General features: G+C 36.6%; 1 long non-coding RNA gene across 4 annotated transcripts; it reads right to left on the bottom strand.

Moving 5' to 3' along the window:
• Positions 1-40,877: 40,877 nt before the first annotated feature.
• On the bottom strand, positions 40,878-50,086 carry LOC149264864 (uncharacterized). Of its 4 annotated transcripts, none has more exons than XR_016250273.1 (7): positions 49,336-50,086; positions 49,022-49,115; positions 48,551-48,618; positions 48,220-48,308; positions 41,415-41,491; positions 41,258-41,294; positions 40,878-41,110 (listed from the first exon to the last, which is right to left on the bottom strand). It is a non-coding gene; the product is annotated as an uncharacterized LOC149264864 (long non-coding RNA). The 4 variants fall into 4 exon arrangements; XR_016250275.1 differs by having other exon boundaries at positions 49,022-49,120; positions 49,804-50,086; XR_016250277.1 differs by having other exon boundaries at positions 48,220-48,313; positions 49,804-50,086.
• Positions 50,087-72,089: the final 22,003 nt, after the last annotated feature.

The following is a 72,089-nucleotide window of genomic DNA, read 5'->3' as shown; positions in this document are numbered from 1 at the left end:
ATGTCAATTGAAATATCGCATCTATAACACCAGAGGTCAACCTATGGGGCCTTACCCGATGTGATTCAGATGGTGATAGGGATGTCTAAATTCAAGTAGAGCATGAAGGTACATGTCTGAGATGTATCGAAGGAAAATCTTATAAGGGGACCATTCCCCTCATGCAGTAGGTCCACAGGTTTGGAACAACCCAAGGAATTTGAGATTCATTATGAGGAATATCATGTATACAGGTGGAAGAAAGCCCTCTATGGCTTGAAGCAAAACACCCCGAGCGTAGTATGAGAGGATTGATAGCTGTTTGATGAAGCTGAGATTCACTTGGAGTGAAACCGATCCAAACCATTACCCGAAGGTTATGGATGATAGACCTCTCATACCAGCACCTTATGAGGATGGCCTATTTCTAACAGGTGCAGACCCTCTCATTTGCAGAAGTAAGAGGGAGTTGGATTCCAGATGTGGAATGATAAACTACAAGCCTATGACTACCTCGAGGATCTTAACTTTCAGAAGTTATATGGTAGTGATGTCAGACCAGATTTTGTAAATGCCTCTGAGTTTCATAAACTCATTTGCGTTGATGTTCTTGGGAAATGCCTCGATTATTAGAATGCTGACTAGGTAGGCAGTGTGAAGAATCACTAGAGAACTTCTCAATGTTGGTTCTTTTGGATTCTGATTCGATATCATGAATGAGCAGGAAGCAGAAGTTGGTTTCTGTTATGAAACCAACTCAAGAAAAGATAGAAAATATAGATCAACGCCTTAGAATTCAGCCTCTTCGAGGGGGCAACCTCCTTTACATTACATAAATGAACAATTCTTGGATGATTCAAAACAAAACCTCCTTTCTATATATAGGAGTCTAAGGAGTCAAAATATAACCCAGCCGACCTAACAATAATAATATAAAGCTATAAAAATAACAATAGAGGGATTCTATGGGGCACAGTAATAACAATATGGGGATAATAGGGGCACAACAATATTAATAAGGGGTACAACTACAATAGTAATGGGGGAATCACTAGTATTATAGGGACCCAACATGCCCCTCTCCTTCAAAAAAGTGTTGTCCTCAACACTTGAGTAGTTCTGGATGCTTCTGTATAAAATTCTCATCCTCCCATGTGGAATCTTCAGCAGATAAGTTCTTCCACTTGATAAGATACTCTGAAATTGATCGATTTCATAGTTGTCGAGTTCTTGTTTCTATGATTGCTTCTGGTTCCAATATAATTTTTCCTTCCTCTTCAAGTTCTCACAATATTGTTTGAACTGGGAGCTTATCGCCTATAACCTTCTTTAAACATGAAACATGGAAACTGGGTGCAATCGAGAAGCTGCAGGAAGCTCTAATTTGTATGCCATAGTACCAATCTTTTGCAACACCTTGTACGGACCATAATACTTTGGTGATAATTTATTATCCTTCTTAGCTTGCTTGAGGGACATTTGCTTATATGGTTGTAGCCGTAGGAATACCCAATCACCTACATCAAAACTTCTTTCGCTGCGATGTTGATCTGCCTGTTGTTTCATTCTATTCTATGCCAACACGAGGTTATCCTTTAAGAGTTGGAGGACTTGTTGTTGATGTTCGATGTGATGTTCCACTGCTTGAACCTTAGAATTTTCTCTTAAATATGATGTGATGGATGGTGGCTGATACCCATAAAGTGCCATAAATGGGGTCATTTTTGTTGCTATATGGAAGGAAGTGTTATACCACCATTCAGCGAGAGGCAACCATTTGACCCATTGTGTCTGTTTATCAAATACAAAGAAACGAAGATATCCTTCCAAACATTTGTTTACTATCTCAGTTTGCCCATCAGATTGAGGATGATAAGATGAGCTATGAGCTAACTGAGTACCAAGACAAGAAAATAATTTTGTCCAAAAATTTCCAGTGAAAATGGGATCTCTGTCACTTATAATAATCTTTGGGTTTCCATGTAGCTTTTGAATTGTTTCCATAAATGCAGTAGAAACTGTACTGGATTTAAATGGATGTGATAATGCACAAAAGTGTGCATACTTGGTAAGTCAGTCGACTACCACCATAATGACACTCTTTCCCTCAGACTTGGGTAAACCTGTGATAAAATCCATTGAAACCTCCTCCCAACGTTGGCTTGGAATGGATAAAGGTTGTAATAGACCCGGTGTCTTAATTGTTTCAACTTTATTTTGTTGGAAAACCAAGCATTCCACCACAAACTTTTGAATATCTGATTTAAGGCCCTCCCAAAAAAATTCCTTCTTAACCCTGTGGTAAGTTTTTAAAAATCCTGAGTGCCCTCCTAAGGGAGAAGTGTGAAATTCCATAAGAATCTTTTGTTTTAGCTGGGAATTCTTACAGAGGTATAAGCGATCTTTGTACCATAACGAATCATTTTTCCAGCTAAATGTATCCGACGTACTAGAATCTTGTTGTAGCTTTCGAATAAGTGCCCACACTTCTTCGTCATTCTTCCATTCCTCCTTTGCTTCGTTTATCCAATCTGGTTGGATAATAGAAATGGCGCACAACAATGCTTCCACATCCTCATCCTTTCTTGAGAGTGCATCTGCCACCACATTTTGCTTCCCTTTTTTGTAGATGATTTCAAAGTCATAACCCTTATGTTCAATTTTTGGAACTCCTCAATGTGCTCCATTATTGAACCCTTTTGTTTGAGACTTATCAATTATCAATTGGCTAAAAAAAGTGTTGCTTTTTGTATCCTCATAATGTGCTATCAATTCTTCCGTAAAAATTGCCCAAGTGATAAATTGTTTACGAGAGCAAAGCCATTGACACCATACAAACTGATTTGGTTCCAAATATAAAGTTGCAATACGTACCTTTTGTGTGTTTTGCACATTATTGAGATCGAAAAACTGCTCCATCTGTAATATCCATGTTGCGGGATCCTTGCCAGCAAACTTCCTCATATCGATTTTTGGAATATGGTGGGTCTTCGATCCAACATTAGAGTCTATGGAATCATGATTAACATTTCTTTTGTTCTCATCATGAGTTTCCTTTACTACCCTTTCACCATTAGTGACCCTTTCTTGTAGCAACTTATTCATATTTATCTTCAATTCTTCCATGTCTGTCTTCAAATCTATCTTCAAATCGTCCATCTTAGCTTCCACGTCATTCATCTTAGATTCTACACCTTTCTTTAAACAATCCATCTTGGCTTCTACGCTTTTCTTTAAACCATCCATCTTAGATTCTGTTCCTTTTTGTGCAAGTGACACTTGTTGCACTTGGTCTCGTAATTTTGAAATATCATGTTGCATTTCTTCCTCTTCTTCATGAGTCATGCTAGAGCTTTCAGGTCGCCTACTAGGTGTTTCCATTTTCTTTCCTCGGGACATCAATTACCGATAATAATGCTTTACTAAGCCCTTTGAATTCCTTCAAAATAATTTTTCAAACCAAGCTTAAGCAAACATTTAAAAAATATACACACCTTTTTTCACTTTGTAGGAGCTCGATATTGCCTCTGATGTATCTCTGTAATTTCAGATCATCCAGTTCTGAAATTGCGACCTATGGTAGTCCTCTGTGTCCTTTAGCTAATGCCACCAATCTGACCCCAATTGGATTCTCCAATGAAGAGTTATCCCAAATCTCCCACAGTGACCGGATTATAGACTAATTCAGTAGAGCGAACTTGTACGACGTGCCACGTGTCCCTGTTTTGACCTTTGGCTCTGAACAATATATACAAGAAACTACAGTCCATCCTCTTTCTGTAACTTCTTACGAAATTTCAATCTGATGCTCAGAGAGAAAGTTATGACGATTTTCCCCAGGTCACATGTTCTGAATGTAATTCAGGATTCTTCAAAAGGACCAACTTCCTCAGATCATATCTCCGAAAATATAGTGCGAAAAGCTCTGAAATTCGGACCTGAAATTCAGCGCGATGTCTTCTCAAATCGGTTTTTTTTTTTAGCTTCTGAAATGTCGCAGAAAAAAGTTATAGTGAAAATGCCACGATGACCTGTTTGGAGCAGCGAAACCCTAGAATCCAAAGCTCTGATACCAAATGTTATGAAACCAGCTCAAGAAAAGATAGAAAAGATAGATCAATGCCTTAGAATTCAGCCTGTTCGAGGGGGCAACCTCCTTTACATTACATAAATGAACAATTCTTGGATGATTCAAATGACAAAACATCCTTTCTATATATAGGAGTCTAAGGAGTCATAATATAACCTAGCCGACCTAACAATAATAATATAAAGCCACAACCATTACAATAGAGGGATTCTATGGGGCACAATAATAACAATATGGGGATAATAGGGGCACAACAATATTAATAAGGGGTACAACTACAATATTAATGGGGGAATCACTAGTATTATAGGGACCCAACAGTTTCTATAAGCACTGCCGAGACTGAATACATAGCTACGAGTATGATCTTGTGTGAAGCTGCATGGTTGCAGAAGCTCTTAAGTGAGATGTTTGTACACATGATGAATACCACTATGATTCTCTGTGACAACTAGAGGGGGGATTCAATTATTGAGGAATCCCGTATTCGATGATTTCTCCAGCAGATAGACATCATATACTGCCTTATCTGCGATATGGTAAGTCGATGAGCGAGGAGGATCCATCACATTGAGACTGATGTACAGGTCGCAGACATTTTTTCAAAGCCTCGGGGAAAGGTCAAATCTGTGACTTTCCCAAATGACTTGGAGTCATTGAGAGACCTTCTTATAAGGGTCCTGCATGTTGCATGCATTGAGCTCTAGGAGCTCTGGGGGGCTTGGGGTACTTACTGGAGCAACATACAACCACAAGGCGACTCACCCTCCCCTGGTGGTGCACTATGTACAAGATGACAGGTTCAACCTTCCCCTATGATACCCCGTGGCGACTATGGAACATGATGATTAGTTCTCATATGGGTTGGGATGATTAGTTCTCCCATGGCAACTGTGGAATAGGATGATTAGTTCTCTTGTGGGATGGGATGATTAGTTCTCTTGTGGCAACTGTGGAACAGGATGATTAGTTCTCCTGTGGGCCAGGATGATTAGTTCTCCTGTGGCAACTGTGGAACAGGATGATTAGTTCTCCTATAGGCCAGGATGATCAATTCTCCGTGGCATCCGCTGGATAGGATGATTCGTTCTCCTATGGATAAGATGATTAGTTCTCCTGTCGAGGCATCCTACCCATGCAGTCTGGAACTCATGGGAAGTACCTCTCATCTGATCAATGAGTAGGGAAATGAGGATAGGAACCATAGTAGTTCTATCGATGGAAGCATTTTTGTATCTACCATACTCCCTATGCTAGGATGACATCCATTGATCTTGGATTAGTATGAGTGGTTTGAGACACTCTCTTGTGACATTGATATGGGATCAATGAAATTGATCTAGGATCAATATGAGTGGTTTGAGACACTCTCTTGTGATATTGATATGGGATCAATAAAACTGACTTTGGGTCAGTAAGAGTGATGTGACACACTCTCTTCAGATGAAGCTGACTTCGGGTCAGTAAGATTGATGTGACACACTCTCTTCAAATGAAACTGACTTCGGGTTAGTAGAGAATGGTATGAGACATTCTTGATCAATTCTTCTTCTTCATGGTTCAGCGGAGTAGAGCTCAGCAGATCAGAGCATTGTAGGGCACTGATGGTAGAGATAGTAGAGTCGGACATATGGATCAACGGATGGAGTTCTCCCTAGTTGAGAGGGAGTGTTAAAATTGGCAACTAGGGCCAAACTCCATGTGGGTCATCTTATTTATGGCAGCTAATATTTTTCTTGGATCCCTCTCATCGGGAGGTGTAGAATTGATCTAAAGATCATCCAATTTTGATAAGTATTCATGGAGTATGACTTTATTTGTGTTATAAGACAATTCGTCAAGGTCGGCCAACAACCAAATAAACACCACATGTGCTCAACATTTTAGTATAAATGGAGGTGGTCTTCAAGTCATTTCAATACACACTTGAGATCTCTTCCTCTTTATACTTATCTTTGGGTTTTAGTAGGAGGAGAGATCCTAAGGGATAATGTTGCCCTGATCCAGAGGGTAGAAAGCTGGAACTGCTGGAAACGCTGAAACTGTCGGAACTGCCTGAAAAGCCAGAACTGCCGAGAAAGCTGGAACTGCCAGAAAAGCTAGAACTGTCGGAAAAGCCAGAACTGTCGAAAAAGCCGAAACTGCCAGAAATTCCAGAAAAGTCGGAACTACTGGAACTGCTATTAAAGCTAGAACTACCGGAAAAGCTGGAACTGTTGGAAATGCCAGAACTGCCGGAACTTCCAGAAAAGCCGGAACTGCCGGAAAAGCTGGAACTGTTGAAAAAGCTGGAAAAGTCAGAAAAGCTGGAAACGCCGGAACTGTCGGGAACTGCCGGAACTACCAGGAACAGTCAAAACTACCAGAACTGCTGGGAACTGCCGAAACAGCCGGAGCATCTGTCTCCGAAGGAGAGTAGCATGCAAGGGACAACTAACTAACATTGGGATAGTTGTATGCTACTTAACAACAAATACACCAAGCATGCAATTTTACAGCTAGCATGCAAGGGACAACTAGCATGCAACAACAAGCATGCTAAGGACAACAATCATGCTAGGGACAACAAGCAAGCAAGGGACGACAAGCAAGCAAAGTGCAGCTAACACATAGGTTAGGATGGCAACATGATGTAGCAATGGCACAAAATGCAGTACAATGATGGGTACAGTCATGATTAATGAAGCGTGATGAGATGCAACATAGTGATGATGGGTGCAACGCAGTGAAGTGCAGCGTGATGACAAAATGCAACACAACGATAGGTGAAGGAGTCACCTTGGAGAATTAGTTGAAGCAGCATGTCTTCAACTGATCTCATGTATCATCTTCTTAGAGATGATCTATGCTCTTATCTAGATAATTCAAAGTGTTGACTTATATTGTAAATGTATTATCTCTCTCTATCTCTCTCTGTTGAACTATTGAAGAACATATAAGAAGAATTGATCAAGGGTTTCCCTACATTGGGGTTTGTCCTTGGCTAGCGCCACATCTTGTGTCCTCTTGTATTGGCTTGTCTTCTGTGATTTATGTTTATGTTCTATCTGCAGTTTACTTTAATGCTGATGTGATTGCTAATCTGGAAAAGATATGGAGCTAATTGTGAAAATTGAAATAAATTGCTCTAAGCATAGAACATACCTAAAATTAACAGTTTTTGACACCAAACCCTAGTGTGTATTCCTTGTATCAGTGATTGTATGAAGGCCATGATCCCTAGTATGGGAGCCCTAAACAGTTGTATTACAATTTATTAATATAACGAAGTTGGGTTAGCTAAAAAATTGTAAAAGTTGTATACATTTGTGCTCTAGTTAATTTATTGTTGTTTATATTCCGTTGTACAAAGTAGTTTGTTGTGGTATTTCGATTGGTAGTGTTAGTGATTGTAATACCCTAACCTAGATTCCAGTACCGTGGAAAAACAACACGGTATCACAGCCACTTTGAAGGGCCAATAAACCATAGTGTGCAAAACGAAGAAGCTCAGAGGGAGTTGAGATTTCCTAGATCATGGAGCAAATGTTTCAGCTGAAGACATGGAGATGTGGTCATGACTGACTTGGCAACGAGATTCGTTGGGACTTCCGGTGGATTGGTGGTGAATCTAGTTAACAATAGTTTGTTGTAGGGTAGATTACTGCTCATGAAATTCCTATGACTTAGGATAGATCTTTGGGACAAATCTACGATTTATTTAGCATGGACGAGATTGGCACGATCGAGATTGCTTCATGTGATGAACAACATGTTGGCAAGCTAGTTTCTTCTTTGGGCAGTGATGTTGCATATCTAAGATTGGAGGGATGTGCATCAGTTGTGTTTGAACCAAGAGGATGAGTGCTTGCAAGACTAAGTTGTGGTGATGATGGTCATGTTCGAATACAACTCAAGTTGACCTTGTAGGACATGAGATCGGTAAAAGGTTGACCCAAGGGAGATCTTGTAGACCCAAAGGGAGTGTATATCCTTAAAGGGAGAAGCTCTATGGATGTGTTGAAATCTTCAGGTTCAAATGAGATGAGGCAGAGGCACTACCGAGATAGCGTGGTTCATTCTACATAGTATGCTGCAATGGTGGACACTAGATGGGCTAGTGTCGTTGGTAATGATAATGAAGACTTCCTCATGTTGGAAATACCTCCCTTGCTAAGAGGGAGTGTTGAGATTGGTAGCTTGGGAGGTACTCCAAACCCTAAGTTATAGGGTTGTGGAGGAATTGGAACCATAAAGTCACTTGTGGGCTAAGAACCCAAGCGTGTGGGCTTTGCACTCAAGCTTGAGGGTGTGAAACCATTTATTGATTTGGACACTTGGCACTTGGAGATTGTAGGGCACCCTTAAAGGAACAAGGAGCCACTTGTAGAACCAAGCGAGGTCTTGTGGATTGAGAAAAAAGAATTTTTATGTGATTATGTGTATGAATTTGTCTTAAGTTTCAAGTCAACCTTGACTTGAGGAGACCATTTGAGAACGTTAGATGTCACCCTTAGGAATGATATAAATAGGAGCAAGGAGCCTCATTCCTCACCCAATAAAGTCACTTATTCCTCATCTGAAGATGAGGTTGAGTCTATAGCCATGAAGGAGAAAGCATCAAGTTTGGTTAGGGTTGGTTTTCAGATTGTTTTGGGTTGTCGTTATTCAGGTAGAGGCAGCGAGTTGAAGGAGACTAGGTTGAGACTTATCAACACGAAATATGAGCATGAAAACAGAATGAATCTCTCTCTAACAGGCCAAGATTTCTGAAGTATTGCAGGTCGACAAAATTATGATTCTTGGAGGGCCAAGTAGCCTACTTAGCCGCCAAGGATAGGCCACATTCATCTACAATAGGAGAGAATAAATCAGAGGTTGTAGGAGTGGTTTGCAAGTGTGTTGGATCTTCTTCAAATTGCCCTAGTTAGGGATGATTTCTTCAGAAAACATTTCACTCATATCAAAGCGTTTTGGAGAGTAGAAGTGGACGTATACAAAGGAGGAAAAGTGCAACATTGGTTTCCTAGTTTACAACAATATTTGGAGTGGCAAAAAGAACAATTTTGGGATGGATGTACTGGCTTGCTCCAAGCCCTAAGTAAAATCACTTGAGAAGGAATTTTAGGATTGTTAGAAGGGAATAAGGGCTTGCTCCAAGCCCTAAGTGAAATCACTTGAGAAGGAATTTCAAGATTGTTAGAAGGGAATAAGAAGGTATGCTCAGGATTGGTCTTTGAAGGACAAAAGAAGGACGTCAAGGGAGCAGTTTCACTCGCCCAAGTTTGTTGTTGAAGGAATTTAGACAGTGATAGGTGGAAACCCTCCATGCCCTAACTTTGCCTCATTAAAGCAACGAAGGTAGGCAATAAAGGGAAGAAGTCCCTAAGAGTTTTTTTCTTGAAGGACTAAGGAGCGTGTACTGGGCAAGAACTAAAAGTCCCAAAGGAGCTGAGGAGTAGCAATGCGCAGTCTAGAGTTGTTGACAATTGGACTTTTGAGCAACTCAACATAAGACCCTATGTCTTGGTTGTTGATAGACTAATGATCAGCTAGAGGGTAGAATGGAGCTGCGTTCAATGACCAAAAGGAGCAAGATCATTAATAGAGGCAGATTGGTGTTGCTGCCGATCGGGAGCCAAAGGACCAAGCAGACGTGTTTAGGATACAACCAACAAAGCTATGAAAAGCACTAGATCAACTAGTAGGTCAGTGTATCTTGTTTAGGGTATATTGGTGGCCAAAATTGTTGACAACAAATAAAGAAACAGATACTAATGGCAAGCATAATTCAATACAAATAATTATTCATAATTGCAAACATACCTTGTCAAGGGTTTGCTATATAAATATATACATTCCATTTTGTATTCCACTTACTCATGCTCACCACAATAAGCCATCTATAATATATACATAATAAGGTATTAGAATCATTATACAAGTTAAACTGGAGAGTTGAATGCAGTGTCGCCCCTATAGTAGTCAACTGGTCTTGGATCTCATTCAGTCCTCCAAGGAAGGTGTCAATCAATTGTCACTTCTTCATCTGATACGACCTCATCTAATTCTCAAGTAGCATCCGTCTCTGCACAGAAGTATGTTGGTACAACTTCTTGAGAGCCTCCCACATCTCAAACGTTATTTCCTTCTAGGTTATGTGTGGTACTACATGATCCTTGACCTCGTCAACAATGATGCTCTTGGCCCTCGCCATCGCCTCCTCGTACCTTTCATTATCACCAAGGTTGACTAGGATAGCTATTACCTTCAAGGCGAAGTTCTTGACACGATTCCTGTTAAGCACGGATAAGATTCTGGCCTTACAAACTGCGAAATTCGATGCTCCATCCAGTCTATCTGGTCTCTTACCCCATGTAGTGCCTTGATGCTCCTCTAATTCCCTCCTTGAAGTTCTCTGTTCGACTCCTCTGAGTCTCTACTTCCTATCTAGAAGTTATCTTCTGGACTCCCTCTGAGTCCTGATTTCCCTCCTAGAAATCCTTTTGCCGCTTGTCAAGATGCCCCCTACTCTGATCAACTTGTGCATCTACACTTTTGATCCGGGTTCCTCATCTAGAAACCCTCGGTAACAACTCCTTTGGCCCTGCTCTGTCAGGTATTGTTCTGACTACAATACCTCACTAGCTCCACTCTGCAATATTCCTGCAACCTTCTAGACCCTAGCAATTGCCTCTATGTGAATTACGTCAGCCCCTCTCTACTTCACGCTGGCCCTGCGTCACCCCGGATGGGTTTGCGTCAACCCTGAGTTAGCCCTTTGACCCTTTGCGTCAACAACGCTAGCCCCTCTGAGGCTCTGCGCAACTCCCGGTTTACTCTGCGTGGCCTTGGCTAGTTCTACGTCACACTCCTTGGCTTCAACGTTGCTAGAAACATTTTTTGTCACCTCGAGACAACTGTTTTTTGTTGTTATTGCTCTGCTTGGTTGATTTCTTTTAGTCCTCCTGTGATCTGCAACCTCGCTTTGATACCATATTGAAGTTTCTAAGTTTACTTAGTTAGAAAGCCTCCATGCACTTTATCTAATTTATTCCTACCTACTTATTATTTTCCTTAACAAGTTATTTACAATGTAAATACTGAAAATAAACACTAGTGCATGCTCAACATATTACAAATCAACAACTAAAAGAAACAAGAACAAACACAACATATGACACCATTATTTTTGGACTAATGTCCCGGAAAAACCCAATGTGGGAAAATAGATGCAACTATCTGAGGGTTTTCTTATTAAGCAATATCAGAGTACAATCTGGGTGCCGAAACTGGCCTACCCAACAAAGAATTTCCTTAGCAGTAATACCTCTCAGTTTCTAACAAATCTACTCGCTGAAACCCTAAATAATCCTTTCGGCAGCTACTCAACACCAATCTGCCCCAGAAACCCCAGCGTTTGCCCAATCTAGATAGCGTCAGCCTCTCCTAGCCTAACACTGGCCCTACGTCAGCCTAGCTTGGCCTGTGTCAGCCCCAGGAGGCCTTGCGTTAGCTCTCTAAGCTTCTGCGTCAGCTACGCTGGACCTTCTGGTGCTCTGCGCAGCACTTAGCTGCCTCTACGTGGCCCTGCGTTGGCACTGGATGCTCCCACGTCTCTCTCTTTGGCTGCTTTGCTGCTATCCTGGCACTATCTCTGCCTCTCTATCTCTCTGTACGCAATGCCCCTCAGCTGCTCTCTAATCACTGATTCTATCTCTCTTAGCAAACCCTGCTCTAGAGAATAGAATGATTGATCACTCTAGTGTATTCTCCAAGTGACCATTAAGCCTCCTCTTATACTTTTCTTGTTGACATCTCAATGGCCGAGATTAAGTCCGTAATCAATGGCTAGGATTAGGTCTGGCTTGATCCATGTCTTTTGGACCACTCTAACACAAATTTTAACACAAATTCATATTAGTACACATTAATATTTTATTTTCCCTAAGTTTAGACTTAGGGACTCCATTAAAAATATTAATTATTTTAATATCTCATGATTTGTTTAGAATCTTCCCAAACCCTTTTTGGGTATTGGAGATCTCAATTGCCCCAACCTCTCCACCAAATTTTATGGCTAGAGCACATCTAATGCTACCCCAAATAAACAACAACATCACTACCCGAAGAAGAAACTAGCCTGCCAACATGTTGTTCATCACATGAAGGAATCTTGATCATACCAATCTTGTCCATGCTAAAGCAATCCTAGAGTTGTTCCAATGATCAATGGTAAGTCATAGGAATTCTATGATCAATAATTTTCCCTACAACACACTGTTATTCACCAGGTTCACCACCAATCCACCAAACACCTAGCCAATCTCATTGGCAAGCTAGTCAAGACCACATCTCCATATCTTCAGCTAAAACATCTACTCGATGATCTAGAAAATTTCAACTCCCTTTGAGCTGCTTAACTATGCACAGTATGATTCATTGATCCTTCAAAGTAGCTCTAATACTGTGTTGTTTTTCCACGGTACTAGAATCTAGGTTAGGGTCTTAGAATCATTGACACTACCAATCCAAATACCACAATAAACTACTTTGCACAACGAATATAAACAACAATAAATCAATTACTGCACAAATATATACAATTTTTTTAATAGCCCAACTTCGTTATATTAACAAACTATAATACAATTGTTTAGGGCTCCAATACCAGGGATCATGCCCTCATACAATCATTGATACAAGTAATACAAACTAAGGTTTGGTGTCAACAACTTTGACCACCAATCTACCCTTAACATAATGCACTGACTTACTAGTTGATCTAGTGCACTTCACAGCTCCACTGGTTGTATCCTGAACACATCTACCCAGTCCTTTAGCTCCCGGTCTACAACAACACCAATCTACCTCTATCAATGATACTGCTCCTTTAGGTGACTGAACACAACTCTAATCTGCCTTTGCCCAGTCCTTTGGCTCCCCATCTACAACAACACCAATCTGCCTTTATCAATGACAATTCTCCTTTAGGTGATTGAACACGACTCCAATTTGCCTTCTAGCTAATCATTAGTCCATCAACAACCAAGACATAGGACCTTCTGTTGAGTTGTTCACAACTCTAGACTCCCCACTACTGCTCCTCAACACCTTTGGGACTTCTTACCCACTAGCTTCTACTTAGTCCTTCAAGAACACAACTCTTAGGGACTTCTTCCATTGCCTACTTGTGCTGCTTCAATGAGGCAAATTTTTGGAATGGAGGGCTTCCACCTATCACTCTCAAAAGTGTTGAGAAATCTAGGGGGAAACAAGTGTAGGAGATTTCTCTTACTTTGGTAATTGCTTGTGATGTATTTTTACTTTACTTGAATAACTTATTCTCTTGTTTATTATTATTAGTTTTCTTTATCATCAAACAACTACCAAATCATAAAGAACAATGAGACAATAAGACACAAGATATAGGCAATCAGCCAGGGCCAAAACCTCTCCAACTGAGAGGAAAACCCACCAGAATCCTTCTCATCTTATAGAACTTCAATTGACGAATTCCAAGACCTATGACCCTTGACCAAGACCCCTTAATACCAAGTCATCCTCCCTTCGTGATGAGCTTTCCTTACACAACTTCTAGTACTTCGACCTTCCAACAACATTTTCAACAACTTCAACCCCATCAAAAATATTTACAACTTCAACCTAGCAGCTTCAACAACTTCGACCTAGCAGCTTGACAACTTCAATCTAGAGGCAACTTCACAACTTCGAACTTGCGACTTCACAGCTTCAACCTTGCAGCTTCACAACTTCAACCTTGCAGCTTCACAACTTTGACTTTGCAACTTCACAACTTCGACCTTGCAACTTCACAACTTCGACATTGCAACTTCACAACTTCGACCTTGCAGCTTCACAGCTTTAATGTAGCTTTACAGCCTTGATGCAGCTTCAAAATTTCGTCTAACCTAGAAACTATAGAAACCCTAACAAAAGAGAGATAGAGAGAGAGAGAGAGAGAGAGGCCTAAAAACTTCGATCTTGATCTTCTTTTTCTTCGTCCTTTTCCAAACTGTAGAAACCCTTAGAAAGAGAGAGAGAGAGAGATAGGCCTAAAAACTTCAATCTTGATCTTATTCTTCTTCTTCGTCCTTTTCCAACTTCTATCTCGAGGAGATTGAACTTCCTTGAGTGAGTGTGTAAATGAGGTCAAATTCCTTCTTATTTATAGGCTTTTGAGGGGTACAAATTGTTGTCTTGAGGCCGACTTGTCCCTTCATGTAGGCCAATTTGATCTTTGTGCCATGACGAGGTCTCGGAGGGTCTTTTGACTCTATTTTGACTCAATAATTTTTTTTACAATATGTAACATGCCCAAATGGGTCTTCAATACATGAAAATGACTCAGTTGACTTTATGACAAACCTAAAAGCACTCAATGGGTGCTTGACTTCAAAATAAATCTCTTGAGCATGAAACCCATGCCTCAAGAATACAAATAATAAATTTATCTTTTCTATTTTCTTTAAATACATAAAATCACGATTACATATACCATTATGAAGACCGAACCTAGTTACATATTTCAACACTCCCTCTTAACTAGGGAGGTATTCATAATCCATACAAGGTACTTGGACATTCTCAATCTGAAGAATTCTCATAAGAAGAGTCGGATTGGTAACCCATCTGTATAGCATCATATCATCCAACATTGTCACATAGCAAGGCCTTGACTAACAACTCTATCTCTCCACAAGATCAGAGCACAATGCTGGCGAGACCAATGATTTATAGACACCCTCATCATTGTCTCTCTCGGAACATACCCCACTTGGGTTCTCTCAGAGTATGTTCCACCAGGACTATTCTTATCTTGGATTCCCAGTCCTCAAAGAATATCGGTCCTCTACGACTACTCTTATCTTGGATGCCCTACCACATCCTCAAAGAGTATCAGATGCCAGATGCTTACCCAATCCTCCATTCTATCTTCCCAAGTGAAGACAAGAATGATGTGTCTATCTCCCACTGTCAATAAGGGAGGATATGCCCATTTTAGTGGAGGGATGTACCTATTCCTATAAAAGGAATGTACCCAAGATCCCTCTTAATCAAGGACTTGACCAAGCTCCCTCTTGACTAGGGACTTGCTTCCAACAACTCTTTAGGTGGAGATCATGGGACAACTAGATGCTTGAAAATCTCCTCCTTTTGATGCCATGAACTTCTTTTTCTTTATTAAGGAGTCTTCATCTTTTTGGGACTTCTTCGTAGGGCATCGACCATCCATCACTTTCATTCATGAATCATGTCAGTGATGTCATCCTTTCTTTCATTGGAAAGTGATCCATTAGTCCATATCTGGCCTTTCGTTCATACCTTGCTATATTCTTCGCATCATGTTTCCTTCAGGAGCTTTCATCCTACCACATAAGTGTCAGATGTAGATGACATCTACAACTCTTCCTTTGGTAGCCATGCATTAGCCCATCCAGATATTGTTCAAAAATAGAAAATGAACATTAAATCAAAAATACCTTTGTGATGGTCTTTCATCATGACATCTCCTTGTTTATATCAACACCCTGCATATATATTGACACATCTCCAAAAAGATATACAATGCCAAGGGTATCTTTTTTTAGACTTTATCAGGATCTTCATATCTTTCCCATGGAGATATCATAGTCAAATATTCTAGTCCTGGGATGTTGATTGCCTTCTCTATGGTTGCATTTTTCAGGATCTCTTCATTTCTTTATTGATACATTTCCTCCCAGGAACTTCCAATCAATGTTGTGAAAATCATTATCGGGAGTAAATCGACGAGGGGAAAAAATCATAAAAATCGGTAAAAATCGACAAAAAATAAAATAAAAAAATCATTGAATTAATCACACGATATTATAGAGAAAATAATTATCGTGATTTTTGCAACACTACTTCCAATCATAGTTCCTTTGGCTTTTTCAACCACCTCATATTTCATATCATGACATATTATGTTGATTTCATCGAGTCAATGTGTGAACCATGCCTTCATGCATCCTTTCACATGAGGAGATCCTTTCTTTTGATCATGCTCTTGTGGTAGAGCACTCATTCATGATATTTGAAACCATATGACATGACTCTATTTTATCAAGTACAAGCATACATACCTCATCTCTTTCTTTTGGTCATCTAGACTTCCTTTGACAACTTCCTTGATTGAAATAACTTCAATCTCTTGACCCACTTCACTTCTTTTGACATCATGCCATCATCCCATGAATCCCATACAAGTTGGAATTCCCGGCGAGACGCTTCTTCCAGAAGGTGAACCTTCCAATGAAGATTCCAACAGAGGATCTTGATCATCCTCATCTTGCAAATGCTCCTTTTGGAATGATGTAGAATGAGCTCTATACTAGATGACTTTATTTTTCACATAAGTACAACTTATGCTTCTAATGAGGTTGCCAAGAGCTACATCCTTCTATAGGTGACAACCATAGACTTCTATTTCAGCTACCTTTTATGCTTCTTTATGATGATTCCAAGCACTCTTGCTTTCAATCGTATGTTTCTATGATGTCATATCCTAACATGGTGCATCCTATCATGCTTCTAATGATTCCTACCATGAAAGTTATAATTTACAACAGAAAATTTGCAACAAAAACTTGAAAAGAACTAGGTGAGGAAGACTATCTCAATCATAGTATAGATCTTTTACTTCCTCCTTGAATTTATTCTTTTTAGCTTCTTCCACTTTTTTAGTGATATGGGCTTCTTCTCTTCCTGTTTTGTTTTTCTTATTCTTGAGCTTTGGACAATTTCTCTTGTAGTGCCCATATTCATGATAGCCATAGCATTGAACCTTCGACATGTTCTTCTTTTTCTGAGGACCAAGCTTCCCACCTTTTTCTTCTAGCCATTGTAGCAAATGCTTGAGCTTGCTCGCTTGATCCTACATCGATTTTTGCCTTCAGCCTTGTTTCTTTGATTTTGCACAATGACCATAGTTCATTGAATGGAGTAGCTTCCTTCTTCCCATAGATGCTTGATGTGAAGTTGCCCCATTCCTATGGTAGTGCATTGAGCACTATGGTAGTCATTTCCTTGTCAGATATTATTTCTCCCAACTCTTCGAGTTGGTCTCTTATTTCTGACACCCTCATAAAATACGAGGCTATTCCTTCTTCTTTTGTAGAGCTTGAACTTCTTTTGACAGCTCGACAATTAAACCCTTAACATGGTGAACGACTTCATTTTCTATGAGGATCAAATCTATCCTCTTCTTTTAGGCAAGAAAGTTTGACGACCCAACAAATTTGTTGCCCTCCTTGCAATATGAAGTCATTTTGACATATTCAAATATAGATATAAAAATATTTACTCATCAAGTGAAGATACTTCTAGATGATGAAATCTTCAACTTGATGCCTTCTTGATTTTGATGATGATGTAGATAATAGAATATGTCTTCTTGGTGAAGATGTCTTTCTTCAAAAGTGATCCTTGGCTCAAAGGGAGATGACATTGATTCCTTTATGATGATGACAATGCTTTTTCCTGCTTTTCTTCCTTCATGATAATGCTAGTTAAACTTGTTTCACAGCCTCAATTTCGGCCCTTCTTCAGAATTTTGGTTTGTTGTAGCAGTTATGCAATTTCAACCTTTTTTGTAATAACCCTAGTTCACACATGTGGCTAGAAGATGGACAAATTTTCCTCCTTTCTACGTCACTTGACTTTTACTTCTTTTTCTTGTTATTTGGCTTGCAAAGGAGACCTTTCTTGGCACATAACTTGATCCTCGATGGTGGCTGCAATTTGATACTTGTTGCTACAAAATGATGTCTTAATACTTCGCACATGTGGAGAATATAACTCAGAAAAATATACCCAAAAGTGCTTCACTCTTCCTTTCTCGTGATAATTATTGTAGAATGTGTGAGTTTCCTAAGAACGCTTCAAGTGTGGAACCCTTCTTTGGATGAGCTAAGGTCTTGAGGTCTTCTTTGATGCTCTTAATTAGTCCCTTTCAATATGATGAGAGGGTTAGTCCTTCTCGATGATTGATGCTCTTGATGTTTCCAAGATGATCTCTTTATACTTTGACCCTAGAACATTCTTCTTCGTGTTTCCCTTCTTGATGTAGTCGCCTTAGCTTTGATACCATGTTGAGAAATCTAGGGGGCAACAAGTGTAGGTGATTTCTCTTACTTTGATAACTTCTTGTGATGTATTTTTACTTTACTTGATTGAATTCTTCTGTTATGAAACCAGCTCAAGAAAAGATAGAAAAGATAGATCAACGCCTTAGAATTCAGCCTCTTCGAGGGGGCAACCTCCTTTACATTACGTAAATGAACAATTCTTCGATGATACAAATGAAAATACCTCCTTTCTATATATAGGAGTCTAAGGGGTCATAACATAATCAAAGCCGACATAACAATAATAATGTAGGGGCACAATAATAACAATCGTGGGCTTCTATGGGGCACAAGAGTAATAATATGGGAACTACATGGGTACATCAATATAATAAGTGGGTTGTACTAATAACAATAAGGAGTTACACTAGTAGTATAGGGGCCTAAGATGCCCCTCTCCTTCAAAAAGCGTTGTCCTCAACGCTTGAGTAGTTCTTGATGCTTCTATATAAAATTCTTGTCCTCCCATGTGGAATCTTCAGCAGGTAAGTTCTTCCACTTGATGAGATACTCTGAAATTGATTGATTTCTTAGCTGTCGGGTTCTTGTTTCTGTGACTACTCTAGGTTCCAAAATGATTTTTCCTTCCTCTTCAATTTCTGGCAATATTGTTTGAATTGGGGTCTTTTGTAACTTTTGAATAAGTGGACATACTTCTTTGTCCTTCTTCCATTCATCCCTTGCTTCGTTTATCCAATCTAGTTGGATAAGAGAAATAGCACAAAACAATGCTTTCACATCCTCATCCTTGAAGAGTCTTCCCATTCGGTAAGGTCGCCATTTTTTAAGTGCATGTAGTATTGCCAACATTTTCTTCTCATAAATAGATTGCTTTAGATGTAGCAGTAAAAATACTCAATCACCTACATCAAAACATTTTTCACTATGATGTTGATCTACCTGTTGTTTCATTTGATTTTGCACCGAAGTGGCGTTATCCTTTAAAAGTTGGAGAACTTCTTGTTGATGCTTGATGTGATCTTTCACTGCTTGAACCTTTTTCTTATTGATATGTCCTTCTATCTTTAGAGTTTGAGGAGTGGTAATTTCTTCCAATCTTTTACAAGATATGGTCAGATTCATTTCTTGACGCTCAATGTGATCTTTCACCTCTTGAACATTTTTCTTCTTGATATGTCCTTCTATCTTGATAGTTTGAGGAGTGGTAATTCCGACCAATGAATTACAAGATATGGTTGGATTCATTTCTTCTTTCTTGATGTGATCTTTCACTTCTTGCACCTTTTTCTTCTTGATATGTCCTTCTATCTTGAGATTTTGAGGAGTGGTCATTCTTGCCAATAGTTTACAAGATATGGTCTGATTCATTTCTTCTTTCTCTGGGGTTGGGTCCTGGCATATATCCTCTTCTTTTGATGTTTCTTGATCCTTTTCTTCCTCCTCTTCATACTCTATGTAAAATAATTTCTTCTCAGCACACTTATGACCTTTAGTGCATTTGCTATCACAATTGTAACAAAGCCATTTTTCTCTTTTTTCTTCCAATTGTTGTGGTGTAACCCTTGTAGGTTGTGGAAGGCTAGGAGAAACAACACTTCCATATTTATAGTTGTGAGGGGTAGACTTCCTTGTTGCCATAATTTTACTTTCCAATATGTCACAAAGCCCTTTTACTCTTTCCAATTGTTGTGGTGTTGCTCTAAAGAAGGTGTTGCTCTTTGTATCCTCATAATGTGCTATCATTTCCTCCGTGAGAATTGACCACGTAATAAGTTGTTTACGAGAACAAAGCCCTTTATACCATAAAAATTGATCCGGTTCTAAATATGAAGATGCAATACATACCTTTTGTAACAGTGGTACACCATGTAGATCAAAATATTGCTCCATCTGAAGTATCCAATTTACCGGATCCTTGCCATCAAACTTTCTCATCTTGCTTTTTCTTGATTTTAGGACCTCGATCTTGAAACGAATGTAACTCTGTACTTTCAGATATTTAAGTTTTGAAATTGCAACCTATAGTAGCCCTCTGTGTCCTCTTTCCAATGCCTCAAGTCTGACCCAAATTGGATTCTCCAAGGAAGAGTTATGTGAAATCTCCCACAATGACTTACTTATAGACTAGTTCAGTAGAGCGAACTTGTATGAAATGCCACGAGTCATTGTTTTGACCTTTGGATCTGAATCATGCATACAAGAAACTACAGTCCGTCCTCTTTTTGTACCTTGTTACAAAATTTCAATCCGATCCCCAGAGAGAAAGTTATGACGATTTTCCCCAGGTCACCTGTTTTGAATGTAATTCAGGAGTCTGCAAAAAGACCAACTTCCTCAGATCATATCTCCACAAATATCGCCCGAAAAGCTCTAAAATTCGGACTCAAGGTTCAGCCCGATTTCTTCTCAAATGGGTTTTTTTTGCGACTTCTGAAACATCACAGAAAAAAAAGTTATAGCGAAAATGCCACGATGACCTCTTTGGAGCAGCGAAACCCTAGAATCCAAAGCTCTGATACCAAATGTTATGGAACCAGCTCAAGAAAACATAGAAAAGATAGATCAACGCCTTAGAATTCAGTCTCTTCGAGGGGGCAACCTCCTTTACATTACATAAATGAACAATTCTTCGATGATACAAATGAAAATACCTCCTTTCTATATATAGGAGTCTAAGGGGTCATAACATAATCAAAGCCGACATAACAATAATAATGTAGGGGCACAATAATAACAATAGTGGGCTTCTATGGGGCACAAGAGTAACAATATGGGAACTACATGGGTACATCAATATAATAAGTGGGTTGTACTAATAACAATAAGGGGTTACACTAGTAGTATAGGGGCCTAACATCTTCTTTCATTTATTATTATTAGTGTTCTCTATCATCAAATAACTACCAAATCGTAAAGAACAATGAGACAATAGGACACAAGATATAGGTGATCATCCAGGGCGAAACTCCAACTAAGAGGACAACCCACCATAATCCTTCTCTTCTTATAGAACTTCAATTGATGAATTCCAAGACCTATGACCCTTGATCAAGTCATCCTTCCTTCTTGATGAGCTTTCCTTCCACAACTTCTAGTACTTCAACCTTCCAACCACTTTTTCAGTAACTTTGACCCCAGCAACAATTTCTGCAACTTCGACCTAGAAGTTTCAGCAACTTCGATCTAGCAACTTCACAACTTCGATCTAGAGACAACTTCACAACTTCGATCTAGAGGCAACTCCACAGCTTCGACCTTGCAACTTCACAACTTCGACCTTGCAGCTTCACAACTTCGACCTTGCAGCTTCACAACTTCGATGCAACTTTACAACTTTGATGCAACTTCAGAATTTCATCTAGCCCATAAATTGTAGAAACCCTAATGAGAGAAAGAGAGAGAGAGATAGGGGCCCAAAAACTTCAATCTTGGTCTTCTTCTTCATCCTTTTCTAGCTTTTATCATAAGGAGATCGAAATTCCTTGAGTGAGTGTGTAAATGAGGTCTAATTCCTTCTTATTTATAGGCTTGTGAGGGGTACAAATTGCTATCTTGGGGCCTACTTGTCCCTTCATGTAGGTTGACTTGATCTTTGTGCCATGATGAGGTCTTGGAGGGTATTTTGACTCTATTTTGACTCAATAATTTTTTCTTTACAATATGTAACATGCCCAAATGGGTCTTCAATTGACTTTATGACAAACCTAGAAGCACTCAATGGGAGCTTGACCTAAAAATACATCTCCCTTGAGCATGATACCCATGCCTCAAGAATATAAATAATAAATTTATTTTTTCTCTTTTCATTAAATACATAAAATCACGATTACATATGTCATAATGAAGACCGAACCTAGTTACATATTTCAACAAAAAGTCCTTCAACAAAAAACTTGGGCTAGTCAAACTGCTCCCTTGACCTCCTTTTCGCGAGCACCCCTTCTTTTACCCTTCTAACAATACTCAAATTCCTTATCAAGTGAATTTACTTAGGGCGTGGAGCAAAACACTACAACTCTACCAAAACTATTCATTTGGCTGCCTGAAATATTGTCCTAAACTAGGACACCAATCCCGCGCTTTTCCTCCTTATAGACATCCACTTCTACTCTACAAAACCCTTGGATATGAGCGAGACTTTTTCTAAAGAACTCAGCCCTAACTAAGGAAACTTGAAGCAAATCCAACCTATGGACAAATCACTCCTCCAACCTTTCATTTCTTCGCTCCTACTGTAGATGAATGCAACCTAACCTTGGCTGCCAAGTAGGCTACTCAACCCTTCAATATTCATAATTTCGTCCACCTGCGATACTTTAGAAATATTGGCTTGTTAGAGAGGGCCTGCTTCTGTTTCATGTTCAGATTTCGTCCTCATAAGTCTTGGCCTAGTCTCCTTGTACGCGTCATCTTTACCTGCATAACCACAACCCAAAATAGTCCCAAAACCAACCCTAACCAGACTTGATCCTTTCTCCTTCTTGGTTGTGGACTCATCCTCCTATTTCAGTCTTCACATGAGGAATAAGTGTCTTGATTCGGTGAGGAATGAGGATCCTACTTAGTCCTATTTATATCATTCCTTAGGGTGAAGTCTAACCTTCTCAAATTGTCTCCTTAATTCAAGGCTGACTTGAAACTTAAGACAAGTTGACCCACATAATCAAATAAAAATTCTTTTCTCTTAATCCACTAGGCTTCTCTTGGTGCTAGAAGCATCCCTTGTTCCTTTAAGGTTGCCCTACAATCTCCAAGTGCCAAGTGTTGTAATCCATACAATATTTCAAACTCAGAAGCTTGGGTGCAAATCCCACACGCTTGGGTTCTTAGCCCACAAGTGACTTTGTGGTGCCAATTCTTCCACAACCCTGTAGCCTAGGGTTCAAAGTACCTCCCAAGTTACCAATCTCAACATGTTCAATGTGTTTAAATTTGATTGGATCCCTCTTACAAAAAGGATTATTTATTTTGTGATAACATTGATTGCATTATTCCTACTGGAATTTCATCTAGTTTAGAAAAATTATATATACTTCGAGATATAGCATCTAATATAAATGGACTAGAATTAAGTTGGTTCACAAGTTAATGCTTGAATCAACTCTCTATTTTGACTTCTATTAGAATTCTAATATTTTATTTTCTATCTACCGCAGATGGTTGATTCCAGTGAGCAGAAATATGTAAAATAAATACAAAATGGATTATCCCCCTTTATATCAAAAAGCTCAAAGTGAGGTATGTTTGACTTTATGATTGATTGTTGCATTTAGCTCTCCACTTTAACTTGTATAATGATTCTAATATCTTATTTTGTATTTGTTGTAGATGGCTTGTTTTGGTGAGCATGAATAAGTGGAATACAAAATGGAATGTCTATCGTTATATAGCAAATGCTAGACAAGGTATGTTTTCAATTATGAATAATTATTTGTTTTGAATTATGCTTGCCATTACTATTTGTATCTTCATTTTAACTTTATTCACACCACTTTTTTCCCTTTCAAGGAGGAGAGGATGCTACAACAGAGATAATATACAAAGGGGAAGTTTGCAATTTTTTGTTTTTTTTTGTCTACATGATTTGTTTTTGTTGAAGTTCATGCCTTCAAACTCTCTAATTTGAATTTTATTAGAAATCTAATATTTTATTGTGTATCTGTTGCAGATGGCATGTTCCAATGAGCATGAATATGTGAAATACAAAACAAAATCTCCCCTTTTATATAACAATCTCAAAGAAAGATATGTTTCTTATTATGATTAATTATTGCGAACATTTTAGTTTAACTTATTTAACGATGCTAATTTCTTATTGTGTAGCTTTTGTAGATGGTTGGTTCTGATGAGCATGACCAAGTGGAATACAAAAAAGTGTCCATCATCAAACTCTAGGGGAGGTGTGTTTCCTATTATGAATAATTATTGGTTTTAAAATATGTTTAACATTATTATTGTATGTGTATTTTAACCTTATTCAACCCACTTTTTTCCCTTACAGCAGAGGAAAACGCATTGCAAGAGAGATGATGTGCGTAGGGGTTGTAATTTTTTCTTTGTTCTTGCCTGCATGTTTTATTTTGTTGAGTTTGAGCATGGCCATGCTGTTGTACTCCGTTTTCTTTGTTTTGAATTTTTTTCTTGTTTTTTGTAGTTTGGTCTTGGTTTCGTTTGTTGGGGTGTTGTACTCTTGCTTTGTTTTGTTTTTTTGTTTCTTGTAGTTTTGTCTTGGTTTTGTTTGTTGGATGTGGAAATGGAAATGAAGGAAGCAAATAGAGAAAATTGATGTTATTCTTCATAAATGAAGGTGAGTCAAAATATCTACATGCAATGCATTTCACTTAAAAGTATATTTCGCTAATTTATGGCTACATTGTTTTTGATATTCAAATTATTATATGTTTTATCTATGCTCTGCTCTTATATTCAACTATATTGATCCTTTTTATATAGTGAAAAACTACAATTTTATGGTCTACAAAGGTCAAGTGGTGAAGATGCACTAGACATTCTACAAACATGGCACAGAGGATGGGTGATGCATACTTTTCTCCTACACAATACTATTGTCCTTTAATACACTGAAATATTTGTTTGTTGCACAATGATTTATCATTTTGCCATGGTTTCAAGGTAGTATGATCTTGTTCACGGGTGTGAAATTGAACATTTTTCCTAGAACTTTGATATGAAAGAAATGGAAATGTCACATTTGGGTTCACATGTTCATGGATTATTTTTCATGATTGTTGTTGTTATAATGTTAGCCAAGGGAGGGTAGGTATATGTATGGTTAATTCATCGCTTTGTGTATTTATCATTCAAGCTCCCATGGTTTACTCGTGATCTCATATAATATTACTTTGTGCAGCGATTGACTACAATTGTAGTGTTTGGGAGGGTCGAGTGGAGAAGATATCTTAGGAAATGTATATGCATCGTAGAGGATGGGTGAGTCATGTTGTTTCCCAACAAAATATTATCAATAAATCGTTATTTCAAAATTTTCTCCTTCTATCATGGTTCTTGGGTAGTACCAATTAAATAGTTGTTTGACATATACATAAAATGGTATGTTTAAATTTATATGCTAACTTGGTCCACATCACACGCACACCCGCACTGAACGTGCCCTAGAGAGGAGGATGGTAAGGTTGAGCAAGCAATCAAGCATACTGAGGCTTCAACCAATCAACCATTGTGCTAGTAGACAACAATAGAATTACTGACACTACCAATCCAAATACCAGAACAAACTGCTTTGCATAGCGAAATATAAACAACAGTGAATCAATTAGGGCACAAATATAGACAACTTTTTATAATATTTTCAATAACTAATCTTCGTTATATTAAAAAACTGTAATACAACTGTCGAGGGCTCCCATACTAGGGATAATTGCTCTCATACAATCACTAATACAAGGAATACAAACTAGGGTTTTATGTCAACAACTTTGACCACCAAACTATCGTGAAAATGATACATTGACCTACTAGCTAATCTAGTGCACTTCACAACTCCACTGGTCGTATCCTGAACACATCTGTCCTGTCCATTGCCCCCCGATCTACAAAAACACCAATCTACCTCTATCAATGATCCCGCTCCTTTTCATCATTGAACACGACTCCAATCTGCCATCTAGTTTATCATTAGTCCATCAACAACCAAGACATAGGGTCTTCTATTGAGTTGTACACAATTCCATTTGTGAACAACTCTAGACTATCCACTGCTGCTCTTCAGCTCTTTGGGACTTATTTCCCACTAGCTTCTCCTTAGTCGTTCAAGAACACAACTCTTAGGGACTTCTTCCCTCCATAGACTACATGTGTTGCTTCAATGAGGCAAACTTAGGGAATGGATGGCTGCCACCTATCACTGTCAAAAGTTCTTCAACAACAAACTTGGGCTAGTCAAACTGCTTCCTTGTACTCCTTCTTTTGTCCTTCAAAGACCAGTTCTAAGCATCCCTTCTTATGTGCTTATAACAATCCTCAAATTCTATCTCAAGTGATTGTACTTGGGGCTTCGAGCAAGCCACTAACATCCCTCCCAAAACTGTTCTTTTGGCTACTCCAAATACATTTTCTGAAGAAGTCATTCCTAACTAGGGCAACCTAAATTAGATCCAGCCCACCTACAAACCACTCCAACAACCTCTGATTTCTTCTCTCCTACTATAGATGAATGCGGCCTATCCTTGGATTGTAAGTAAGCTACTTGGCTCTCCAAGAATCATAATTTCAACCACCTGCAATACCTCAGAAATATCGCCTTGTTAGAGAGAGATTGCTTATGTTTTCATGCTCACATTTTGTCTTAAAAGGTTGTGGCCTAGTCTCCTACTCATTTCCTTTACCTGCATAACCACAACCCAAAACAGTCCCAAAACAGACCCTAACTAGACTTGATCCTTTCTCCTTCTTGGTTGCAGAATCGGCCTCCTATTTCAGACTTCACATGAGAAATAAGTGACTTGATTGGGTGAGGAATGAGGCTCCTCCTCAATCCTATATATATCATTCCTTAGGGTGATGTCTAACATTCTCAAATGGTCTCCTCAAGTAAAATTCACCCACATAATCACATAAAAATTATTTTCTTCCAACCCACAAGGCCTCTCTTGGTGCTACAAGCAACCCCTTGTTCCGTTAAGGGTGCCCTACAATATCCAAGTTCCAAGTGTCCAAATACATACACGGTTTCACACCCACAAGCTTGGGTGAAAAGCCCACACCCTTGGGTTCTTAGCCCAAAAGTGATTTTGTGGTGCCAATTCCTCCACAACCCTATAGCCTAGGGTTTGGAGTACCTTCCAAGTTACCAATCTCAACACTCCCTCTTAGCAAGGGAGGTACTTCCAACACTAGGAAGTCTCCATCATCTTGACCGGCGACACTAGCCCATTTGGTGTTCATCGCTACAGTATACTCTGTGGAATAAACCATGCTATCTCAGTACTGCCTCTGCCTCTTCTCATCTGAATCTAAAGATCCCAACACTTCCATAGGGTTGCTCCCTTTGAAGCTAGACTCCCTCTAAGTTTGCAGGATCTCCATTGGCTCAACCTGTTACTCATCTCGTGTCGCACAAGGTCAGTCTGAGCTACAACCGCACATGACCATCATCACTGCAACTTAGTCCTGCTAGCACTCATCCCTCCAGGGTCAAACACAACACATGTACATCCCTCCAATCTCGGATATGCAACATCACTGCCCAAAGAAGAAACTATCCCGCCAACATGTTGTTCATCACATGAAGGAATCTCGATCATACCAATCTCATCCATGCTAAAGCAATCCTAGAGTTGTCCCAATGATCTATGGAAAGTCATAGGAAGTCCATGATCAATAATCTGACCTACAACAAACTGTTGTTCACCAGATTCACCAGCAATCCACTATAACTCTTAGCTAATCTCGCTGCCAAGCCAGTCAAGACCACATCTCCATGTCTTTAGTTAAAACATTTGTTCCATGATCTAGACAATCTCAACTCCCTCTGAGTTGCCTCGTTGTGCACACTCTGATTCACTAGCCCTTCAAAGTAGCTCTGATACCATGTTGTTTTTCCACGGTACTGGAATCTAGGTTAGGGTCATAGAATCACTGACACTACCAATCCAAATACCACAAAAAACTACTTTTCTCTATGGAATATAATAAATAGTAAAGCAACTAGTGCACAAATATATAAAACTTTTTACAACTTTTTTATTAACCCAACTTCGTTATATGAACAAATTGTAATACAAGTGTTTAGGGCTCTTGCACAGGGATCATGGCCCTCATATAATTGCTGATACAAGGAATACAAACTAGGGTTTGGTGTCAACATATTTGACCACCAATCTACCCTGAACAAGATCCACTGACTTACTTGTTGATCTAGTGCACTTCACAGCTCCACTAGTCATATTCTGAACACATTTTCCCGGTCCTTTGGCTCCTGGTCTACAACAACAGCAATTTGCCTCTATCAATGATACTACTTCTTTAGGTGACTGAACATGGCTCCAATCTACCCTCTGGCTTATAATTAGTCCATCAACAACCAAGACATAGGGTCTTTAGGTTAGTTGTTCACAACTCCATGTGTGAACAACTCTAGACTGCCCACTGCTCCTCGTCAGCTCCTTTGGGTCTTCTTTCCCACTCTTATTTCCTTAGTCCTTCAAGAACACAACTCTTATGAACTTATTTCCTCTGTTGCCTACTTGTGTTGCTTCAACGAGGCAAATTGATGGCATGGAGTGCTTGTAGCTATCACTTTCAAAAGCCCTCCTTCAACAACAAACTTGGGCGAGTCAAATTGCTCCCTTAACCTCCTTTTCCTGAGCATCCCTTCTTTTTCCCTTCTAATAGTCCTCAAATTCCTTCTTAAGTGTTGAAGAATGTGTAACTAGGTTTGGTCTTCATAAATGTAATTTTGATCTTTGTACTTGTAAAAGAAAGGAATTATTATTTTTGTCATTATCAAAAATGGGTTTCTTTACCCATTTGATAGGTCAAAGCACATGTTGCTTAAGTATTTCTAGGAAAGTCAAAGAGACAATGTAATTATTGAAGACCCATGTGGGCATGTTACACCAAGTAAAAATATGTATTAGAGTCAAAGAAACATGTTTAGGGTGATCCTCTAAAGCAAAGACATGTCTCCTCATGTCTAAAGCAAAGACAAGTCTCCTCTTCAAGTCGGCTCAAGAAATGAATTTTTATTCACAAATGTCAAGTCGATCTTGCAATTTGATCAAGTCAGCCTAAAAGGAGGGAAAGACTCCTATATATAGGGCAGTTCAACCTTACAAAAGAATTGCTACTCATCTCTGAAATCAGCGAACAAGAGAGGACAAAAAATGGGTACAAAAAGGAGCATTGAAGTGCTTCTAGGGCAGCGAAAAAGAGAAGAAACAAATCCGAGTCTTTGGGACTATTTTAGGGCTCTTTTCTATCACATGTGTGAAGGTAAGATAGGACATTCTGTTGCTGCAACAAGTCAATAATTGTAGCTCTATAAGAAGTTTTGGTTGGGTGGAAAAGAGGCTCCAAATAGGCCTCCATCTCAAGCGAAGGAGGTCCCACACCTAGCGAAGGAAAGGTGCAAGTGAAAGGGCTTACTTTGGGCCCTAGATTAGCCACACGTGTGAATAAATTAGAGTAGCAGTAAGGGTTAAGAGGATCAACCTATAACCTCAAGGACATACCTCAAGAAATTCCTCATTCTCTAACCTAAGTATCAAGGAGAAGGAAAATTGCCAAGCAAGATAGAGAAGGAAAGAAGGACACCAAAGAAGAGGTCTCTAAGGAGACCTAGGGTTTCTGTAGTTTCCGAAAAAAGAGCTACCAATTGCCGGAAGAAGTGTGAAGGAAGAGATCAAGGTGCAACCCAGAAGAAGGCATCAATTGAAGGACAAAGAAAGAGAGACTGTGTCTTGTGCTTGGAGGATCTACTTGTGAAGGATCTAGGGTTTGGCATTTGTCAATTGAAGCTTCAATAAGAGAAATTTGCAGAAGATTTTTCCTCTCTAGGAGAGAGAGGTTTTCCCTTGGCTGAGAGCCAACATCTTGTGTTCTTGTCTCTTTTGTTTTGGTAACTGTTTGATGAAGTAAGAGAACACACACTAATAATAATAAGAGAAGATTGTGCTAATAAGAAAAGTAAAATACTTCAAAAGTTGTTATCATCGTTAGAAGAATCTCACTATAACCAAGATGCCCTAAATTCTTCAACATGGTATCAGAGCTAAGGTGACACATCAAGGAAGGGCATCTCTAGATCACATAGAAGATTGAAGCTTTAAGATCAGGAAGCAAGGGCACTCAAAGGTTGAAGCATTAAATAACGAGCAAGAGTTCCAGATCCATCAAAGACAAGAAGGATTACTATCTTCTCTCTTAGATCCATCAAGAAGGGCTACTAGCCTAGGAACAAAGAAGGAAGAAGGCCTTCCATCCAAAAGGCATGTACAAGAAGGTTCATCCAAGAAGGGTTTACATCAAAGACTCATCATCTTCAAAGGAAGGTACTCAGACCCAGGCACATCATCGAATATCTCCAGATCTACACATTGAGAAGTTTTCATCGACAAGCAAATCCATCAGAAGGCACCTTGAAGGAAGCATCTTGAAGAAATCCAAGATCCTAGAAGATGAGACTTCATTCATCAAGGAAGTAGCAAGATCTTCTCATCACTAACACTCTCAAGTAAGTATTTTCATGTCCTCTCCTGAAAATATCAAAATGTCTTTTTGGAAGGAAAGCAACAAATTGGTTGGGACTGCTAATTTCCTTGCATGGAAAAAGAGGACTGATCTACTTTTGAAAGAAAATGAACTTCTGGACTACATCAAAGGAGTACCATTGTTCCTGCTAAGGAACAAACTCAAGCCCTAGCAAAGTATAATAAGGATGAAACAAGGGCTCAAAGGATTCTGATAGAATCCATCAAGGACCCTCTAATTTCTTATGTTTCCAAACTTGAAACATCTAAAGAAATCTATGATAAGCTGGTGGAGCTATTCTCAGTTAGTACAACTGGAGAAGTGATATCGGTGCATAATGAAATATACAAAATGAAGATATCAAAGGAAGAAGGAATAACTCCCTACTTCATGAAGGTCTCTGAGATGAGAGACCAACTGCAAGAACTAGGAGAAGTTATGTCAGACAAGGAAATGAAAACTGTGGTGCTCAATGCATTACCTGAGGAATGGGGAAACTTCATATCAAGTATATATGTCAAGAAGGAAGCTACCCCGTTAAATGAGCTTTGGTCTCTATGCAAAATTGAAGAGACTAGACTCAAAGTCAAAGATGATGTGGGATCAAAGGACATTAAAATTGACAACCAGGGAAAAACTTCATGTGGGTCATATTATTCATGGCTGATAATATTTTTATTAGATTCCTTTCATCAAGAGGTGTAGGATTGATATAAATATCATCTGATTCCGATAAGTATTCATGGAGATATGAATTTATTTTGATTATGGAATTATTATCAAGCCGACCTACAACTCATGTAGGCTCAGAAGCCCAACAGTCGCATCTATTCAAACACCAACGTTGTGTATAAATATAGGAGGACTTTTCCTCATTTGGACTCACTCATCTCATCACATCTCTCTCTCTCTACTGCGCAGAAAAGAGTCTCTTCTCCACTACACAGAAAAAGGGTCTCTCTCTCACACATGTGAAGCCAGAAGCTACCGAAACTAAAGTTGCAAATGCAGAAGTAAAGTTTGACCTGCGTGGACTAGAAGATCTCCTCATATAAACTGCATTGTAGGTTAATCTGAACCTTCTCTAAAAGCCACAACTTTTGGTGGTGGAATCAAGTCAATCCGACGGGCGGTTTGCAAGATATCGACTGCCCTAGTTTGAAGGAAGCTGTTGAAACTGAAGCTACAACTGCAGAAGTGAAGTTTGACCTGTGTGGACTAGAAGATCTCCTCATCTGAACTGCGTTGTAGATTCATCTGAACCTCCTCTGAAAGCCGCAACTTTTGGTGGTGGAATCAACTCAATCCGACGGATGGTTAGCAAGATATTGACTGCCCTAGTTTGAAGGAAGTTGCTGAAACTGAAGTTGCAACTGTAGAAGTGAAGTTTGACCTGCGTGGACTAGAAGATCTCCTCATCTAAATTACATTGTAGGTTCATCTGAACCTCCTCTGAAAGCCGCAACTTTTGGTGGTGGAATCATGCCAATCCGACGATCGGTTTGTGAGATATCGTCTGCCCTAGTTTGATGATGAAGCCGCTAATGTTGATGTTGTTGATCTAGGGTTTGCTACTGCTGATATAAATCAGATCTATTGTATTGTTTCTTTCTACTGAATTATTGAAGATAAAAGAAGATTTGATCAAAGGGTTTCCCCACACATTGTGGGGTTTGTCCCTGTCTAGCCACCACATCTTGTGCCTCTTGTCTTGGCTTGTTTTATGTCGATCGTTTAATGTTCTATTTGCACTTTACTTTATGTACATGTGATTGCTAATCTATGGAATATAATAAGAAAAATAAGTAAACTGTCATAAGCATAGAACATACCATAACTTAACAAAGGAGCAGGCATTTGCTGCTATGACTAAGAGAAAAGGGAAATTTGGAAAGTTTGATCCACAGAGAAAGGGTAAGAGAGATAAATACAAAGTCCAATGCTTTGGCTGTCAATGGTATGGACACTATAAGAGGGATTGTCCTAAGTTTGAGAAGGACAACAGTGAGAGGAAACGAGAAGAAGCCCACATTACCCAAGAAGTGAAAGAAGAAGATAAGAAGCAACAGAAGGAGGACCCTCCGGATCTCTACTATGTTTGAGATCAACTTCTTCACATAAGTCTTCTTTAAAGTGTTGGGTATCATAGGAACAAGTAGTAGTGGGATAGAATGCATTATTTATGAGAATGACATCTTCAGGAATATAGGAGCATTATGAAGAGATAGCTCAAATTAAGATATTCATGTAGGAAGGGTGTAGCCATTGGATAACCTCATCAAGGCATAAAGGAAAGAGTCATCTTAGAAGGCCACTATCATCAATAGAAAGGAGCATTTGCAGGATGAGGACTACAAGGATCCTCCGGTGAAATCTTCAATAGAGGATTCATGACTTTAAGGAAAAGCAGATGCCTCAATAAGAATTCCACTCATGGGGATTCAAGAAATGATGACATGTAGGCAAGGAAAGATGTAGCAAAGCAAAGGAGATTGAGGTAATCTCAATCTAGGAAGCTATCAAAGGAAGATGAAATGATCAAGGAAAGAACTCAGATGAGGTATGTATGCATTTGTGTTTTCAATTAAAGTCATGTCATCATTTGTATCAATAAGCATGGAGAATTGCTCTGGTAGCATGGTAAAGAACAGGGTATATCCCTTTCATTGAAGAAAATGCTCGAAGGCATGGTCCACTCACTGATAAAGGTCATCATGAGAAAGGTCCTCATATGGAGTATGAGGTGGTTGACTAAGAAAAATCTATAAATAAGCATATGGGAAAAGAGACGAGGATAAAAGGATACCATGGACACCAGGAATCAACATCCGACAAATTTGTTTAAGGCATCTCCCAGAAGAAGGCATGAGAATTTTGACAAAGGAAGAAAAATATCAAAGGACCCTTGACACCTGGAAAGGCCTTGGAGATGTGAAAACACAAGATGTTGATGATTCAAGTCAACATGATGTCATGATGGTAAGCCATCCCGTAAGGTACTATTTGATTTAATTCTATGCTTTGATTTCTTGAATAATATCTGGATAAGTTCATGCATGGCTATTGGAACAAGGGTTGTAAGTGCAAGTACAACCATCATTCATGTGGAGGATGGAAATTCTAGAAAGAGGCATGATAAGAAAGGAGTAGCTATATGACGAAGGTTCCAGATATGTATCAAGCAAACCACTTTCCATGGAGAGAAGAATGACATGACAAACCAAGAAGGAAAGTGGTTGATGGCTGATGCCCTACAAAGAAGAAGCTTGACTGAAGTTCATGACATCAAGGAAAGAAAGTGATCAAGTATCTGTAGGGCTCACGAAGAAGAAGTTTCTGATGAAAAGAAGAGATTGGTAACTTGGGAGATTGGTCGAGCAAGAAAAGATACTGAGCCTTCGACCAATCAACCATTGTGCTAGTAGACAACACTAGGATTTTGGGTGTTCTATTGTTTTCCCACGGCACTGGAAACTAGGTTAGGGTCATAGAATCACTGACTCTACCAATCCAAATACCACAACAAACTACTTTGCACAACGAAATATAAACAATAGTAAATCATTTAGTGCACAAATATAGAAAAAAAATTACAATTGTTTCAATAACCCAAATTCGTTATATTAACAAACTGTAATACAACTGTTTAAGGCTCCCGTACCACGGATCATCGCTCTCATACAATTACTGATACAAGGAATACAAACTAGGGTTTGATGTTAACATATTTGACCACCAAAGTACGCTGAAAAAGATAGACTAACCTACAGCTAATCTAGTGCACTTCACAACTCCATTGGTCATTTCTTGAACACATTTGCCTGGTTCATTGGCTCCCAATTTGCATCAACACCAATTTTGATCTATCAATGATCCTACTCCTTTAAGTCATTGAACACAGCTCCAATCTGTCCTATAAGCTAAGATAAGATAAGATAATTTTATTAATGTCCAACAAATGACCATAATATGTCAACGGGACTGTCGGTTACAATGATTACATCATGCCAAGCCAGTGGACAAAACAATCCCCTTTAACATTTCTTTTAAAAAGCAGAAAATACATCTATAATCTAAGTAAATGTAAATGTAGAAGCTAGAAGCTCTCGACTTCGAAACAAATCAATGCGATAAGCAGAGAAGGAGAAGAAGAAGAAGTCTCATATCCAGTTCCTACTCCTAACATCCGAGGTCGAGAGAAGAAAACTGAGAGAAGTTTGTCAAATTTTGTTGTCCTATGGGCATACTGGGCTATCGCTGTTGTCACTTGGAGGTTATAGGGTGCCTCCCAAGGGTGGATCCAATCCTGGAGCGTTGGTATAGTCTGCTGGGTCGCACCCCCCCAGGGTCGCCCCGGCCCCCGGCCCCCGTATCGTCTGTAAATATCCTCCTTAATGATTTTATTCAGCTCTTGCTGATTGGGAAGGAGGTGTCTTGGAGCATTCAGAGAGTACTGAAAAGGAGGGAGATGATCAATCTGGATTCCTAAAGCCTCCATAAGCTCTGTCGCACCAGTGCACTAATATTTGGATCGGCCTGTCTACATAAGGGCGATGTTCTCTAAGGAGCAATATGCTAAGTATGGGTATCTATCACGACCCTTCCTTGCATCTACCAGGCCTCGAAGCCTATACAGGAGCGTCGCTAACCTGAATATCACCTCTAAGCAGAAAGGTTGAGCCCCGAACTCTGCTAGAATGATGTGCTGAGGAACTGTCTGCTTGCACCTAATGAAACGACACAAAAGGAGGGTCTGGACCCACTCCGCTGAAGCCCAATCTGACTCTATGAGAGAGGGACCCCAAATCTTTGAGCCGTAAAGCACTGTGGGGCGAATAAAAGTTTCCATGATGCTCATTTTGGACGAGATGTCCTGGAAATGGTGTTGGAAACACTGCCTCTCCAGAAGGGCTAGGGAGTCATACCCTTTGTTGATCCAAGGCTGAAGGGCTGGCCGCAGGCTGTGTCGACGCTGTGAAAACTGAACTCCCAAATAGGTATAGGTGCCGACAATCTCGATCTCTTCTCCTTTAAATAGGAAGTGGAAGTCCTAATTAGTAATATGTTTATGGAATTAGTAATTGGTGGAGTAGGTGGATTGGTGGTTTGTGTATTTGGTGGTGTGGATGGTAGAGGGGAGGCGGAGAAGGAGGGAGACGATTTCGTAGGAGGTAGGTTTTTTTAATAATATATTATGAAGAAGAAGTAAATAAAGAAGATAGATGATATATCACAATATATGATCTTATTTTTTATTATTTTGGGTAATATCAAGATATAGATAATATGATGCATTAATAATGTGATATCATAAGAAAAGTTTGTATAGATCTCTATAAGCTTAAGATCTTGTAATATTAGTCTAAGTTGAATTGTTACCACATGAGACGAACCATCAATGTAAATAACTAATTCATGGCCTCATAATGAAATTATTGATTTGGTTTCTATGGCATGTCATATCTACCAACTTTAATTAAAATAATAAAATGAATAAAAAAATTATATATATTAATATTAATTGACCCTTTATCTGAGTCAATCTAGTCGTTATCTAGTCAATTCTAGCTGTTGGTTGTTAACCGTTAAGTCATGGGATTCTCTACCCTATCTATTTAATGTGCTTAGTGAGATCTGCTCATTCAACTTGTCCTCACGATGAACTACACTCGCTAGTTCGAAACGCGTCGACAAAAGTTTTTCTATGTGATTTTCGCTAAAGATTCCTTAACAAATTGATATGGATCACAGAAGTCTCAATTCAATAACTTTAAGTGATTTATTATTATCAACCATATCTACATCAAGCTTGGGAAGAGGCCCCTAACCAACATATGATTCAATAAATGCAAAATAGTAGTCAACAATAACTAGAAAATTTAAACAAAATTTTATGATTAGTTACATGTACATTGATTCAATCATACTAAAAAATATGCAAATAGAATAATAAAATAACAATAATATTACCTTTTTTTATATTAAGGTTAAGAGCATGTGTTTCCTCCTAATAGGTCACAAGTTCAAAACCAGAGGGGGTAGAGTATGCATGCCTTCGTAGACTTAGCAGTCAAATCGCTGCATGGAGGTGGGTCCCTTGTTCCACAAACAAGGGGGTCTCATACACCAATTTGGTGTTTGGCTTGACTGTGACCTTAAAATTGGATAATAATAATAATACTATGGACGATTGGTTGGAGCATATCATATAATTAGACACTAATTAGTCTATCCTCACATATGGATACTCTCCAGGATTGAGTACATCATCATGTCCTTACTACATGACATAGCCATAACATCTACACCCACTAGTCTACATGAGTACTCCTATTGACCCCTTTTAGGCAACATCTACCCCCACATGCATATAGAAACATCGACCATCATTGTAGAAGCGTAAAAAATAAATGTCTTTTGAGTCATCAAAAGCCTCTCAAAATGTAAACAACTCTAAAGCAATGGGGAAGAGAGGCCCCCCTTTCAATATTCTACATGAATAATCTAGATCAATGCAAAGCTATCATAAATAATAATAGACCATTTGATTAGTTCAGAAATACAAAATAGACTATCTACATAGTACATAATAGGGAAACTAATGCATTTTCCATTAATGGCTTGATGTGCTCCCGCCATGATGATAAGAAACACACATCTAATCTTCTCTCACATTGAAGAATGTAATCTCAAATGCTCCCCAATAACCTAGAATTCACCAAGGTCTATAACAACTACATTGACATATCTATATATATATTGTAGGCTTTTACCATGTACAAATAATTGCTAAAAACAAATTCTTAATCAAACAAAAATGACGCAATAGAAAAAACACACATAAACATAGGGATTTTACCATGAAAATCCAAATTGGGAAAACAAGAAATATTTTTTTGTGTATTCTTCTTTATAATACTACAATACTCTCTCTCTCTCTCTCTCTCTCTCTCTATATATATATATAGATATATATATATATATAGATATATATATATATATATATATAGAGAGAGAGAGAGAGAGAGAGAGAGAGAGAGATTTATGGATGCCCATATATAGATATATATGGGCAACCATAAATCGTTAATCTATTTACCCTGGTTTAGATTACCATTGTAGTTAGTCAACCAAAAATACAAAACCATGGGATAAACCACCAAGCACCACAAAACTTCTGAAGGTGAAAATCGTGTCCAAAACCACCAAAATAATACATGAAAAACAACCCCTTTTTTATTTTTTATTTTCCTAGAGGGTGCTGTTGAAAACCCATATGCAGGGGGGCTTCACACCCCCCACTGCGCCCAACACAACATACAAAATGTGAGGATAGTCATGCGAGAAATATAACACATGAAATTTGGTGGTGAAATAAAAATCCTCCTATATTAAGTTAAATTAACATTTATTATTAAACCTTTTTCATAAAATATCACCTATTATACTAACTATTATGCCAATTTTAAATAAATACCTTGTCATTAATGCAATGCAATTTCATTTGACCATTTGGTTGTGCCACATTTAAAATAACACATTAATAATGATGATTTCATTAATTCTTTGATATACTACCGCTCTAATAAATAATTTAACATTTATTATTAAACCTTTTTCATAAAATATCACTTATTATACTAACTATTATGCCAATTTTAAATAAATACCTTGTCATTAATGCAATGCAATTTCATTTGACCATTTGGTTGTGCCACATTTAAAATAACACATTAATAATGATGATTTCATTAATTCTTTGATATACTACCGCTCCAATAAATTTGATAACATATTATCAATCCATTGTGCAATGTAAATACCATTGCACAATGTCTATGTTACACTATATTCAAGGCAACATAATTTTTTTTTATAGTAAAGAGTATGTACTACAAATAATAGAGACAATATTCCAATGCACTTATTCATTGATAACCTCAACTTACTTGCGATAATATTATCATGCTCCTACTTGCCAAATCTTGAGGTTAAGTACGTTCTCATGGAGGTGAACACATCCATGAGAACACATAGTATTCGAGAAGAAACTCTCAACATCAAATGTTAACTAAGAAAATTTGCATGTGAAAATATATATTAAGTTTGAAGTGGTAAAAATCTAAATCAAGGTATAATGATAAATTTACTTTCTTTTTTCTATTAAAAAGGAATGATAGTTATTTCAATAAAAAATTCTAGATATAATATAATTTGCTAATTTGCAAAATAAAGATAAATCCATTGCAAAATAAAATGATTTGGGGTACTCGCAAGAGATAGAGAATAGTAATGCTTGTATGTGTGAAAAGCACTAAATGAAATTTGAAATGAAAATTCAATTTAGTATTTTAAAAAAAATGTTTATATGTAAAAAGTACAACAAAAATATTCTTTTTATAAAATATATTAACTTGTTTTTATGTACATGGTAGGGTTACACATTAGTGCAATTAAAACTATTTGGTGCATCAACATATTTTTTATTTTTTAAATGATATCTTTAATAGTAGTGAATATAGTATTGTATGTCTTAGTGCATTTATAAGCATCACTGTCATTTTTTTAGGAAATATATTTTTATAATATGCAAGTTTTTATTTGAAAATATAAATATTATGCCTTGGATTATGACGGGTCAGTGCATCTTAGTTATTAATAAAGATTGGTGTATGCATATGTTTTTTTTATGTATTAAGTGGTATTTTTTTCAATGCTCGCTAAAACCTTTGATAATTGGTGTTTTCCTTAAAAAGTGTTACAAACTAGTTTGTTTTATTCATGATCCTCTTTGGAACCACTGACAATACAACCACAAATGAATAATGCTTATTAAGATAGAATGAATATGTCTCTAAATCCACTGTGGACAATCTACGTCTACTTCACCTACCCACAAAATGTACCTAAGGTTTTTTTCTTCCATATATCATACATTCATTTATGAAGTCATCTTTTGTGAAATGATATCTCATTGGTAGGCCTTAACAAATGCCCAACTAAGCAGAAACTCATAATTTATAAGATGGAGGAAAATGCGATACATTATGAAGTCATTGTGTCCACCTCATCTCCAAATCCAAAAAGGCAAACCTAGCATCTAAAAAGGCCAACCTAACATCTACACTTGAATCATTATTCATGACTAGCTTACCCAAGGACCAACATTAGTTCCTCTAAATTGGATCTTGTAACTCTATATTTGTCTTGAACAACTCCTATGAAAGGATAGGTCTTTGAAGTTCTTGTATAGACAACTTATTCAATGTTAGAAGATATTTTGATGAGCTAACAACCTTCATTCCAACCATATGATTTGAGATTAAAATCCCACAAATATTTCTGAAGGAAGATACATATCATGCTTAATCTAAGAGCTTGATATTGAGGTATTACAACAACATAGCTATTTTGAGAATTACAATTCCAAAGCTTGAGAGCGAGGGATTGCAACAATGCATTAATATCTTATATATAATTTCAAAAAAATCTTTATTATAAATATGAAATATAAAGCCGTAAAACATTGAATCTATAATTTACTTTTGAAGGTAAGTAAAAAGAATGCAAATCAATAATCTTCGGCTCCGAGGACTCCAATTTAATGGTCTCATTAAATGGCTATATAATATACATCATAAAGACAGGAGGCTCCAAAAGGCAGAGAGTTAGATGATTTATTGTTAACCACATTTTTAAAAGAAAGAGGCTTTGAGAATGACCAACCATTTTTTATTACCATGACTCCATATAAACATAATGCCAATATAAGAGTTGAATATTTGCAAATCACAAATTTAAAATAAAACTAGTTTTATATTTTAAACAAATAGAAAATCAAATATCATTATTGTGTCATTTACATAAATCCAACTTTATTATTAAAATATTATTTGGAAAATTAAAAAATTAAAATAAATAAAATTAAAACACTAAAAATAACAAACAAACAAAAAAGAATGCTCAAAGACACTCACTTCCCACCTTCCACATTTTGGAAGTTGTGTGATGATATACATATTAAAAAATTTTATATTTCAATTATTGCTATAAAACAAAAAAATACTATGAGATTTAAATCTACAATTTAATCTTGAATCAGAATTTTTAAATGTAGTTTATTTTTATGAAAGAATTGTGAATGCTAAAAAAATGTGAAATTGTAAAAAAAAAATTATATAGGTATATCAAGTGAAGGAATGTGAATGTGAAAAAAATGTGAGTGTGAGTTCAGTTTTTATTAAATCATTTGAAGTTATTATATGTAAATGTGAAAGCAATGTGAATGTGAAAAAAATGTGAGTATGCTCAATAAAATTTTAAAACATGAAATTTGAATTTTTTTTCCCTTCTACAAAAATTAATTAATTAAAAAACTAAAAAAAAAATCATAAAAAACATATTTTATTTAACAAAAAAAAATATAAATTATAAATAAAACAAAAAATTGAAAAAAAACACTCCAGAAAGAAAGACTCCTCCAAGATAGCTTTGGCCATGCTATCTTTGAAGGTTGTGAGAAGGGCCCAGTCCCTCAAAAAAAAAAATCTGATTATGTTTAAAGTATAGTTTGTGAGAGTACATCAAAAACCATAATACAATTTATGGTTACATCTAATATGTGATTATTTGATAGAGTTTGAGCCTTTGTGAAGCACTTCCCATCTTGCTGCTGAGCAAGCTCTTCTTGTATTGATCTCTGTTTCATACCATCAGAAAATTAAAGTTTTAATAATGCTCCTATTTTAAAATAATAAATAACAAAAACAATAAAAAATAGTTTTTCAGTCCCATTTAAAATAGGAGGGAAAAAAATCTCACAAAATTGGGAGAAAATTTGATCTACCTTCTCATATATTACTTTCTGTCACAACACTCTGCATCTGTTTAACAAATTTGAAAAAAAAAACAATTAGTTGAATATTTTTTAACCTCTATTTCAAAATAAATAAATATTATAAATAATAAAAATTAATCTATTATAAATTTTATAATAATCTCACATGAAATTCGGAAGACAATTCCATCCTCTTCTATCACTTTTGGTCAAAAGCCCTCTCCCCATCCACTTGTTTAACACCTGTTTCATAAGAAGATGGGAAAACAAATTTATGATTACAAATTTACTTGAAAAAAAAATAATAATAAAAACAAAAAAAAATAATTAACTATCATTTCCACTCAAATAACTATTATATATAATAAAAATTAATTCATTGTAACACTCAAGCAAGCAAATCTTTCAAATACTTGTAACAGTCAAATAACTATTATATATAATAAAAATTAATCTTTTTGTTAAATACTTGGAACAAAAGGTGAAAACGAATGACTTCATTAGTAACTTGAGTGGTCTAAAATTGATTCAGTTGGGAAGAGACTACCGTTTTATCAGTGCAAACTGTAAGACTCAAGCAAGCAAATCTTTCAAATACTTGTAACAAAAGGTGAAAACGAATGACTTCGTCTAAAATTGATTCTCTTAAGTTGGCAAGAGACGCAAGATACTTAGAAAAGAAAACCATTAGCTTTGCTTCCTATCAATTATGATTAAGGAACATGAAGCCTGACAATTTTCTCAACCATCCAGAGCGGGCTCTGTTTCACTCCTTATTTCTTGAATTTCATTCCTTCCTTGACTGGCCAACTTCCAAGAATGTGACTCAGTTGAGAGAACTTTACAGAATATGCAATTTATATAGCATTGAGCTTTTTGGCTACACCCACGGAGATAAGACTGTTGATTTAATCCAGATGGAGACAAAGCTGTTCACATGTATAAGAACTCTAATCCGGTCGTTGGAGTACCCCTGCCTTTGCTACTTTTTATGAATGCAGTAGTTGATGACCTTTCTTTACCGTTACGGTTAGTATGTGGCCAAGAAGAAAGAGGGACTATATATATAGAAGACATAGTACATATCATGTGTGTTACTTAATTCTATCTGTGTCTAGTTCATAGCTCTCAGTTTCATCTAGGTTTTAGCACTCACATTTGAATTACAGTTTAGTGAGGTTCACAGTTACAGATTTCTTCTCCAGATCTAGCTTATGTAAGGTGAAATTACTGAAGTAATAGAAAGTGGCAAGTTAGGTCTTCATTTTCAGCGATTGTATTTTGGCTTCAAAGTTCTGAATTTACTTGACATCTTGTGTTAATGTGGTTTAAGTTTTAACCAATGTCCATTTAATTGGAATAATTGTCCTGCCTTTAAAATTTCATTTTTGTGGATGCCAAAATGGTCACTGATTTTGTCAAGGGTTTTGGAAGCATCAAGGCAAACACCTCACTGATTGTACCAATAAGGATCAACTTAAATGGGTGGACCCTTCAAAGGGGCTACCTTCTTATCTATGCAAACTGCAACACTCAAGCAGGCATCTATCAAATACTTGTAACAGAAAGTGAAACTGAATGACTTCATTAGTAACTTAAGTTCGTCTACAATTGATTCTCTCAGTATCTTTCCATTTATCCCAACATTATTGTGGCAGAGGACACACGATACTTGTGAAAAATAGCTAGTTATGCTTCCTATCAAATTGTGATGAAGGAATCTGAAGCCTGACAATTTTCTCAATCATCCAGGGCTTGCTCTGATTCACTCTTTATTTCCAAGAATGTGACTCAGTTGAGAGAACTTAATATAATATGCAATCTACATAGGAAGTTTGTCAAGGGTTTTAGAAGCATCATGGCCCACCTCACTGATCTTACCAATAAGGATAGATTTAAATGTATGAAGGCAGCAAAGGGGCTACCTTCTTGTCTATGCAAACTATAACACTCAAGCAGTCATTGGTAACTTAGGTTAGTCTACAATTGATTTTCTCAGTATGTTTCCACTCAACACAACATTATTGTGGCAAAGGACACAAGATACTTCAAATGAAAAACCTGTTAGTTTTGCTTCCTATAAAATTGTGACCAATGAATCTGAAGCCTAACAATTTTTTCAATCATCTAGGGCTGGCTTTGTTTCACTCTTTATTTCTTAAATTTCACTCCTTAAACCTTGACTAGCCAACTCCTAGGAATGTGACTAGGTTGAGAGAACTTGACAGAATATGCAATTTATATAGGGAGTCTGTCGAGGGTTTTGGAAGCATCATGGGCACACCTAACCAATCTTACCAATCAGGATCGATTCAAATAGATGGAGGCTGCAGAAGGTCTCCCTTCTTATCTATGTAAACTATAACACTCATTCAGGCATCTATCAAATACCTGTAACAGAAAACAAAAATGAATGACTTCATTAGTAACTTAAGTTTGTCTACAATTGATTTTCTCAGTATATTTCCACTTAACACAACATTATTGTGGCAAAGGACACAAGATACTTAAAATGAAAAACAGTTAGTTTTGCTTCCTATAAAATTGTGACCAATGAACCTTAACCCTAACAATTTTTTCAATCATCCAGCGCTGGCTTTGTTTCATTCTTTATTTCTTAAATTTCATTCCTTAATCCTTGACTAGCAAACTCCCAGGAATGTGACTAGGTTCAGAGAAATTAACAGAATATGCGATTTATGTAGGGAGACTTGTCAAGGGTTTTGGAAGCATCATGGCACACCTAACCAATCTTACCAATAAGGATGGATTCAAATGGATGGAGGCTGCAGAAGGGGTCCCTTCTTATCTATGCAAACTGTAACACTCAAGCAGGCATCTGTTAAATGCTTGTACACAAGGTGAAACTATATAACTTCATTGCTAACTTATTTTTTTCTAAATTAATTCTCAGTATATTTCCATTTATCCCAACATTATTGTGGCAAATACAAAATATTAAGAATGAAAATCGTCTAGTTTTGCTTCCTATCAAATGGTGATCAAAGAAGCTGAGGCCTCACAATTTTCTCAATCATCCAAGGCTGGCTCTGTTTCACTCTTTATTTTTTGAATTTCACTCTTTGTTTCTTGAGTGGCCAACTCCCAAGAATGTGGCTCAGTTGAGAGAACTTGATATGCAATTTATATAAGAAGTTCTGTCAAGGGTTTTGGAAGCATCATGACAAACCTCACTGATCTTATCAATAAGGATCAATTTAAATGGATGGAGACTGTAGAGGGGGGCTACTGACACATGAAAAAGGCCCAGCCCTCTATTTGAACTTCCAAATTTCTCAGACTTTTTAAGTGAAATATGATGCTTTGAGCAGTGACATGAATACTATGGCCATGCAAATCAGCAGCCTATAGCTTTTCAAAGTAGAAATTGATTGACAAGGAGCAGTTGTTATACATCTATGACAAGGAAATGTTGACCCTTATGCATGTTATGGAAAAATTCAAGCCATATTTATTGGGACAATGCCTCAAAATCCAAATAGAGCATGAAACTCTGGAATATTCATTTTCCTAGTGGAATTTTGGTGAATTTGGAAAGTAAACTACAAGGTTTTTAGTTTGAAATTCAATATAAGTGCATAAATAATGCTTCAGCTGATTTCTTAGCTATGTTATCTGAGCTATGTGCGATATCTAAAGTAGAACTGGAATGCAGAAAAAATTATTAGATGAATATGCAAAAGATGAGAGGGTTGTTTATTTGCTGCAAAACTAAAAAAGGAACCAACACTAGGGCAATGGGTAAACATTTTCAGGCAATCTGATTTTTTAATAAGAATTGCACATATATAGTACCGAAATTTATATTTTTAAGAAGGCAGTGAATTGGGTCTGTTATGGGTTAATAGCTATGTGTCAACCCACCATTCCTAATTATTGGGTGCATGGTAGGTGATAATCGCAATAAAAATCTTCTCACCATTGGCATCCAACTAACAAGAATGCCAGGTTCACCTAAATGTGCCTGCTGCTCTTGCACCCTTTCCTCCCCATCCAGAATAACCCTCTTGATCGTAGCTTCATAGGTTGATCAATTTCATTGACATTCTACTTTCTACACTTATTTCTCTTAGTTGAAGGGAGAACCCCAACAGAAGGGACAAAAAGTAGAAAACTAACCCCAACAGCTTGGTTTGATGGCTCATAATACTAACTCACCATAACCTCATAAGATAGGCTAATGGAAAGGTTCAAAAGGGTGAGTTACAACGAATTAGGTTGCATCATCCACCTAAATCCATGCTCATTTCTGGCTTGATGTTTCATCTACCTTACTTGTGGAATTTTGACACCTTTAAGATCCCTTACTAGTTCATTCATGAAGTAGCCTTAAAGATACATTTTAGATCAATTAAATTTCTACCTTACTCGTTGATTTATGACACCTTTAATGTCCCTTACTGGCTCATTCCTGAAGCAAGTTTAAGGATACATTTTAAAACAATTAAAAAAAGTTAAAAGACTAACGGAATCTAACTTAATGCACCCTATATACATTAGGCTCCTATATTATAACTGCGAACACATTGAAGGGACCCTTTGTCTTATTCCTACATACGTATGTTATAAACTTATATGTTAAAGGCTACTATGTTACTTTATGGTCACAAAATTTTAAATAGTGGAATTAAAATGTTCAAAGAGTGCAAACCTTTTTACATTCTCTTTGTCCACTTTAGCAAGAGATGGACTAAGAGGTATCTACCATGGTTGGATATTATAGGAGGAGGGAAAAAGACTATGTAGATGGATTCTTTTTGGTAAACTCTTTCATGCACTAACCTTTTACCTTTTAGGAGGGTTATGTCCTTAAGTTATCCATTTCAACAAACTCATCAATGGATAACCAGGCACTTCCTTATGGGTAAACCCTCACATTGCTTTAAGAAAAAATAGATAGATGGAATTTGTTATGGGTATAAGATATATGAATGGAATTGGATAATTAAAAATGAACTGGTAAATCTTATAATATTGTTGAATGGAGAGAAATGGATTGTTGTGTTTGGGAGTTTTTTGATGTTACAAAATATTTTCTTATGTTTGGGAGATAAGTTAATTGCTTTGGCTCAACTGTTTCTGTCCCTAAAGGAAGATTATCAATGGATACAAGATACTCCATTCTTACTCTCTAATTTTAGCAGTCACTGACATAAATAAACACACTAGAAACACAAGGAGTTGGGTTCCCTCCATATAAGATCAATATGCATAGGAATGCAATGCTTAAAGACTAGGGTAGTACTCTCTTAAATTGAAAAATATAAAAGGCATTTTTATGGGCCTTGGCTACAAAAATGTTCGTAGTATACTTAATATGAAGGAAAATGTAGGAACTATATTTCTTTTTCCAAACCATAACGTAGGTATTGATTTTGGACAAAGATAGGTGAATCTTCTTAGAGTTAATGTTCTGTAGAATAAAAGGAATGAGCCTACCTTGAACTACTCATTAGAAAAATTCACATACCTAGGATTTGCTTAGAGTAAGACTAAAGAGAGGTGCTAACCCCTGCTAAGTATTTGAACCTTGTTTCCTTAGCTAGGTTAGGTCACCCCTAGCACACCTATTGTTAGTTCATCCCATGCTACTTACTTACACTTAGATAGGTAAGGAGTCACGACACATTTGAGAAACCATAATTTTTTAAATAGGTCCTGATTCAAGTGTTTGCTTACATAATGGGGTCTTGCTGAATCCAAATGTCTTCATACAAGTCTTGCTTCAATGTGTTTTTACATAGGTGGTGTGTTTCCATCTAATGCAAGCTTGACTAGGCAGGTCTCATTTCATCCATCTTGGATGGCATAGGAGCAATGTTTCTCCCAAACTAGTAAGTCTATCCATCATCCCTAAAGCCACTTTGTTCAAGCTGATTAAGAAAAATAAAGAATGGAGATTGATGAATATGGTTGTTGCGAGTCATTGATTGGTTAATAATCTCACCCCAAATGTGTGTTACTTTATAAGTTCAAGATGGCATGGATTGTGGGTTGCTCAGCTAAATAGGGAACCTCCAATGACCAAATTCTATATGCAAAATGTCTCAGATAAAAGAATTATAATAGAACTGGAATAAAATTTAACTCAAGTATTGAACTTCTACAAACAGTAACTAAAAAGAAAATTCTGGAAACCCAAAATTTTCTTTAAGTTTCAGTATTAGAAGGTTTACCCTAGCACAAATTGACTGTTACAGGTCACTGAATGGTTAATGATCTCACCCCATAATATGTTAGTTTATAAGCTAAACATGGCGGACTGTGGGTCTCTAGCCTAAATAAAAAAACGTCCAATAAACAAAATCTGTTTGCAACATGCAGTGAGAAAAATTATAATAAAATTGAAATAAAATTTTACCCACATATTAAACATTTGCAAACAGTTCCTAAAATAAAATTTCTAGAAACCCCAAATTCTTCTTCAAATTTAAGAAACAGAGGGTCTTATGATGGCACTACTCAACATCAATATATTGAACTTTGACAAACTACTCATGAATAAAACCTATGACAACCAGTAAAAAAAATAAAATCTGTGGATAAAAAGACATTCAATGACCAAAATATATTTGCAACATGCAAGGAGGAAAATAATTATAATAAAATTGAAATTAAATTTTACTCACACATTAAACATATGTGAACAATTCCTATAAGAAAAATTCTAGAAATCCCAAATTCTTCTTCAGATTTAAGCATCAGAGGGGTTTTATGCAAGCACTACTGAGTATCAATATATTGAAATTTGATAAACAATACTCTAGAATAAAACCCTATGATAACCATTACAAAAAATAAAATCTAAAGACACTTAATAACCCAAAAAAAATCAAAGACTACTAAATTTTTCCACACCAGTATGTATCTAAACAGTAAACTGAATAATTACATCTAGCCCTGGTTAAAAATTATTTAAATATTGACGGAAACCAAAAGTTAATGCTCACCTTCAATCTAAAAATAAACAGCATTTGTGTTTTTCACCACTATTAACTCGTGCTCTAATTCTCCCTTCCTGTTATAGCTTTTCCATACTCTGCACTTAAAGAGGAAACACCACAAGTTAACGCAAAAAGAAAACAGGATAAAATGTTCTACAAAGTAACCTATCCATGAGCTACATTGTGATTTAAAAACTCAGATAATGAACTATTACCTGAAGGAAGAACCCTTACATGCATAGTGTGTTTGGATCTAAACCCTAAGCTTGCTAAGTAAGCCTACCCTACCCTCATTAAAAATTAATCAGATATGAGAGAACCAAAAGTTAATGCCCACCTGCAATCTAAAAAATACACAGCATCTGGTGGTGGTATAATTCTTCCTTCCTGATCATATAATGCTTCCTTCCTCAAGGAAACAGGACAAGTTAATCCAAAGAAAAAGACAACAAGATAAAATGTTCTACAAACAGTTTCTAAAAGAAAAATTCTAGAAACCCCAAATTCTTCCTTAGATTCAAGGATCAGAGGGTTTTATGCTGCACTACTCAACATCAATATATTGAACTTTGACAAAACAATACTCAATAATGAAACCCTATAATAACCAGTACAAAAAATAAAATCCAAAGACATTAAATAACCCAAAAAAAAAACATGAAAGATTATGAAAATTTTCCCAACCCTTGCATGCATGCATAGTGTGTATGTACCTAAACCCTAATAGTATTAAGTACACCTAACTTTCCTCATTAAAATTTAATTAGAAATTAATTAAATAGGAGAGAAACCAAAAGTTAATGCTCACCTGCAATCTAGAATTTACACAGCATCTGTGTTTTTCCACCACTATTAACTGGTGGTATAATTCTTCCTTCCTGGTAGTATAGTTCTTCCTTCCTCTGCACTTGAAAAAGGGAACAGAACAATTAACCCAATGGAAAAAAAATAGGATAAAATGTCCTACAAAATACTCGTATATATTCAGTAAACAATACAAAATACTCGTATATATTCAGTAAACAATGCAATACATATTGACTTAAAAATTCAGATAATAACCTATTACTATCAAAATTTTAAAATAACAAATAAAATAATATATGCCTTCTCAATTTTCACCATTAAATCAGTCATCCCATCTTATATTCTTGGCTTCTTGGCAGCCTCACTCACCCAATCAACCCTCTTAACCCCCCAACCAACCAGTGTTCACCTCTCAAGCCAGAACGCAGAACCAAATAAGCAGCAAACAACCAAATAAACAGCAAACAACCAAATCCAGAATAACATACCATTTTCAAAACAAAAACAAAATAAATAAATAAATAACTAAAATGCACAAGCAAAATTCAAAGTATAAACAAAAATGCACAAGCAAAATTCAAAGTATAAGCAAATAATCATGGCCATGCTCCAAAAAGAAAAGAAAATACAATATTAAAATCCAAATTCTAAAACACAAAATTCTACTCTACTACCTAATTTCTTCAACCCTTCTCCAACAAACCCAAAATATGTTCTACTCTGCTAGCTAATTTCTTCAACCCTTCTCCAACAAACCCAAAATATGTTTACTCTATCTACTACCTAATTTCTTCAGCCCTTCTCCACTCTCCTTCTCCACTTAGCAGCCAAGTCGAAACACAGATACTCTACACCATCTCCCAGCCATGAAACGTAGCTTGCCCACCAACTCCCAGCCATGAAAGCCGATACTGGCCACTCATCTTCCTATGTCTATCGGCCAAAGCTTGCAAGTGCGATTTCCCTTTCTTTTGCCGTCTAAATGTAATAATGATATATCGGATTTCAAATGCATTCGAGTTTTTCCTTCTTTCAAATCCGCCAAATGCGCACAGAGCCCAATGTAGCCGTAGAGTATTAAATTTTGAAATCGGCCTAGAGTAAGTGACATGGAATATGATCAAGTAAGTTACGATCGAATTGTATGCGAGCAAGTGACGTGGATTTGGAATGACAACTTTATTTGGATTTGAAAGTGACGTGGATTTGGAAGACATAGTTAAACATAATTTTAAAAAATGACCCATTAAGTATGTTAAAAAAATCGTTTGTAACACATTTTTATTATGAGAAACCGATGAATCACTAGTTAAAATATATATTTTTTATAATATGTTTAACATTACTAATTGTGTGTGTATTTTAACCTTATTCAACCCATTTTTTTTCTGCGAAGGACAACACATTGGTTCACATAACCACAACCCAAAAGTCTCAAAACCAACCTTAACTAGACTTGATCCTTTCTCCTTCTTGGTTGCTGACTCGTCCTCCTATTTCAATCTTCACATGAGGGATAAGTGTCTTGATTGGGTGAGGAATGAGGGTCCTCCTCACTCCTATTTATATCATTCCTTAGGGTGACGTTTAACCTTCTCAAATTGTCTCCTCAATTCAAGGCTCACTTAAAACTTAAGACAAGTTCCCCCACATAATCAAATAAAATTTATGTTCATTCTATCCACAAGGCCTCTCTTGTGCTACAAGCGTCCCCTTGTTCCTTTAAGGGTGCCTTACAATCAAGTGCCAAGTGTCCAAAACATACACAATTTCACACATGCAAGCTTGGGTGCAAAGCCAACACGTTTGGGTTCTTAGCCCACAAGTGACTTAGTGGTGCCAATTTCTCCACAACCCTGTAGGCTAGGGTTTGGAGTACCTCCCAAGTTACCAATCTTGACATGTTCAATATGTTTAAATTTGATTGGATCCCTCTTACAAAAAGGATTATTTATGTTGTGATAACATTGATTGCATTATTCCTACTAGAATTACGTCTAGTTTAAAAAAAAATTATATACTTGGAGATATAGCATGAAATATAAATGATTGGAATTAAGTTGGTTCACAAGTTCATGCCTTCAACTCTATTTTATTTTCTATTAGAATTCTAATATTTTATTTTCTATCTACTGCAGATGGTTGATTCAAGTGAGCAGAATACGTAAAATACAAAATGGATTATCCCCCTTTTAATAAAAAATCTCAAAGCGAGGTTTGTTTCACATTAAGATTGATTGTTGCGTTCAACTCTCCACTTTAACTTGTAAGTGGAATACAATGATTTATCATTTTGTCACGGTTTTGAGGTAGTATGATCTTGTTCATCGGTGTGAGATTCAATATATTTCCTAGAACTTTGATATGAAAGAAATGGAAATGTCACATTGGATTATTTTTCATGATTGTTGATGTTCAAATATTAGCAAGGGAGGGTAGGTATGTGTATGGTTAATTCATCACTTTGTATATGTATCTTTAAGCTCCATGGTTTATTCGTGATCTGATATATAATATTACTTTGTGCAGCGAGTGACTAGAATTGTAGTGTTTGGGAGGGTCGAGTGGAGAAGATAGCTTAGGAAATGTAGATGCAGCGCAGAGCATGGGTGAGTCATGTTGTTTTCCAACAAAATGTTGTTATTATTATTTGTTAGTTTGATGTTTTCTCCTTCTATCATGGCTCTCGGGTAGTACCACTTAAATAATGGTTTTACATACACATAAAATGGTATGTTTAAATTTATATGCTAATTTGGTCCACATCACACACACAACCCCACACAATGTTGTACTAGGGATCATGGCCCTCATACAATCATTGATACAAGTAATAGAAACTAGGGTTTGGTGTCAACAACTTTGACCACCAATCTACCCTTAACAAGATGCACTTACTTACTTGTTGATCTAGTGCACTTCACAACTCCACTAGTTGTATCGTGAACGCATCTTCCTGGTACGTTGGCTCCTGGTCTGCAACAACACCAATCTACCTCTATCAATGGTATTTCTCCTTTAGGTGACTAAATACGACTCGAATCTGCCCTCCAACTCTATCTTTAGTCTATCAACAACCAAGACATAAGATTTTATGTTGAGTTGTTCACAACTCAGTTTGTGAGCAACTCTAGACTACCCACTACTTCTCCTCGTCTCCTTTGGGACTACTTGCACACTAGCTGCTCCTTTGTCCTTCAAGAAGACAACTCTTAGGGGCGTCTTTTGTTTCCTACTTGTGTTGCTTCAATGAGACAAAATTATGGCATGGAGGGCTTCCACCTATTATTGTCAATAATCCTTCTCCAACAACAAACTTGCGCTAGTCAAAGTGCTCCATTGACCTCCTCCTTTTCCTGAGCATCCCTTCTTTTTCTGTTCTCCTCAAATTCCTTCTCAAGTGAATTTACTTAGGGCATGAAGCAAGCCACTACAACCCTCTGAAAACTGTTCTTTTGGATACTCCAAATACTATCCTAAACTAGGACTTTGTAGACATCCTCTTATGTTCTCCAAAACCCTTGGATTAGTGTGAGACTTTTTTTCTTTCTAAAGAACTCAACCCTAAGTGGGGAAACCTAAAGCAGATCCAACCTACCTACAAACGACTCCAAGATCTTTTTATTTTTTGGCTCCTAATATAGATGAATGCAGCCTAACCTTGGCTGCCGAGTAGGCTACTTGACCCTTGAATGGTCATAATTTCGTCCATTTGGAATACTAAAAAAATCTCGGCAAAGGGGAGGTTTGCAATTTTTTATTTGTTGTTGTCTACATGATTTTTGTTGCTGTTGAAGTTCATGCCTTCAAACTCTCTAGTTTGACTTTTATTAGAAATCTAATATTTTATTGTGTATCTATTACAAATGGCATGTTCTACGGGAAATACAAAATGGACTCTCCCCTTTTATATAATAATCACAAAGTAAGGCATGTTTCTTGTTATGATTAATTATTGCATACCCTTTAGTTTAACTTATATAACGATTCTAATAGCTTATTGTGTATCTTTTATAGATGGTTGGTTTTAATGAGCATGGGCGAGTGGAATATAAGAGAGTGTCCGCCGTTATAAAACAAACTCTAGTGGAGGTGTGTTTCCTATTATGAATAACTATTGCTTATGAAATATGTTTAACATTACTAATTGTGTGTATATTTTAACCTTATTCAACCCATTTTTTTCCTTTCAGCGGAGGACAAAACATTGCGGGAGAGATGATGTGTAGAGGGGATGTTTGCAATTTTTTCTTTGTTCTTGTCTGCATGTTTTGTTTTGTTGAGTTTGAGCATGGCCATGCTGTGTTGTACTCCTTTTCCTTTGTTTTGAATTTTTTTCTTGTTTTTTGTAGTTTGGTCTTGGTTTCCTTTGTTGAGTGTGTTGTACTCTTGCTTTGTTTTGTTTTTTTTGTTTCTTTAATGTTTCTTGTAGTTTTGTCTTGGTTTCGTTTGTTGGGTGTGGAAATGGAAATGAACGAACGAGAGAGAGAAAATTGAGGTTATTGTTCATAAATGAAGGTGAGTCAAGATATCTACATGCAATGCACTTCAATTAAGAGAAAATTGAGTTTATTGTTCATAAATGAAGGTGATTCAACATATCTACATGCAATGCACTTCAATTAAAAGTATCTTTCAATAATTTGTGGCGCCATTTGTTTGATTATGCTCTAACAGTCAACTATATTGATCTTTTTTATGTAGTGAACAACTACAATCGTATGGTTTACAAAGGTCAAGTGGTGAAGATGCACTAGACATTCTACAAACATGGCACAAAGGATGGTTGAAGCATACTTTTCTCCTGCACAATAGTAGTCCTTTAATACACTGAAATATTTGTTAGTTGCACAATGATTTATCATTTTGTCACGGTTTCGAGGTAGTATGATCTTGTTCATCGGTGTGAGATTCAATATATTTCCTAGAACTTTGATATGAAAGAAATGGAAATGTCACATTGGATTATTTTTCATGATTGTTGATGTTCAAATATTAGCAAGGGAGGGTAGGTATGTGTATGGTTAATTCATCGCTTTGTATATTTATCCTTTAAGCTCCATGGTTTATTTGTGATCTGATATATAATATTACTTTGTGCAGCAAGTGACTAGAATTTTAGTGTTTGGGAGGGTCGAGTGGAGAAGATAGCTTAGGAAATGTAGATGCAGCACAGAGCATGGGTTAGTCATGTTGTTTTCCAACAAAATATTGTTATTATTATTTTTTAGTTCGACGTTTTCTCCTTCTAGTATGGTTCTCGGGTAGTACGACTTAAATAATGGTTTTACATACACATAAGATGGTATGTTTAAATTTATATGCTAATTTGGTCCACATCACACACACAACGTTGTACTAGGGATCATGGCCCTCATACAATCACTGATACAAGTAATAGAAACTAGGGTTTGGTGTCAACAACTTTGACCACCAATCTACCCTTAACAAGATGCACTGGCTTACTAGTTGATCTAGTGCACTTCACAACTCCACTAGTTGTATCCTGAACACATATCCTCGGTCCGTTGGCTTCCAATCTGCAACAACACCAATCTACCTCTATCAATGATATTGCTCCTTTAGGTGGCTAAACACGGCTCCAATTTGCCCTCCATCTCTATCTTTAATCCGTCAACAACAAAGACATAAGATTTTATGTTGAGTCCCATTACTGCTCCTCCTCTCCTTTGGGACTTCTTGCACACTAGCTGCTCCTTAGTCCTTCAAGAACACAACTCTTAGGGACTTAATTTGTTTCCTACTTGTTTTGCTTCGATAAGACAAAGTTATGGCATGGAGGGCTTCTAACAATCATTGTCAATAATCCTTCTTCAACAACAAATTTGCGCTAGTTAAACTGCTCAATTGACATCCTCCTTTTCCTTAGCATCCCTTCTTTTTCCGTTCTAACAGTCCTCAAATTCCTTCTCAACTGAATTTACTTATGGCATGAAGCAAGCCACTACAACCCTCTTAAAATTGTTCTTTTGGATACTCCAAATATTGTCCTAGACTAGGACCTTGTAGACGTCCTCTTATGTTCTCCAAAACCCTTGGATCGGTGTGAGACTTTTTTTTTTTGGTTTGCCTTTTATTCTGAAGAACTCAACCCTAAGTAGGGAAACCTAAAGCAGATCCAACCTACCTACAAACGACTCCAAGAACTTTAAATTTTTTCGCTACTACTGTAGAAGAATGTAGCCTAACCTTGGCTACCGAGTAGGCTACTCGACCCTCGAATAGTCATAATTTCGTCCATTTGCAATAGTTCAAAAATCTCGGCCTGTTAGAGAGAGCTTGCTTCTGTTTTCATGCTGAGATTTCATCCTCGGAGGTATCTGGTTAGTCTCTGTCTAGTCTCCTTTTACTCCTTGTCTTTACCTGCATAACCACAACCCAAAAGGGTCTCAAAACAACCCTAACTAGACTTGATCCTTTCTCCTTCTTGGTTGTGGACTCGTCCTCCTATTTCAATCTTCACATGAGGAATAAGTGTCTTGATTGGGTGAGGAATGAGGGTCCTCCTCACTCCTATTTATATCATTCCTTAGGGTGACATTTAACCTTCTCAAATTGTCTCCTCAATTCAAGGCTCACTTAAAACTTGAGAAAAGTTCACCCATGTAATCAAATAAAATTTATGTTCACTTTATCCGCAAGGCCTCTCTTGTGCTACAAGTGTCCCCTTGTTCCTTTAAGGGTGCCTTACAATGAAGTGCCAAGTGTCCTAATACATACACAGTTTCACACCTCCAAGCTTGGGTGCAAAGCCAACACGTTTGGGTTCTTAGCCCACAAGTGACTTAGTGGTGCCAATTTCTCCACAAACCTGTCGGCTAGGGTTTGGAGTACCTCCCAAGTTACCAATCTCGACATGTTCAATATGTTTAAATTTGATTGGATCCCTCTTACAAAAAGGATTATTTATGTTGTGATAACATTGATTGCATTATTCCTACTAGAATTACGTCTAGTTTAAAAAAATTATATACTTGGAGATATAGCATGAAATATAAATGACTGGAATTAAGTTGGTTCACAAGTTCATGCCTTCAACTCTATTTTATTTTCTATTAGAATTCTAATATTTTATTTTCTATTAGAATTCTAATATTTTGTTTTCTATATACTGTAGATGGTTTATTCCAGTGAGAAGAATAAGCAAAATACAAAATGGATTATCCCCCTTTATATAAAAAATCTCAAAGCGAGGTCTGTTTCACATTATGATTCATTGTTGCATTCAACTCTCCAGTTTAACTTGTATAATGATTCTAATATCTTATTATGTATCTGCTGTAGATGGCTTGTTCTGGTGAGCATGAGTCAGTCGTATACAAAATGGAATGTCTATACTTATATATCAAACTCGATATGAGGTATGTTTGCAATTATGAATAATTATTTTTTCTGAATTATGCTTGCCATTACTATTTGTGTCTTTATTAACCTTATTCACACCACTTTTTTTCCCTTTCAACGGAGGAGAGGACACTACAATAGAGATAATGTGCAAAGGGGAAGTTTGCAATTTTTTTGTTTGTTGTTGTCTACATGATTTTTGTTGTTGTTGAAGTTCATGCCTTCAAACTCTCTAGTTTGACTTTTATTAGAAATCTAATATTTTATTTTCTATATATTGCAGATGGTTGATTCCATAAGCATAATACGTAAAATACAAAATGGGTTATCCCCCTTTATATAAAAAATCTCAAAGCCAGGTCTATTTCACATTCTGCTTGATTGTTGCATTCAACTCTCCAGTTTAACTTGTATAATGATTCTAATATCTTATTATGTATCTGTTGTAGATGGCTTGTTCTAGTGAGCATGAGTAAGTGGAATACAAATTGGAATGTCTATACTTATATATCAAAGTCGAGATGAGGTATGTATGCAATTATGAATAATTACTTGTTTCGAATTATGCTTGCCATTACTATTTTTCTTTGTTTTAACCTTATTTAGACCCCTTTTCCCCTTTCAACGGAGAAGAGGACACTACAATAGAGATAATGTGCAAAGGGGAAGTTTGCAATTTTTGTTTGTTATTGTCTACATGATTTTTGTTGTTGTTGAAGTTCATGCCTTCAAACTCTCTAGTTTGCCTTTTATTAGAAATCTAATATTTTATTGTGTATCTATTGCAGATGGCATGTCATGTTCTACGGGAAATAAAAAATGGACTCTCCCCTTTTATATAACAATCTCAAAGTAAGGTGTGTTTCTTATTATAATTAATTATTGCATACTCTTTAGTTTAACTTATATAACGATTCTAATAGCTTTTTTTTTATCTTTTATAGATGGTTGGTTTTAATGAGCATAGGTGAGTGGAATACAAGAGAGTGTCCACCATTATAAAACAAACTCTAACGGAGGTGTGTTTCCTATTATGAATAACTATTGGTTCTGAAATATATTTAACATTACTAATTGTGTGTATATTTTAACCTTATTCAACCCATTTTTTTCCCTTTCAGCGAAGGACAACACACTATGGGAGAGATGATGTGCAGAGGGGATGTTTGCAATTTTTTCTTTGTTCTTGTCTGCATGTTTTGTTTTGTTGAGTTTGAGCATGGCCATGCTGTCTTGTACTCCTTTTCCTTTGTTTTGAATTTTTTTTTTGCTTTTTGTAGTTTGGTCTTGGTTTACTTTGTTGTGTGTGTTGTACTCTTGCTTTGTTTTTTTTTGTTTCTTTAATGTTTCTTGTACTTTTGTCTTGGTTTCGTTTGTTGGGTGCAGAAATGGAAATGAACGAAGCAAACAAAGAAAATTGAGGTTATTGTTCATAAATGAAGCTGAGTCAAGATACCTACATGCAATGCACTTCAATTATGAGAAAATTGAGGTTATTGTTCATAAATAAAGGTGAGTAAACATATCTACATGCAATGCACTTCAAATAAAAGTATCTTTCGCTAATTTCTCGCTCCATTTTTTTGATATTCAAATTATTATATATATATTTTTTTATCTATGCTCTGATAGTCAACTATATTGATCTTTTTCATGTAGTGAACAACTACAATCGTATGGTTTACAAAGATCAAGTGGTGAAGATGAACTAGACATTCTACAAACATGGCACAAAGGATGGTTGAAGCATACTTTTCTCCCGCACAATACTAGTCCTTTAATACACTGAAATATTTGTTAGTTGCACAATGATTTATCATTTTTTCACGGTTTCGAGGTAGTATGATCTTGTTCATCGGTGTGAGATTCAACATATTTCCTAGAACTTTGATATGAAAGAAATGGAAATGTCACATTGGATTATTTTTCATGATTGTTGATGTTCAAATATTAGCAAGGGAGGGTAGGTATGTGTATGGTTAATTCATCGCTTTGTATATTTATCCTTTAAGCTCCATGGTTTATTCGTGATTTATATATAATATTACTTTGTTCAACGAGTGATTAGAATTGTAGTGTTTGGGAGGGTCGAGTGGAGAAGATAGCTTAGGAAATATAAATGCAGCGTAGAGGATGGGTGAGTCATGTTGTTTTCCAACAAAATATTGTTATTATTATTTGTTAGTTCGACGTTTTCTCCTTCTAGCATGGTTCTCGAGTAGTACCACTTAAATAATAGTTTTACATAGACATAATATGGTCTGTTTAAATTTATATGCTAATTTGGTCCACATCACGCACACAACCCCACACAACGTTGTACTAGGGATCATGGCCCTCATACAATCACTGATACAAGTAATAGAAACTAGGGTTTGGTGTCAACAACTTTGACCACCAATCTACCCTTAACAAGATGCACTGACTTATTAGTTGATCTAGTGCACTTCACAACTCCACTAGTCGTATCCTAAACACATCTTCCCGGTCCGTTGGCTTCCGATCTGCAACAACACCAATCTACCTCTATCAATGATATTGCTACTTTAGGTGACTAAACACGACTCCAATTTTCCCTCCATCTCTATCTTTAGTCCATCAACAACCAAGACATAAGATTTTATGTTGAGTCCCATTACTGCTCCTCCTCTCCTTTGGGACTTGTTGCACACTAGTTGCTCCTTAGTCCCTCAAGAACACAACTCAGAGGGACTTCTTTCGTTTCCCACTTGTTTTGCTTCAATGAGACAAAGTTATGGCATGGAGGGCTTCCAACTATCAATGTCAATAATCCTTATTCAACAACAAACTTGCGCTAGTCAAACTGCTCCATTGACCTCCTCCTTTTCCTTTGCATCCCTTCTTTTTCCGTTCTAACAGTCCTCAAATTACTTCTCAAGTGAATTTACTTAGGGCGTGAAGCAAGCCACTACAACCCTCTAAAAACTGTTCTTTTGGATACTACAAATACTGTCCTTTACTAGGACACCAATCCTGTACTTTTCCTCCTTGTAGACGTCCTCTTCTGTTCTCCAAAACCCTTGGATCAGTGTGAGACTTTTTTGTTTTTGGTTTGCCTTTTATTCTGAAGAACTTAACCCTAACTAGGGAAACCTAAAGCAAATCCATCCTACGTACAAACGACTCCAAGAAATTTTGATTTTTTCACTCCTACTGTTGAAGAACGCAGCCTAACCTTGGCTGCCAAGTAGGCTACTCGACCCTCGAATAGTTATAATTTCGTCCATTTGCAATAATTCAAAAATCTCGGCCTGTTAGAGAGAGCTTGCTTCTGTTTTCATGCTCAGATTTCATCCTCGAAGGTATATGCCTAGTCTTTGTCTAGTCTCCTTTTACTCATTGTCTTTACCTGCATAAACACAACCCAAAAGAGTCTCAAAACCAACCCTAACGAGACTTTATGCTTTCTCCTTCCTGGTTGCAGACTCATCCTCCTATTTCAATCTTCACATGAGGAATAAGTGCCTTGATTGGGTGAGGAATGAGGGTCCTCCTCACTCCTATTTATATTATTCCTTAGGGTGACGTTTAACCTTCTCAAATTGTCTCCTCAATTCAAGGCTGACTTAAAACTTAAGAGAAGTTCACCCACATAATCAAATAAAATTTATGTTCACTCTATCCACAAGGCCTCTCTTGTGCTACAAGTGTCCCCTTTTTCCTTTAAGGGTGCCTTACAATGAAGTGCCAAGTTTCCAAATACATACACGGTTTCACACCTACAAGCTTGGGTGCAAAGCCGACACGTTTAGGTTCTTAGCTCATAAGTGACTTAGTGGTGCCAATTTCTCCACAACCCTATAGGCTAGGGTTTGGAGTACCTCCCAAGTTACAAATCTCGACATGTTCAATATGTTTAAATTTGATTGGATCCCTCTTACAAAAAGGATTATTTATGTTGTGATAACATTGATTGCATTATTCCTACTAGAATTACATCTAGTTTTAAAAAATTATATACTTGGAGATATAGCATGAAATATAAATGATTGGAATTAAGTTGGTTCACAAGTTCATGCCTTCAACTCTATTTTATTTTCTATTAGAACTCTAATATTTTATTTTCTATCTACTGCAGATGGTCGATTCGAGTGAGAAAAATATGTAGAATAAAAAATGGATTATCCCCCCTTATATAAAAAATCTCAAAGCCAGGTTGTTTCACATTATGATTTATTGTTGCATTCAACTCTCCGTTTAACTTGTATAATGATTCTAATATCTTATTATGTATCTGTTGTAGATGGCTTATCTTGGTGAGCATCAGTAAGTGGAATACAAAATAGAATTTCTATACTTATATATCAAACTCGACATGAGGTATGTTTGCAATTATGAATAATTATTTGTTTTGAATTATGCTTGCCATTACTATTTGTGTCTTTATTTTAACCTTATTCACATCACTTTTTTCCCTTTCAGTGGAGGAGAGGACACTACAATAGAGATAATGTGCAAAGGGGAAGTTTGCAATTTTTTGTTTGTTGCTGTCTACATGACTTTTGTTGTTGTTGAAGTTCATGCCTTCAAACTCTCTAGTTTGACTTTTATTAGAAATCTAATATTTTATTTTCTATATATATCTGCAGATGGTTGATTCCAGTGAGCAAAATATGTAAAATAAAAAATGGATTATCCCCCTTTATATAAAAAATCTCAAAGCCACGTCTATTTCACATTCTTCTTGATTGTTGCATTCAACTCTCCAGTTTAACTTGTATAATGATTCTAATATCTTATTATGTATCTTTTGTAGATGGCTTGTTCTAGTGAGCATGAGTAAGTGGAATACAAATTGGAATGTTTATACTTATATATCAAAGTCGAGATGAGGTATGTATGCAATTATGAATAATTACTTGTTTCGAATTGTGCTTTCCATTACTATTTGTATTTATTTTAACCTTATTCAGACCCCTTTTTCCCCTTTCAGCGGAGGAGAGGACACTACAATAGAGATAATGTGTAAAGGAGAAGTTTGCAATTTTTTGTTTGTTGCGGCCTACACGATTTTTGCTATTGTTGAAGTTCATGCCTTCAAATTCTCTTGTTTTCCTTTTATTAGAAATCTAATATTTTATTGTGTATCTATTGCAGATGGCATGTTCTACGGGAAATACAAAATGGACTCTCCCCTTTTATATAACAATCTCAAAGTAAGGCGTGTTTCTTATTATAATTAATTATTGCATACTCTTTAGTTTAACTTATATAATGATTCTAATATCTTATTGTGTATCTTTTATGGATGGTTGGTTTTAATGACCATGGGCGAGTGGAATACAAGAGAGTGTCCACCGTTATAAATCAAACTCTAGTGGAGGTGTGTTTCCTATTATGAATAACTATTGGTTCTGAAATATGTTTAACATTACTAATTGTCTGTATATTTTAACCTTATTCAACCCTTTTTTTTCCCTTTCAGCGGAGGACAACACATTGCAGGAGAGATGATGTGTAGAGGGGATGTTTGCAATTTTTTCTTTGTTCTTGTCTGCATGTTTTGTTTTGTTGAGTTTGAGCATGGCCATGCTGTGTTGTACTCCTTTTCCTTTGTTTTGAATTTTTTTTTCTTGTTTTTTGTAGTTTGGTCTTGGTTTCCTTTGTTGTGTGTGTTGTACTCTTGCTTTGTTTTGTTTTTTTTGTTTCTTTAATGTTTCTTGTAGTTTTGTCTTGGTTTCATTTGTTGGGTGCGGAAATGGAAATGAACGAAGCATACAAAGAAAATTGAGGTTATTGTTCATAAATGAAGGTGAGTCAAGATACCTACATGCAATTCACTTCAATTAAGAGAAAATTGAGGTTATTGTCCATAAATAAAGGTGAGTAAACATATCTACATGCACTACACTTCAATTAAAAGTATCTTTCACTAATTTCTGGCTCCATTTTTTTGATATTCAAATTATTATATTTTTTTACGTATGCTCTAATAGTCAACTATATTGATCTTTTTCATGTAGTGAACAACTACAATCGTATGATTTACAAAGGTCAAGTGGTGAAGATGCACTAGACATTCTAGAAACATGGCACAAAGCATGGTTGAAGCATACTTTTCTCCTGCACAATAGTAGTCCTTTAATACACTGAAATATTTGTTAGTTGCACAATGATTTATCATTTTGTCACGATTTCAAGGTAGTATGATCTTGTCCATCGGTGTGAGATTCAATATATTTCCTAGAACTTTGATATGAAAGAAATGGAAATGTCACATTGGATTATTTTTCATGATTGTTGATGTTCAAATATTAGCAAGGGAGGGTAGGTATGTGTATGGTTAATTCATCGCTTTGTATATTTATCCTTCAAGATCCATGGTTTATTTGTGATTTGATATATAATATTACTTTGTGCAGCAAGTGACTAGAATTTAGTCTTTGGGAGGGTCGAGTGGAGAAAATAGCTTAGGAAATGTAGATGCAGCGCAGAGGATGGGTGAGTCATGTTGTTTTCCAACAAAATATTGTTATTATTATTTGTTAGTTCGACGTTTTCTCCTTCTAGTATGGTTCTCGGGTAGTACCACTTAAATAATGCTTTTACATACACATAATATGGTCTGTTTAATTTTATATGCTAATTTGGTCCACATCACACACAAAACCTCACACAACGCTGTACTAAGGATCATGGCCCTCATACAATCATTGATACAAGTAATAGAAACTAGGGTTGGTGTCAACAAATTTGACCACCAATCTACCGTTAACAAGATGCACTGACTTACTAGCTGATCTAGTGCACTTCACTACTCCACTAGTCGTATCCTGAACACATCTTCCCGGTCCGTTGGCTTCCGATCTGCAACAACACCAATCTACCTCTATCAATGATACTGCTCCTTTAGGTGACTAAACACGACTCCAATTTTCCCTCCATCTCTATCTTTATTCCAACAACAACCAACACATAAGATTTTATGTTGAGTCCCATTACTGCTCCTCCTCTCCTTTGGGACTTGTTGCACACTAGTTGCTCCTTAGTCCTTCAAGAACACAACTCGGAGGGACTTCTTTCGTTTCCTACTTGTTTTTCTTCAATGAGACAAAGTTATGGCATGGAGGGCTTCCAACTATCATTGTCAATAATCCTTCCTCAACAACAAAATTGCGCTAGTCAAACTGCTCCATTGACCTCCTCCTTTTCCTTAGCATCCCTTATTTTTCCTTTCTAACAGTCCTTAAATTACTTCTCAAGTGAATTTACTTATGGCATGAAGGAAGCCACTACAACCCTCTTAAAACTATTGTTTTGGATACTCCCAATACTGTCCTAGACTAGGACCTTGTAGACGTCCTCTTATGTTCTCGAAAGCCCTTGGATCAGTGTGAGACTTTTTTTTTTGGTTTAACTTTTATTCTGAAGAACTCAACCTTAACTAGGGAAACCTAAAGCAGATATAACCTATGTACAAACGACTCCAAGAACTTTTGATTTTTTCGCTCCTACTGTAGAAAAACGCAGCCTAACCTCGGCTTCCGAGTAGGCTACTCGACCTTCGAATAGTCATAATTTCGTCCATTTGCAATAATTCAAAAATTTCAGCCCGTTAGAGAGAGCTTGCTTCTATTTTCATGCTCAGATTTCATCCTCGAAGGTACCTGCCTAGCCTCTATCTAGTCTTCTTTTACTCATTGTCTTTACCTACATAACCACAACCCAAAAGAGTCTAAAAACCAACCAAACCAGACTTGATCCTTTCTCCTTCTTGGTTGTGGACTCGTCCTCCTATTTCAATCTTCACATGAGGAGTAAGTGTCTTGATTGGGTGAGGAATGAGGGTCCTCCTCGCTCCTATTTATATCATTCCTTGGGGTGACATTTAACCTTCTCAAATTGTCTCCTCAATTCAAGGCTGACTTAAAACTTAAGGCAAGTTCACCCACATAATCAAATAAAATTTATGTTCACTCTATCCACAGGGCCTCTCTTGTGCTACAAGAGTCCCCTTGTTCCTTTAAGGGTGCCTTACAATCAAGTGCCAAGTGTCCAAATACATACATGGTTTCACACCTGCAAGCTTGGGCGCAAAGCCGACACGTTTGGGTTCTTAGCCCACAAGTGACTTAGTGGTGCCAATTTCTCCACAACCTTGTAGACTAGGGGTTGGAGTACCTCCCAAGTTACCAATCTCGACATGTTCAATATGTTTAAATTTGATTGGATTCCTCTTACAAAAAGGATTATTTATGTTGTGATAACATTGATTGCATTATTCCTACTAGAATTACGTCTAGTTTAAAAAAATTATATACTTGGAGATATAGCATGAAATATAAATGGACAGGAATTAAGTTGGTTCACAAGTTCATGCCTTCAACTCTATTTTATTTTCTATTAGAATTCTAATATTTTATTTTCTATCTACTGCAGATGGTTGATTCCAATGAGAAAAATACGTAAAATACAAAATGGATTATACCCCTTTATATAAGAAATCTCAAAGCCATGTCTGTTTCACATTATGATTGATTGTTGCATTCAACACTCCAGTTTAACTTGTATAATGATTCTAATACCTTATTATGTATCTATTGTAGATGGCTTGATCTGATGAGCATGAGTAAGTGCAATATGAAATGGAATGTCTATACTTATATATCAAACTCGAGATGAGGTATGTTTGCAATTATGAATAATTATTTGTTTTGAATTATGCTTGTCGTTACTATTTGTGTCTTTATTTTAACCTTATTCACACCATTTTTTTCCCTTTCAGCAGAGGAGAGGACACTACAATAGAGATAATGTGCAAAGGGGAAGTTTGCAATTTTTTGTTTGTTGTTGTCTACATGATTTTTGTTGTTGTTGAAGTTCGTGCCTTCAAACTCCCTAGTTTGACTTTTATTAGAAATCTAATATTTTATTTTCTATATATATCTGCAGATGGTTGATTCCAGTGAGCAAAATACGTAAAATAGAAAATGGATTATCCCCCTTTATATAAAAAATCTCAAAGCCAGGTCTATTTCACATTTTGATTGATTGTTGCATTCAACTGTCTAGTTTAACTTGTATAATGATTCTAATATTTTATTATGTATCTGTTGTAGATGGCTTGTTCTAGTGAGCATGAGTAAGTGGAATAAAAATTGGAATGTCTATACTTATATATCAAACTTGAGATGAGGTATGTATGTAGTTATGAATAATTACTTGTTTCGAATTATGCTTTCCATTACTATTTGTCTTTATTTTAACCTTATTAGGACCCCCTTTTCCCCTTTCAGCGGAGGAGAGGACACTACAATAGAGATAATGTGCAAAGGGGAAGTTTGCAATTTTTTGTTTGTTGTTGTCTACATGATTTACATGATTTTTGTTGTTGTTGAAGTTCATGCCTTCAAACTCTCTAGTTTTACTTTGATTAGAAATCTAATATTTTATTGTGTATCTATTGCAGATGGCATGTTCTACGGGAAATACAAAATGGACTTTCCCCTTTTATATAACAATCTCAAAGTAAGGCGTGTTTCTTATTATGATTAATTATTGCATATTCTTTAGTTTAACTTATATAATGATTCTAATAGCTTATTGTGTATCTTTTATAGATGGTTGGTTTTAATGAGCACGAGCGAGTGGAATATAAGAGAGTGTCGATCGTTATAAAACAAACTCTAGTGGAGGTGTGTTTCCTATTATGAATAACTATTGGCTCTGAGATATGTTTAACATTAATAATTGTGTATATATTTTAACCTTATTCAACCCATTTTTTTCCCTTTCAATGGAGGGCAACACATTGCAGGAGAGATGATGTGCAAAGGTGATGTGCGAAATTTTTTCTTTGTTCTTGTCTGCATGTTTTGCTTTGTTGAGTTTGAGCATGGCCATGCTGTGTTGTACTCCTTTTCCTTTGTTTTTAATTTTGTTTTTTTGTAGTTTGGGCTTGGTTTACTTTGTTATGTGTGTTGTAGTCTTGCTTTGTTTTGTTTTTTTTGTTTCTTTAATGTTTCTTGTACTTTTGTCTTGGTTTCATTTTTTGGGTGCGGAAATGGAAATGAATGAAGCAGGCAGAGAAAATTGAGGTTATTGTTCATAAATGAAGGTGAGTCAAGATACCTACATGCAGTGCACTTCAATTAAGAGAAACTTGAGGTTATTGTTCATAAATAAAGGTGAGTAAACATATCTACATGCAATGCACTTCAATTAAAAGTATCTTTCGCTAATTTCTGGCTCCATTTGTTTGATTATGCTCTGATAGTCAACTATATTGATATTTTTCATGTAGTGAACAACTACAATCGTATGGTTTACAAAGGTCAAGTGGTGAAGATGCACTAGACATTCTACAAACATGGCACAGAGGATGGTTGAAGCATACTTTTCTCCCGCACAATACTAGTTCTTTAATACACTGAAATATTTGATAGTTGCACAATGATTTATCATTTTGTCACGGTTTCGAGGTAGTATGATCTTGTTCATCGGTGTGAGATTCAATATATTTCCTAGAACTTTGATATGAAAGAAATGGAAATGTCACATTGGATTATTTTTCATGATTGTTGGTGTTCAAATATTAGCAAGGGAGGGTAGGTATGTGTATGGAGGGTAGGTATGTATATGGTTAATTCATCGCTTTGTATATATATCTTGTAAGCTCCATGGTTTATTCATGATGTGATATATAATATTACTTTGTGCAGTGAGTGACTATAATTGTAGTGTTTGGGAGGGTCGAGTGGAGAAGATAGCTTAGGAAATGTAGATGCAGCGCAAAGAATGGGTGAGTCATGTTGTTTTCCAATAAAATATTGTTATTATTATTTGTTAGCTCGACGTTTTCTCCTAGCATGGTTCTCATAGTACCACTTAAATAATGGTTTTACATACACATAAAATGGTGTGTTTAAATTTATATGCTAATTTGGTTCACATCACACACACAACCCCACACAACGTTGTACTAGGGAACATGGCCCTCATATAATCGCCGATATAGGTAATAGAAACTAGGGTTTGGTGTCAACAACTTTGACCACCAATCTACCCTTAACAAGATGCACTAGCTTACTAGTTGACCTAGTGCACTTCACAACTCCACTAATCGTATCCTGAACACATCTTCCTGGTCTATTGGCTCCCGGTCTGCAACAACACCAATCTACCTTTATCAATGATACTACTACTTTAGGTGCTAAACACTGCTCCTTAGTCCTTCAAGAACACAACTATTAGGGACTTCTTTCGTTTCCTACTTGTGTTACTTCAATGAGACAAAGTTATGGCATGGAGGGTTTCCACCTATCATTGTCAATAATCCTTCTTCAACAATAATATTGTGCTAGTCAAACGGCTCCATTGACCTCCTCCTTTTCCTGAGCATCCCTTCTTTTTCCGTTCTAACAATCCTCAAATTCCTTCTCAAGTGAATTTACTTAGGGCATGAAGCAAGCCACTACAACCCTTTGAAAATTGTTCTTTTGGATACTCCAAATATTGTCCTAAACTAGGACCTTGTAGACATCCTCTTATGTTCTGCAAAACTCTTGGATCGATGTGAGACTTTTTTTTTGTTATTTTTTATTTTTTTCTGAAGAATTCAACCCTAACTAGGGAAACCTAAAGCAGATCCAACCTACCTATAAACGACTCCATGAACTTTTTATTTTTTCGTTCCTACTGTAGATGAATGCAGCCTAACCTTGGCTACCGAGTAGGCTACTCAACCCTCGAATATTCATAATTTCATCCATTTGCAATACTTCAAAAATCTCGGCCTGTTAGAGAGAGCTTTCTTCTATTTTCATGCTCAGATTTCGTCCTCAAAGGTATTTACCTAGTCTCCTTTTACTTATTGTCTTTACCTACATAACCACAACCCAAAAGAATCTCAAAACCAACCCTAACCAGACTTGATCCTTTCTCCTTCTTGGTTGCGAACGTGTCCTCCTATTTCAATATTCACATGAGGAATAAGTGTCTTGATTTGGTGAGGAATGAGGGTCCTCCTCACTCCTATTTATATCATTCCTTAGGGTGACGTTTAACCTTTTCAAATTGTCTCCTCAATTCAAGGCTGACTTAAAACTTAAGACAAGTTCACCCACATAATCAAATGAAATTTATGTTCACTCTATCCACAAGGTCTATCTTGTGCTACAAGTGTCCCCTTGTTCCTTTAAGGGTGCCTTACAATCAAGTGCCAAGTGTCTGGTTTCACACCTGCAAGCTTGGGTGCAAAGTCGACACGCTTGGGTTCTTCGCCCACAAGTGACTTAGTGGTGCCAATTTCTCCACAACCTTGTAGGCTAGGGTTTGGAGTACGTCGCAAGTTACCAATATCAACATGTTCAATATGTTTAAATTTGATTGGATCCCTCTTACAAAAATGATTATTTATGTTGTGATAACATTGATACATTATTCCTACTAGAATTACGTCTCGTTTAAAAAAATTATATACTTTGAGATATAGCATGAAATATAAATGGATTGGAATTAAGTTGGTTCACAGGTTCATACCTTCAACTCTCTATTTTATTTTCTACTAGAATTCTAATATTTTATTTTCTATCTACTACAGATGGTTGATTCCTGTGAGCAAAAATACGTAAAATGCAAAATGGTTTATCCCCCTTTATATAGAAAATCTCAAAGTAAGGTATGTTTCACATTATGATTGATTGTTGCATCAACTCTCCAGTTTAACTTGCATAATGATTCTAATATCTTATTATGTATCTATTGTAGATGGCTTGTTTTGGTGAGCATGAGTAAGTGGAATGCAAAATGGAATGTCTATCTTTATATAGCAAACTCTAAGCAAGGTATGTTTGCAATTATGAATAATAATTTGTTTTGAATTATGCTTGTCATTACTATTTGTCTTTACTTTAACCTTTTCTCACACCACTTTTTTCCCTTTCAGCAAAGGAGAGGACACTACAATAGAGATAATGTGCAAAGGGGAAGTTTGCAATTTTGTGTTTTTTGTTGTCTACATGATTTGTTTTTGTTGAAGTTCATGCCTTCAAACTCTCTAGTTTGACTTTTATTAGAAATCTAATATTTTATTGTGTATTTATTGCAGATGGCATGTTCCAATCGTGAAATACAAAATGGACTCTCCTTTTTTATATAACAATCTCAAAGAAAGGCATGTTTCTTATTACGATTAATTATTGTGTACTCTTTAGTTTAATTTGTATAACGATTCTAATATCGTGTTGTGTATCTTTTGTAGATGGTTGGTTTTTATGAGCACGAGCAAGTGGAATACAAAATATTGTCCATTTTTATAAAACAAAATCTACGGGTGGTGTGTTTCCTATTACGAATAATTACTGGTTTTGAAATATGTTTAACATTACTAATTGTGTATTTTAACCTTATTCAACCCACTGTTACTCCCTTTCAGTGAAGGACAACACATTGGAAGGGAGATGCCACTGTTACTCCCTTTCAACGAAGGACAACACATTGCAAGAGAGATGATGTGCGAAGGGGGTGTTCGCAATTTTTTCTTTGTTTTTGTTTGCATGTTTTGTTTTGTTCAGTTTGAGCATGGACATGCTGTGTTGATACCTTTCCCTTTGTTTTGAATTATTTTCTTGTTTTTTGTAGTTTGTCTTGGTTTCGTTTGTTGGGTGTGTTGTACTCTTGCTTTGTTTTACCTTTTGTTTCTTTAATGTTTCTTGTAGTTTTGTCTTGGTTTCTTTTGTTGGATATTTAAATGGAAATGAAGGAAGCAAACAGAGAAAATTGAGGTTATTGCTCATAAATGAAGCTGAGTCAACATATCTACATGCAATGCACTTCACTTAAAAGTATCTTTCGCTAATTTGTGGCTCCATTTGTTTGCTATTCAAACTATTATATGTTTTATATATGCTAATATTAATCTTTTTTATGTAGTGAACAACTACAATTGTATGGTTTACAAAGGTCAAGTGGTGAAGATGCGCTATACATTCTACAAACATGGCACAGAGGATGGGTGAGGCATAATTTTCTCCTACACAATACTATTTCCTTTAATACATTGAAATATTTGTTAGTTGCATAATGATTTATCATTGTGTCATGGTTTTGAGGTAGTATGATCTTGTTCATGGGTGTGAGATTCAAGATTTTTCCTAGAACTTTGATATGAAATAAATGGAAATGTTGCATAATGATTTATCATTTTGTCATGGTTTCGAGGTAGTATGATCTTGTTCATGGGTGTGAGAATCAAGATTTTTCCTAGAGCTTTGATATGAAATAAATGGAAATGTTACATTGGGGTTCACATGTTTAGGGATTATTGTTCATGGTTAATTCATGGCTTTGTGTATTCATCCTTTAAGCTTCCATGGTTTATTCTTGATCTCATATATAATATTACTTTGTGCAGCGAGTGACTAGAATTGTAGTGTGTGGGACGGTCGAGTTGAGAAGATATCTTAGGAAATGTAGACGCAGCGCAAAGGCTGGGCGAGTCATGTTTTTTTCCAACAAAATATTGTTATTATTATTTGTTTGCTCGATGTTTTCTCCTTCTAGCATGGTTCTCAGGTAGTGCCTCTCTAATAGTGGTTTGACATATACATAAAATGGTATGTTTAATTTTATATGCTAATTTGGTCCACATCACATTGTTGTTTTCCAACAAAATATTGTTATTATTATTTGTTTGCTCGATGTTTTCTCCTTCTAGCATGGTTCTCAGGTAGTACCTCTTAAATAGTGGTTTGACATATACATAAAACTGTATGTTTAATTTTATATGCTAATTTGGTCCACATCACATGCACTCCCCGACACAACGTGTCCTGGAGAGGAGGATGGTAAGGTTGAGCAAGAAAGCATATTGAGCCTTCGACCAATCAACTATTGGTATTTTGTTGTTTTTCCATGGTACTGAAATCTAGGTTAGGGTCATAAAATCATTTACACTAACAATCCAAATACCACAACAAACTACTTTGCATAGCGAAATAATCCATCTAGAGCCTTATGTGGATAGAAGTAATCCTGACTATTTCAAACAAAACATGTGAATGTTTAGGGCCTGTCCTTCTCTTATGCTTACCTCCACATGGATCAGATCGTGAGAATCTCTCTATTGTGCCTATTGTATCTATTGGCACTCAACCAACCTGCAATTGGATAGTAGTCCACTAGAACTTACAAGAGGCTCATCTTGCGCATAACCATGACAAGAGTAAACTCGATCTTGTTGAGATTTGGTAGCTTGGTAGGTATTTAAAGCCCTAATGTTCAGGGTTTTGGAGGTTGGAGTACCACAAAAGTGCTTTGTGGGCATGGAACCCAAGCTTGAAGTTTTTTTACCCATCAACATGGGGCCAAAACCAAGAGGAGATTGTGTGATTTGACACATGGAGGTGTTAGAGGACCCTTAGAGGAGAAAGGGGCAGCAGAAATCACTCAAATTGGAGCTCTAGAAGTGGAGATATTTTTTTTTTTGTGGTTGTAAGTTAATTTGGCGCATTGAGCAGGTTGGCTTAGGGTTAGAATGTGCCCAAGTTAATGCGTGATGGAGCGACATGTGAGAGTATAAATAAAGAAGAGTTGGAGGCTATTCTAATCACATCCAAGTGTATTCAACATCAAAGAAATACCTCTAAAAAAGACAGTGGATCTGAGGTAGCGAAGCAAGTAGGAAGGAGCACGAGTTTTGGGAGGAATCTCTCTTGGTTTGGGTGCAAATTCTCTTGCATGCC

This window comes from Pinus tabuliformis, chromosome 6 (assembly GCF_031772625.1).
Source record: "Pinus tabuliformis cultivar Carrire ecotype Pingquan chromosome 6, CPIR1, whole genome shotgun sequence".
NCBI classification, from domain to species: Eukaryota; Viridiplantae; Streptophyta; class Pinopsida; order Pinales; family Pinaceae; genus Pinus; species Pinus tabuliformis.
The sequence above is the reverse complement of the archived record's forward strand: the minus strand, read 5'-3'. Positions and strand labels throughout refer to the sequence as shown.